Source organism: Archocentrus centrarchus, chromosome 14, assembly GCF_007364275.1.
Source record: "Archocentrus centrarchus isolate MPI-CPG fArcCen1 chromosome 14, fArcCen1, whole genome shotgun sequence".
In the NCBI taxonomy this organism is placed as follows: Eukaryota; Metazoa; Chordata; class Actinopteri; order Cichliformes; family Cichlidae; genus Archocentrus; species Archocentrus centrarchus.
This window is the reverse complement of record NC_044359.1, coordinates 34,576,952-34,649,040: the sequence shown is the minus strand read 5'-3', so window position 1 is coordinate 34,649,040 and position 72,089 is coordinate 34,576,952. Positions and strand designations below refer to the sequence as shown.

At 41.4% G+C, this 72,089-nt stretch overlaps 2 pseudogenes; one reads left to right on the top strand and one right to left on the bottom strand.

Annotated features, from left to right (window-relative positions):
- Nucleotides 1-12,918: 12,918 nt before the first annotated feature.
- Nucleotides 12,919-37,944, top strand: LOC115791498 (uncharacterized; annotated as a pseudogene).
- Nucleotides 37,945-59,458: 21,514 nt separating this feature from the next.
- LOC115792710 (uncharacterized) lies at nucleotides 59,459-59,577 on the bottom strand (annotated as a pseudogene).
- Between the last annotated feature and the right edge of the window lie 12,512 nt (nucleotides 59,578-72,089).

The following is a 72,089-nucleotide window of genomic DNA, read 5'->3' as shown; positions in this document are numbered from 1 at the left end:
GTCATGGAAATGTGCATGTATATTTTGGTTGTTTAGGAAATGTATAAAATGTTGTGTTACTTTATTCTAATCTGCTGCAGAGTCTCTTTTTCACTGCTGGAAACACAGCGCAAAACACCAAGAATACCTGTTCAATCAGTTAATACATTAATCAATCAGTTCAATCAGTTAACATTAATACAAATGGCAGATGAATGGATGAATGACAAGACTAGTTTCTATAATGGCTTTGCCTTCACCCTTGTGCTGCAGTGTGTTAGCCTTATATAAAATACAGTTTTCCTCATAAAAACCTTTTTATCTGTTTTGCTGTAACTTTCACACAGATTTCAAGGTTCAAGGCTTCTTTATTGTCATTGTATACTGGACATACAAAGAAATGTTGTAAATCAAAAGCAGATAATGTAACTCCAAATGTTAAATTATTATGTCAGAAAGATGAAGAAAATCTACAGGTGTACCAGGAGTCTTGGTGCATGGCAAAGAGAGAGGTGTACAGGACATGTATGAGAGACAGTGGTGAGGTGTGCAGTAGGAGTGGTAAATGGGTTTAAGGAGGGATTACACAAAGGCTGGCTCTTGTTAACAGTGGTGTTGGACAGGTTTGCCAGTGAGGTCAGGCAGGAGTCTCTGTGGATTATAATGTTTGCAGACAACACTGTGATCTGTTGCGAGAGTAGGGAGCAGGTGGATGGAAAAGACTCTAGAGAGGTGGTGGTATGGTAAATGGACTGGTTCTTTTATAGAACTTTTCTACTCTACCTGAGCACTCAAAGCACCTTATACATGCCTTTATTCACCCATTCACACAAACACTTCTTTCTACACCTAAGGGCTTTTCTATCTGACATTCACACTCCAATCAACACATTGGAGAGCAACTTGGGGTTCAGTATCTCACTCAAGGATACTTTGACATGCAGACTGGAGTAGCCAAGAATTGAACCATTGACCTTCTGATTAGCAGATGACCCATGCTACCTCTTGAGCTACAACCACCAATGCTCTAGAAAGAAGAGAATGAAAGTCAGAATAAAGATTTTGAAATGGAGCTACTACACAGGAGAAAAAGAGAAAGACCACAAAGAAGGTTCATGTAAAAAATTTGGAACCCCCAACCTATTAATGTATTAAAATAACACATAACCGCTGATCTTTTTTCTCCTCCGCACAGCAATTTTGTCAGTTTATTTATTTATTTAATCTTTATTTATTTTCAACAATATAACAAGAACAATAGGAACATAGTATATACAAACATTCAGACATTGCCAACTCACAACTTATGAATAAATTAAGTATGTGAAAAAAAGGAGTTTTAAGAGTAACAATAGTTTCTTTTACAGTTTCATTTCTCCAGCCATTTTTGCTCTAGATCTTATGAAAGCACCTTTAGTTTTCTATGTCATCTTTTAATCTTTTGTTTTAATTAGTTCTTCTGCTAGAGAAGCTTTCAGTTGTACAGTATTAAGTTCATTCATGGTACTAATTTCTTTAGCAATGTTATTTTACTTTATTTCTTTGACACATCGTATTGCTAATTCTCTTACTTTGAATTTAAAATGTTCCCATTTTTGTGGGTGATTTGATACACTGTTAATAAAAATCTTTTTTGCAGGTGTGTTTACTAAATTACAAAATAAATAATCTTTTAACAAATTAATGCTTATTTTCCAGTAACCACATAGGTTATTTCTCTTTTGAGTTGTCCCAACTATATAAACAGTGATTAAATTGTGATCTGATAAGGGGGCATAATCATGTGAAGATTCTACAACAAACTGTGTACTAGAGGGAAATGTAAATCATAATTCTGTTCTGGATTGCAATGATCTGTTAGCATTACTCCAGGTAAATTCTTTTTGTCTGCATTTAAGAAATGCCAAATATCTATAACTGATAGTTGTTCAGAAACAAAGGCTATACTCTTAAATCTTGAGTTTTGAGTTATTCTTAACAGAACTGTGTCTATGAGCATCATTAAAATTGCCTCCAATGATTCAATTCAATTCAATTTTATTTATATAGCGCCAAATCACAACAAGCAGTCACCTCAAGGCACTCTGTATTGTGGTTAAAGACCCTACAATAATACAGAGAAAACCCAACAGTCAAAACGAACCCCTATGAGCAAGCACTTGGAGACAGTGGGAAGGAAAAACTCCCTTTTAACAGGAAGAAACCTCCAGCAGAACCAGGCTCAGGGAGGGGCAGTCATCTGCTGCAACCAGTTGAGCTGAGGAGAGAGAGAAAAAAAAAAAGACATGCTGTGGAAGAGAGCCAGAGATTAATAACAATTAATGATTAAATGCAGAGTGGAGTATAAACAAAGTAAATAAGTAATGGACTAGCTCTTATATAGCGCTTTTCTACTCAGTATGAGCACTCAAAGCGCTATTACAACATGTTTACATTCACCCATGCACTCCCATTCATACAAGCACGTCCATGTTTGCTAAGCTAAGTGCTTTTTAATTAACTATCATTCACACACATTCATACTCCAACGGGATGGTCGGAGAGCAACTTGGGGTTAAGTATCTTGCCCAAGGATACATTGGCATGTAGCCTGGAGTAGCCAGGAATCAAACCGCTGACCTTCTGATCAGTAGGTGACCTGCTCTACCTACTGAGCTACAGCCACCCCATAAGGTGAATGAAAAGAAACAGTGCATTACCTATAAGGTCTTGAATAATCAGGCCCCATCTTATCTCAAAGACCTTATAGTACCATATCACCCAAATAGAGCACTTCGCTCTCAGACTGCTGGCTTACTTGTGGTTCCTAGGATACTTAATATCTTTAAGACAATCCTGCAGTTTAACTAATTGATGTGCGCCATCTGGCTTCATTGATAGCTAAAGCTGAGTATCATCTGCATAACAATGAAAATTGATGCAATGCTTTCTAATAATACTACCTACTGTATAAGTTGTGATTCTTGTGCTTGTTTTTAGGCAACTAGTTTGTCACAAAGCTGTGTAAACATAACCTTGGCTTGAGCAGAGCAATTGCATCAAGGCATTGCAAACTAGGAGTTGTTAAATTTAAACCTCTAAATTATCCATCTGCCCTTATCTGACATAAGAGATTCAATTATGTCACCACTGAATTTGTTAAGGAGGATGGCTATATCTGCTAACTGTTGAGATGAATGGCAAAAACAAACCTGGTCACGCCATTGTGCTTTCCAAAACTTAACATCACTTTCAACTGAATGAATCGTGTAAGATCATTTTTTTCATCTACAAAACATAAAGATTGATTTCCTTTTAGTAGTATCACAAACAACATTAACATTCAAGAGATCTTATTTTCAAAGGACTAAAATAGTTTACCATGAAAGGAAATAAAATATACACTATATTGCCAAAAGATTTCACTTACCCATCCAAATCATTGAATTCAGGTGTTCCAATTGCTTCCATGGAAAGATGTATAAAATCAAGTACCTAGGGATGCAGACTGTTTCTACAGACATTTATGAAAGAATGGGTCTCTCAGGAACTCAGTGAATTCCAGCGTGGTACTGTGATACCTGTGCAACAAGTCAAGTCCTGAATATTTCCTCACTTCTAAATGTTCCATAGTTAGCTTGTTAGTGTTATTATAACGAAATGCAAGGGATTAGAGATGACAGCAGCTCAGCCATGAAGTGGTAGGTCACATACAATCACAATGGATGCTCAGGTGCATAGTAAACAGAGGTCGTCAACTTTCTGCAGAGTCAATTGCTACAGACCTCCAAATATCTGGGGTCTATCATTTGGATATAATATATTTATGACATCTGATGCATTTTTATATACCTATGTGAAACTAATGTGTGTGGATTTGTTAGATTAGATTACTGTTGCAGAATTTGACTGTGTATTACTGCAGCTTTCATCAAGTTTTGAAGAATGCAGCCTAATTTCAGCAGAGCAAAATTAAAGTTAAAATAGTTTAGCTGTTGCTAAAACAACATCTGGTTGAGACAAAACAAAACAAAAAAATGACCTCAATCTTGCCTATCAAGCATTATATGGCATGGCAGTATATCCATTCATCCATTTTCTTCCGCTTATCCGGGGTTGGGTCATGGGGCAGCAGCCTAAGCGGTGAGTTAGAAGTTAGAATCAATATGGTATATCACAACACCCCTAACCAAGTGTGTTCTTTTGGAACATTCTCTCGCTCTCTCTCTCGCTCTGTCTCTCTCTCTCTCTCTCTCTCTCTCTCTCTCTCTCTCTCTCTCTATATATATATATATATATATATATATAAAATAAAGGACTGCTGATATCTGCTGGAGCCACTCCGCCAGTTTGGGGGGGTCACTGTCCCGAGAGTTCCCATTGCCACTGAACACTGTTACCTTCACCTTCCACATCCTTTCCAGCTCCTCTCTGAGCCCTTGGTATTTATTGAGCTTCTTGTGTTCCTTCTTCTTGGCGTTGCCATCACTTTGCATGGTATTGCAACATCTGTCACTACTGCCTTCTTCCTCTGCTTGTCCACCACTACTATATCCAGTTGGTTAGCTGTGTTTGTCTGTCTGTATCTGGAAGTCCCACAGGATCTTAGCTTGGTCATTCTCTATCATCTGCGGGGGCTTTTCTCATTTTGACCTCAGGACTTCCAGGTGATACTTGGCACAGATGTTCCTGTATTCTATGCCGGCCACTTGTTAATGGTGTTCCATGTATGCCCCACCTGCTAGCATCTTGCACCCTGCTGTTATGTGCTGGATTGTCTCAGGGACATTTCTGTACAACATGCACCTCAGGTCTTGTCTGGTGTGGGAGACCACAGCCTCTATCGATCTTGAGCTTATAGCTTGTTCTTGTGCTGTCTTGATTAGTCCTTCTGTGATGGTTTTCACTGCAGCTTTGTCCAGCCATTGCTAAGATTTTTTGATATCCACCACTTCTTCTCCTATATGAGTGGTGCATGCCGTGCAGGGGTCTGTCCTTCCATGATGGTTCCTGTTCTTCCTCCTGTTCTTTCTCAGGTTTCTGTTGCCTGAGGTACTCAGTAATTCAATTCAATTCAATTCAATTCAATTTTATTTATATAGTGCCAAATCACAACAAACTGTCGCCTCAAGGCGCTTTGTATTGTGGGTAAAGACCCTACAATAATACAGAGAAAACCCAACAGTCAAAACGACCCCCTATGAGCAGCACTTGGCGACAGTGGAAAGGAAAAACTCCCTTTTAACAGGAAGAAACCTCCAGCAGAACCAGGCTCAGGGGGGGGCAGTCATCTGCCGTGACCGGTTGGGCTGAGGGGAGAGAAAGACATGCTGTGGAAGAGAGCCAGAGATTAATATCAATTAATGATTAAATGCAGAGTGGAGTATAAACAAAGTAAATAAGGTGAATGAGAAGAAACAGTGCATTATGTGAACCCCCCAGCAGACTAGGCCTATAGCAGCATAACTAAGGGATGGTTCAGGGTCACCTGATCCAGCCCTAACTATAAGCTTTATCATAAAGGAAAGTTTTAAGCCTAATCTTAAAAATAGAGAGGGTGTCTGTCTCCCGAATGCAAGCTGGAAGCTGGTTCCACAGAAGAGGCGCCTGAAAGCTGAAGGCTCTGCCTCCCATTCTACTCTTGAGTATCCTAGGAACCACAAGTAAGCCAGCAGTCTGAGAGCGAAGTGCTCTATTGGGGTGATATGGTACTATGAGGTCTTTGAGATAAGATGGTGCCTGATTATTCAAGACCTTGTATGTGAGGAGAAGGATTTTAAATTCTATTCTAGATTTAACAGGGAGCCAATGAAGAGAAGCCAATATGGGAGAAATCTGCTCTCTCTTTCTAGTCCCTGTCAGGACTCTAGCTGCAGCATTTTGGATCAGCTGAAGGCTTTTCAGGGAGCTTTTAGGACAGCCTGATAATAATGAATTACAATAGTCCACCCTAGAAGTAATAAATGCATGAATTAGCTTTTCAGCATCACTCTGAGAAAGGATGTTTCTAATTTTAGAAATATTGCGCAAATGCAAAAAAGCGATCCTACATATTTGTTTAATATGTGCATTGAAGGACATATCCTGGTCAAAAATGACTCCAAGATTTCTCACAGTGTTACTGGAGGCCAAAGTAATGCCATCCAGAGTAAGTAACTGGTTAGACACCATGTTTCTAAGATTTGTGGGGCCGAGAACAAGAATTTCAGTTTTATCTGAATTTAGAAGCAGGAAATTAGAGGTCATCCAGGCCTTAATATCTTTAAGACATTCCTGCAGTTTAACTAATTGATGTGTGTCATCTGGCTTCATTGATAGGTAAAGCTGAGTGTCATCAGCATAACAATGAAAATTGATGCAGTGCTTTCTAATAATACTGCCTCAGGGAAGCATGTATAATGTAAATAAAATTGGTCCTAGCACAGAACCCTGTGGAACTCCATAATTAACCTTAGTGTGTGAAGAAGACTCCCCATTTACATGAACAAATTGGAGTCTATGAGATAAATATGATTCAAAACACTGCAGCACAGTACCTTTAATACCTATAGTATGCTCTAATCTCTGTAATAAAATGTTATGGTCAACAGTATCAAAAGCTGCACTGAGGTCCAACAGGACAAGAACAGAGATGAGTCCACTGTCAGAGGCTCTAAGAAGATCATTTGTAACCTTCACTAATGCTGTTTCTGTACTGTGATGAATTCTGAAACCTGACTGAAACTCTTCAAATAAACCGTTCCTCTGCAGATGATCAGTTAGCTGTTTTACAACTACTCTTTCAAGAATCTTTGAGAGAAAAGGAAGGTTGGAGATTGGCCTATAATTAGCTAAGACAGCTGGGTCAAGTGATGGCTTTTTACGTAGAGGTTTAATTACAGCCACCTTGAAGGTCTGTGGTACATAGCCAACTAATAAAGACTGATTGATCATTTTTAAGATTGAAGCATCAATAATTGGAAAGACTTTTTTGAACAGTCTAGTAGGAATGGGATCTAACAAACATGTTGCTGGTTTGGAGGAAGTAACTATTGAAGTTAACTCTGAAAGATCAACTGGAGCAAAAGAGTCTAAACAAACACCAGCAGTGCTGAAAGCAGCTGAACATGAAGAATAATCTTTGAGATGGTTATAAATAATTTTTTCTCTAATGTCTAAAATTTTATGTGTAAAGAAATCCATGAAGTCACTACTAGTTAACGTGAAAGGAATACTCGGCTCTACAGAGCTCTGACACTTTGTCAGCCTGGCTACAGTGCTGAAAAGAAACCTGGGGTTGTTCTTATTTTCTTCAATTAATGATGAATAGTAAGATGTCCTAGCTTTACGGAGGGCTTTTTTATAGAGCAACAAACTCTTTTTCCAGGCTAAATGAGCATCTTCTAATTTAGTGAGACACCATTCCCTCTCCAGCTTTCGGGTTATCTGCTTTAAGCTGTGCATTTGAGAATTATACCACGGAGTCAGGCACTTCTGATTTGAAGCTTTCCTTTTCAGAGGAGCCACAGTATCCAAAGTTATACACAGTGAGGATGTAAAACTATTGACGAGATAATCAACCTCACTGGAAGCAGAGTTTAGTTAGCTGCTCTGCACTGTGTTGGCACTGAAGAGCATAACAATGAAGGAATTAGATCCTTAACCTTAGTTACAGCACTTTCAGAAAGACTTCTACTGTAATAAAACTTATTCCCCACTGCTGTGTAATCCATTAAAGTAAATGTAAATGTTACTAAGAAATGATCAGACAGGAGGGGGCTTTCAGGGAATACTGTTAAGTCTTCAGTTTCTATGCCATATGTTAGGACAAGATCCAGAGTATAATTAAAGTGGTGGGTGGGCTCCTTTACATTTTGAGAGACGCCAATTGAATCTAACAATAGATTAAATGCAGTGTTGAGGCTGTCAATCTCAGCATCTACATGGATGTTAAAATCACCCACTATAATGATTTTATCTGAACTGAGCACTAAATCAGATAAAAAGTCTGAGAAATCAGACAGAAACTCTGAGTAGGGACCAGGTGGACGATAGATAATAACAAATAAAACAGGTTTTTGATTTTCCCAATTAGGATGGACAAGACTAAGAGTCAGGCTTTCAAAAGAATGAAAACTTTGTCTGGGTCTTTGATTAATTAATAAGCTGGAATTGAAGATTGCAGCTAATCCTCCTCCTCGACCTGTGCTTCGAGCATTCTGACAGTTACTGTGACTCGGGGGTGTTGATTCATTTAAACTAACATATTCATCCTGCTGTAATCAGGTTTCTGTAAGGCAGAATAAATCAATACGTTGATCAATTATTAAATCATTTACTAATAGGGACTTGGAAGAGAGAGACCTAATGTTTAACAATCCACATTTAATTGTTTTATTTTTTGGTGCAGTTGATGAAGCTGTATTATTTATTGTTTTTGAATATTTATGCTTAAATAGCTTTTTGCTGATTTTAGCTTTGTTTTTTGGTGGTCTGGGAGCAGGCACCGACTCTGTGGGGATGGGGTTTTGGGGGGATGGCAGGAGGAGAGAAGCACTAAGCACATGATTTGACTCTCACTAGTCCTCAGCCACCTTCCTTCTGCTTAGCATACAGTCTGAGGGTGCAGGATTTGGGCTGAAACCCTTCATGCATGGTAAGGAGCTTTCTTGTCTAGATGTCTGTCTATCTTCTCCTCTGGCAAGCTTATTATCCCAGCACGGTATCCAATGACTGGTAGGGCGTTGGTGTTGACTGCCCAGATCTTGTTCTTCACATTCAGCTGACTCTCCAGGACCTGCCTTACTCACTGCAGGTATTTGGTGATTGCAGCTTTCCTAGCAGCCGCTTCATGGTTCTCATTTGCCTGTGGGATTCCAAGGTACTTTTAGCTGTCTTCATTGTCTGCAGTGTTGCCTTCTGGTAGTGCAATGCCCTCAGTTAGTACCTTCCCTCTCTGTTACCATCTGACTACACTTTTCCAGTCCAAATGACATTCTGATGTCATTGCTGTAGATCCTAGCGGTGTGGATGAGTAAATCAATGTCTTAATCGCTCCTGGCATACAGCGTGATGACATTCATATAGAGGAGATGGCTGATGTTTGCTCCATTCCGTAGTCTGTCTCCATATCCAGTCTTGTTAATCATCTGGCTGAGGTGGTTCGGGCCGATGCAGAACAGCAGTGGGGACAGAGCAGCTCCATTGTAAATCCCGCACTTGATGGTGACTTGTGCAATCGGCTTTAAGTTGCCCCAGGTGCGCAATAACCTGGCACCCAGCAGAAATACCCCACTGCAGAGGCCTAAGCCACTGCAGACCACAACTCCCAACCATATTAAATACTTTATAAAGTCACTTGGCTCTGTGGTTCACTTGCATGAACCCCGGTCTTCAGCCAGCCTTGCCAGAAATCAGAGTCGGCTGCAACCACATAATCTCCCAGATGCTATTTCTCCTGCTAACCCATAAACTCGACCATCCAGCTCCACATCTTTGTCTCTGCTGCCCAAATCCATGTCACCACAAATAGTGCCTGGTCTATGTGAAGACACTAAAGTGGTGTGTTTTGTGTCTATCACAGGTATGTTTATCATATTTATAAGTATAAAATAATTCATTTGTGCATTAAACTCAATGTTGAAACACCTATCATTGCAAGCAGAATTTCATACATTGTTCATTGATAATTTCAGCTTATTCATGACTTGTTTACATATAACAAGAGCTCACATGATTTTGTATTCTGTGTAAAGATGTATACACATTGCAGGCAATATATACAGTGTATATGTATTTGGTTGTGACTGTACACACTTTCTCCCTCACAATACTGTGTAACTGAGGGGAGCCAGTGCCTGGTGTATGTTAAGACACTAAGGTGGTCTTTGTGTCTATCACAGAAGTAAAAGTGGTCAACTCTTTTCCTGAGTGTTATTTGTACATGGGTGGATGAAGAGTTCACACCCGATACACCTGGTTTAAGAAAAGTAAGTAATAATAATTTAGCGCTAAAAATCGTCACAGCCCCTGGTTCTCCCATGACTTGGCAGAGCTTATCCATAAAAAGAACACCCTTTGGTAAAAAGCCCATCCCTCTCAATCTCCTGTTGACTGGCTTATACACTTAAGCATACATATATTCATACATGCATACAATCACACACTTTACTTTCTCCTCTCTCCCTTTAACACTAACTTATCTGTTCTTTTTCTTACTCCTGCTTCTTATTCAGTTCTAATGATTTACATGTTTGCGCCATGTTAATGATTTTTATTTTATTCTTGTATGTTTATAATGTTTATGTGTATCTATGTGTCATGGACCTATTTCTATTGGGGCCCCTGTCTCCCTGTGCTCTTCATAGCAATTTATCTAAAAGCCTTGTTTGGAATCTTCTGGTTCAAGAATCAACTTACCCACAATCTGATGACACCTCAAGCTGCCTTGTTTCTCTTCTTCTCAACCGCCTGGACCTCTGGACATCAGCAACTCAACCTCTGCCTGCCTGCCTGCTCTCCACCTGCTACCTGTGAATACCCACCTACTGGCCAAATACCCTTTCCATACTGTGCCTCTTCTTATTCTCAAGTAAAGCTTGATCAGTTTCAGTTTTCACATCAACCAGTTAAATCCACTTCTTCGTGTCAGGCTTGTCAGAGAAACTCAGAAGAATTTTCTCCAAGCATGACATCTCAGTATACTTCAAACCAAGTCACACCCTAAGACAAAAAACTGGTTCATCCCAAGGACAAACCCGCCAAACACAAGATCAGCGATGTAGTGTATGCTGTTCAGTGCAGTGAAGAGTGCTCGGACCTCTACATTGGTGAAACCAAACAGCCTCTTCACAAACGAATGGCACAACATAGAAGAGCCACTTCGACAGGACAAGATTCAGCAGTACATCTGCATCTGAAGGAAAAAGGGCACTCTTTTGAGGATGCCAATGTCCACATTTTGGACAGGGAAAACAGATGGTTTGAAAGAGGAGTGAAAGAAGCCATCTATGTCCACTGTGAACAACCATCATTGAACAGAGGAGGTGGATTACGTCACCAACTTTCCCCCGCTTACAGTGCTGTCCTGAGCTCCCTTCCCAGACGTCTCAACCCCCATTCACACCTTTGTTCCAGTGACCTCAATAGGCCACAGGAAACAATGGAGCGGAGTCCTAAGTTGGTTTCAACTGAAACCACTGATTAAATATGACCCACGCCCCCTTCACACCTGGGCACATGTGTTCAAGCACATGATCAATAGAGGGTCATAACCACCTCCAGGGGACTACGCCCACAGGGGTTTAAATACCTGGGTCTCTCCACCATTTGGTTGAGAACTGAAGAAGCCTTTCGGATGAGAGGTGAAACGTCTTCAAGAAACAAAAACAAGTCCAGTCGCCTTTTTCAAGCTCCAGAGACGACCAGATGGATGCAAACCCAGCCCAACTGTGGCCAAATTTGAACATTTTAAACAAAAAGAACTGGTTAAGAGCCACGGCCAGGACATGAGAGGGACAGATTTCAGCATTAACAACCAGTTTCCAAAGGGTATCTTAGAGCAACACATAGACCTCAGCACAGTGTTTTTTTTTCTCTTCTTGTTGTTTTTTTAAATAACTTTAAAATTGGTTCTTTGGTGTCTGTACTGTTTTATTTCACTTGTATCACTTTTCACATTTTTTCTCTTCTGTTTCTGCAATCAGCAAAATGTTTACTTCATCTTCAGTGCTGCAATTTACTATGCAAGCATGAAGTTCACATATCATCAACATACAACACAGATACACACACCAACATACAACACAGGCACACACCTTTAGTGAACACAGGTTTGTCACATGGAATGTACATGGAATTAGTTTGAGGGAAAAGAGGCTAAAAATTGTTAATTGGTTAAATGACTTACACAGACATTGCCTTTCAACAGGAGACACATATGTCCAAAACATCTGTGCACACACACACTCACACACACACACACACACACACACACACACACACACACACTACACACACACACACACACACACACACACACCTTTCTACAGTTCTCTCACACTTACTCAGCCTGCTACAACTCCAAACAAAGAGGCGTAGCCATATTAACAGAAAGATAAACTTCACCATTATCAACACTGCAAAAGATCCAGAAGGTAGATTTATATTACTTAAGTTATCTACTCAAAATATGGATTTTTATGTATTAACCAAATGTGGATGACCCCTCCTTCTTTCATGCTTTCTTCCATTCCTGATCACTCTGACACTTCACTTATAATAGGAGGAGACTTTAACCTGGCATTTAATGCAGATATTGACAGGCTCAGTACAACAGTGAGTCAAAGGAAATGGCAGTCTGCAGATATTCTTGAACAATACATGAAGGATTTTGGTCTTTGTGATGCTTGGCATTCACACCACCCCACTCTGAGGGATTACACCTTCTTTCCACCGGTACACCACTCACATTCTTGCTTAATTACTTTTTAGTTAGCAGCTCCATCATGATGAATATCACAGACTCAGATTCAACCTCTCACTATCAGCGATCATGCTGATCTATCTGACACAGAAAAGAGTCACACCACCAGTGAAGAGCTGGAAATCATTCAAGAGGTTCAAGAGTGATTTATTGTTATGTGCACAGTAAACACTCTTCTAATTTAAAAGAAAGAGCATAAAAAAACCAATAATAATAATAAAAATAATAGTAATAAAGGAACTATACAAAATAGACAACTTATATTGATGAGGTAGACCACATAGAGGAAGACGTGTGCACCGTATTTGAGGTACCACTTGGGCAGTGGGCAGGTGACCCCTCAAATGGACAAGACTTCTGCCATTGCAGCTTATCTATGGCCCGGATGGGGGAGGTGGGGGGCTGGCTGGTTACTACTAGAGGTTCCTTCCAAGCTTTACAGATCTGACCAGCCCCCAAACTAACTTCACCCAGAAAGGTACCTCATATCTGGTCCAATGGATGGAACAGTGCCAGGTGGCACCTTTCAGAAGGTGAAATAGGCCCTCTGTGGGAAATCCCTGCTCTACACTCTCAACTTCTGTCCCTTTTCACTTTTATCTTTCAGACTGATGCATCAAACAAGGGCCTGGGTATCCCAGGGGTCAGGCACTCAGTACTATACATATGGATTGCCCATTCACCCTGTGTTCAGACCATGGCCCACTGGAGTGGCTCAGTAGTGAGCTTTGGAGAAGCCAGCACTCCACCACCAGGTACGTGGAATGAAGTGTATATACAGTGGCTTGCAAAAGTATTCCTACCCCTTGAACTTTTCCATATTTTGTCACATTACAACCATGAACATAAATATATTTCACTGGAATTTAATGTGAAAGACCAACACAAAGTGGTATACAATTGTGAAGTGGAAAGAAAATTATACATGATTCAAAACATTTTTTACAAATAAAAAACTGAAAAGTGCGGTGTGCAAAAGTATTCAGCCCCCCTGAGTCAATACTTTGTGGAACCACCTTTTGCTGCAATTACAGCTGCAAGTCTTTTGGGGTATGTCTCCACCAGCTTTGCACATCTAGTGACTGAAATTTCCTAAATTTTTTAGGAGTGAGAGGTTATACTAATGTCATGTGTTTAATTATAGCTATAGTAAGGTGCAAAATCAACTTTCCATTTGACTCAGAGACCTTTTAGTGACTGTACTAGCAACAGGGGTGGTGGTGTAGGAAATAGGGGTGTAGGATGATCCGACCACCCCTCCCCCTCCAGTTGTGAGACAGTTGTGAGTTGTGTCACCTCAGCAGCCCCACCTCATCAACCTCTAGGTAACATAGCTGCCTCCCCAAGGGCCTGTGTGTATAATGATGTGTTGTGAATCATAATGACTATAATGCAATTTACAGTAGAGGCAAGTGCCCATGCGGCTCCACACATGCATAGGACTGGGAAGGAAGAAGACAACCCTTGGAAGAATAGAGCCAGCTGTCAACTGGCTCAGTGGGCATCCTGATTTGCCACATCCCAGCTCATGCCAGGGAGAAGTGGACCCGGGGCCTACAGAGACAACACCCCCGAGGTCATCACCACTGCCCCACCACAGAGGGTAGCCTAGAGGGTAACACAAGACACCCATTCAATTGGCAATAGACACAAAGGACAAGACAAACTGGCCTGAGTCGTAAACATGGTACCCCGGGCCCAGCCTAACTTCCTCATGATGGTTGCTCCCTCACCTGAATGCCTCACCCTGTCCATCCTGGAGGCACTTCTGAATCCATGAAGCGCAGACCAGACATCTGGGCCAACCCATCCCACCCAGTGGTGTGCCCAGAACAGCACAGACCACGCCAGCGCAGGCAGGGACCCCACCAGGAGCCGGGCAACCCTAGTAGGCTAGTGATAATGCCCCCAAAATATTGACATACCCCTACCGGAGGTAGAACTAAACCCAACCATGTTTTTCCTCATCTCTGAGGTCTCCTTTATATGAAATGGATTATTGGCCAAAAATATTTTACTGCCAAGATGGTTAAATTGATAGATATTGTTATATACCCCAAAACTAAAAAAGAGCTCAATTACAGCCTGTCCGCATGGAGGTTAACACACAAAAACTGATGTAGATTAACAACACAAGGCTTGAGAGCTTTCAGAATAGGCATGTATGTAGTCAGGATTTTGCTTTACCCACTAGAAAAAACTGGATGGGAATATCTTAAAGTATGGGGTAGACAGCGACCATGGAACACATACCTAAAATAGGCGAACGTCGAAAAAAATATATCTATGCAAAATTTTTCATTTACTTTGTAACTGCTTTGTTAGAGATTGTCATAGAAACACATATGGTGGCTTGTTGGAAAGGTGAGGTTGTGCTGAATCCATCAATACCAAATATGTAAATGTAGCATGCATAATCAGGTTTTTAAGTCACTTAATATATTAAGTGCCCCAACTGAAAGAAACCCCCTGGCTATCAGATGACAAGCGGGTGTGGACGGAGCTAATCGTGGCTTTGATAGCAAACTTGTAAAAACCCTGAGAGTATTGTTGTCTACAGTGAACTGACAACTGCTAGGCTACTGAATGGATTCAGCTACATCAGATCATTGTCTTCTTCCAAACCTAACAGGTAAAATCATTGCAAATATTATGTGAAAATGCTGTGACTGGCTTTGCCAAATGTAGCTATCCAGATCACCTAGCTATAGCAACTGCTTAGCCTAGATAAGAAGGCAATTCTCCTTCATAGTAGGTTTGAATAAGCACAATTCTCCATGCTAACAATAAAAGAGAGTGAGAGTACATCTATAATTCAACCTCTCCTCACACATGTATGAAAAGGCAGATTCTTATATGTGTTTTGTTTCTCCTTTCTAGTTTCTTGAATTATGGATTATGTGTTGGATCCAAATCTTTGTATCATCTGTGGGAAACATTTAGACAAAGGCAGGAAAAAAGATCCATATATTCAAAACCCTACAGTAGAGGGCCTCCAGCACATACTTAACCTTGCTCAGCAAAGAGATGATGAGGTCCACAAAAGTCTGGCTCCATATATTGATGACATACTATCATCTAAAATCAAAGTATCTTATCATGTTGCATGCAGAGCAAACTATTGCAGTAAAAAACATCAGCAAGCAACAAATTACAAGTGTTGAGAGCGAGAGTACCTCTGCAACAAGAAGACAAAGCAGGACAGATACATCATCATTTAACATCCGGAGAGACTGTTTTATTTGCGGGAAGGCCACTATTAGACCAGAACCTCTGATTCCCATTTCAACTGGTACAGGTGCAGGTACCAGAGACAAGGTTCTTCAAGCAGCTGTTGAAAGACTTGATGATGATATTCATTTTCGGCTGCTTTCATGCCCAGACCTGTTTGCCTATGATGCCAAATATCATAAAAGTTGCCTGGCACACTACATCTCCAAACGAAACATAGCTGCTGCCAGACGAAGTAAGGAATCACAAAAGCAGACTAATGTCTATGACAAAGCATTTATCAAGCTCACTGAAGACATTGAGAAAACAATATTGTCCAAAGCTATGAAAGTAAGGACTCTACAATCTTTAAATGATACCTATGAACACATACTGAAAAGTATGTCTGAGGAAGAAGATGGGATTGTGGTCCATCACAACAAATTTAGATCATGGAAATTAAAGGAAAAGCTGATCCAACATTATCAAGACAGGCTGGCATTTGTTCCACGTCCAGGGAAGTCCGATCTGGTGTGCGCAGAGAATATGCCTGTAGGTTATGCAGTGAAGGAAGCTGCTCAACTCACAGAAAACACAGAAGACCATGAGACAACACTTCCACAGACAAGTCAGAGTCTTTCTGAAAAACAAATATTACACAGGGCTGCAGGCATACTGAAGAAAAGTATGGAACAAGTGGAACATGACCATCAATTATATGTCAGCAGTGATCATCTATCATGTCTCCAATGCAGCAAGTATGTTCCCAACATTCTATATGACTTTGTGAACTGGTGTGTTGATTCACATGCCCACAGAGATCACCAAACATGTGGTGAAAACCCAGCTTCAAAGGACAATCTCTGTGTGATTACCATCTGTCATAATCTCATTGCACAGAGCTGTCAGATCCATACACCCATCACACTGGGACTTGCCATTTTGATACATCATCAGTTCGGTAGTAAGGCACTCATTGATGAGCTCAGTGCAATGGGGCACTGTGTTTCCTAAACAGAAGTCAGGCACTTCCTCACATCTGTGGCTGCAGACCAGCTATCAAGGACACAGAGCGGTGTCTACATCCCAAGTGGCCTGACTGGAGGCACTGAACATGGAATTGTTGATGCAGCCATTGACAACTTTGACCAAAATGAAGACACCCTTGACGGAAAGCATACAACCCATGCAATGGCTTCTGTTGTGTTCCGAAGAGGCCAAGTCTCCATTGCAGATAAATGCCTAGTACGGGTTCCAGAGCGATCTCTCACCACTTTCGACACGGATGGAGATAGAATTCACAGGTACATTTTCTATATTCTTTTTACTCTGTTTTTTTCATGTCATGGTAGTGACTTAATCACATAAACTGCTGCAAATTAGTGGGTAGGTGTAATGCTCAGTAACATGCATGTTGCAAGGTCTTGAGTTAGGCAAGTACTGTAAGAGTTCATATTTAGTTTACATATTCACAAGGTCATCCTTTATTTTAATTGTGATTACAGATACATCAAATCTACAAAGCGTCCAGAACCACCTGAGCTTCCCAAGCGTGAGTTACTGCACTCAAGCACAACTGTCGCTAAAGCAGCTGAAGACAGAGATCTGGTATGGAAGCTGGCCAGAAAAGTAGTTGATAATCAGCAGCATGTCCCTGCATGGTCTGCATTCAATTCCTTCATATCAGACACTGCTTGTCCAATAGCGAGTGCACACTACATGCCCTTCATAAGAGAATCACCCTCAGACTTGTCCACCATCTATACTGCTATGATACGACTTGTGCAGCTTGCTGCAGAACTGGGACAGCACCATATTCTTGTGACTGCAGACCTTGCTATTTATAGTAAAGCACAACAGATCTTGTGGAGCAAACCACCATCCTTAGAAGGAAAGATCACAATGAGACTCGGAGGTATGCACATCACGATGGCTTACCTTGCAAGCATTGGAAAGCTCTATTCCGATGGAGGACTCTTTGACATACTAACTGAGTCATCTGTGTATGCAGAAGGAACAGCTCGCCAGTTGCTTCAAGGGAAACAGCTGGCAAGAGGAGTAAGAAGCATAAAACTAGTCTCTGAGGCTCTGTTCAGGCTCTTCTGGAAAGCCATGCAATTGTGGCTTGGAAAACAAGACCAGTGTGCAATGACTGAAGCACAAGAACAACTCCTATGAAATGTACAGCATGCATTTCAAGCTAATAATAAGGCCACTGCTCAACAGCTCATCTGTGAAGTGGAGACGGAACTCCATGAAATCCAGAAGAGAATCCAGATGTTCACAAATGAGGGAGTTAAGCAATCAGCAACATTTGGATACTGGTTAACATTTCTAAATGGTGCTGATCTATTGCTAAGGATCCTTCGTTCAGAGCGTGAAGCTGACTTGGCCTAAAAGAACGACGTGTCCCAATCTGTTTGATTGCTCAGAAGCTTGAATCAGCTTTTTGTGAGTGTTTACCAGCATGCCATGCCCTTACAGGTTGTGATACCACAAGCAGCTTGTACAGAATTGGGAAGAGTACAGCATTCACAAGGCTGAAGGTCCATCTGAGTGAGTTAAAGGAAATGGGTCAGTTTGGACTGCCTGGAAGACTTGAGGAAGCTTTGCCTGTGGCAAGAAAGTATGCCCTCCTCCTATATGGCCAAAAGAAAAGGGAGGATGGATGTCTCTGCATCAACCTGGATGACCTGAGGTACATACTATCATCTACCACAGATTCATCAGCAGCTAATTTACCCCCCACTGAGGATGCCTTTTCACAACACGTGCAGAGAGCTTTATACCAAGCAGCAGTATGGCGTCACAGCCACCTGCCCAAACCTGTCCTCTGGGACCCAGTGGGTAGAGGATGGAGGCTCAGGGAAGATGGGTTCATTGAACCTGTCATGTATCAGAAGCCACCAGCACCTAAAGAGGTCCGTGACCTCACACACCTATACTGTAAGGATGGCAACTGCAGAGAGATCAGCAAATGTCGGTGTCTGTCAGTCGGCTTGACATGCACAGAGTTCTGCTCCTGCTCGTTCTCAAACTGTCCAAATATGACCAATTTGGTCACTGATGACCAAATTGGAATACAAATTTCAGTGTTTCATTTGTGACATCATGGGGAGTTGACTTCACCAAAGTAGCTATTGGAGATGGCCTACCCCTAGAATGACTACCAAAAGCAGCATGTGTTCTGGTTGCTGCTAAAAGCCCCACACTGCAGCAAGGAAAGGAGGAATTCGACCTCCACATTTGTTTTGTCAAAGGGCCATTTGTTTGATTTAAGTCAGGAATTTGATTTATACTGTGTGTCCTTAAGTTATAGTTTTATTAAAAAGCCCACCAAGACCAAACTGTTATCCTCTCCTGTAGTTTCCAGTCGTACTCACTCATCTCTGGTGATTTTACCAGTACAGTCTAGTATATTGCAATGAAATGCAGTATATTCTTATATTTGGGACAGATCACACATTTTTAAACGACTTTGCATGGTATATTTACATATTTGGTATTGCTGGATTTATAAACCATGCACATTAATTCAACAAGCCTACTATGTTATATGACAATACATGCAGCATAATTTTCTCAATACTTCACTTTCTTTCAGTTGGGGCACTTAATATATTAAGTGACTTAAAAACCTGATTATGCATGCTACATTTACATATTTGGTATTGATGGATTCAGCACAACCTCACCTTTCCAACAAGCCATCATATGTGTTTCTATGACAATCTCTAACAAAGCAGTTACAAAGTAAATGAAAAATTTTGCATAGATATATTTTTTTCGACGTTCGCCTATTTTAGGTATGTGTTCCATGGTCTCTGTCTACCCCATACTTTAAGATATTCCCATACAGTTTTTTCTAGTGGGTAAAGCAAAATCCTGACTACATACATGCCTATTCTGAAAGCTCTCAGGCCTTGTGTTATTAATCTACATCAGTTTTTGTGTGTTAACCTCCATGCGGACAGGCTGTAATTGAGCTCTTTTTTAGTTTTGAGGTATATAACAATATCTATCAATTTAACCATCTTGGCAGTAAAATATTTTTGGCCAAGAATCCATTTCATATAGAGGAGACCTCAGAGATGAGGAAAAACATGGTTGGGTTTAGTTCTACCTCCGGTAGGGGTATCTCGAAGACTAAATCACTTTTTGGCAGTTTGTCACTAGGCTATAGGGCCCCAGACCCGGCACCCTGAGCCCCACAGATGAGACCAGCCACCCGGCTGAGGGCCAGCACCTGCCACCCAAAGCACCCCAGGCCCCATAAGTATAAGTGTCACGTACCGCTGTGGCAGACAGATTGAGTTTCAAAGCAGACAGAGCTTAACTTTAGTCTTCAGTTGCCAGAGCCTGCACCCCTTGGTCTGGCAACTGAAGAGGAAACTGGAACCACTCTGCAGGATGCGCAGCCACTTCCTCAGATGACTGGGGCTGCTTGTAAGCTCAGGCAGCGATACATAATGAAAGGGTTCAGAGCCAGGAATACAAATTTCAGTTTGTAGTTGAAAAACACCAGCAGTCTATGTGGAGGCAGGCTTAGATAACCCCACAACAGGTCTAAGAATAAGCCAACTTAGCAACGTTACACACAGTCATAGTTAAATCAACCACAGTTTCAAAATTTGCAGTCACTGACATAGGACATAAGACATTATAAACTGACTCAGAATCAGGAAGCAGCATTTTTTTCTCAGAGCAAAAACCCCAGAAGTTTCTTTCATGAGTCTTTCTGATTCAGAGACAGAAAAAAGGAAAATGTCTGTTTCGCTCATGACAGCTGGAATCTCAGGGAGCCCAGAATCAGCAGATGAGGGTCAAAAAGACATCTCCAGCTGTCGTGAGGAATGCTGGTGATAGGCACCTTACCTCGCCTGGGAAGGAAAAGCTGGAGAAGGTGAAGCACCTCTGGTGGATCGGACAGTGGCATTGAGGCAGAAGTGCTAGGTGGCAAGGGGCCATAATAGCCCAAAAACTTGGCGAATGACTCCAGCAGCGTCAAACCGCAAGTCTCTGGTGAAAACTGTCTCCACCTCTGCCTGGAATTCTTTTTCCTTGAACAAGACACTGATGGCAAAGGAGAAGAGGGCGCGAGTAAGAGTCCGCCCACTCTGATCTCCCGTGGCTTAGGTGGAGGAGGTGAGCGACGTTGCCAGGGACCATTCAATCGGGTAGGTCCCCAAAAGCCAGGCGAGGGCCACTGAACGGATTGGAGACCATGGGGTCCATCTTGGTTGTGATGCTCTGTCGTGTACCACTGTGGCAAGCAGGTCGAGGACCCCAAAGCGGGACTCCAGACAGAGCTTAACTTAATTTTAGCTTTTATTATTGAAACACTAGGAAACTCACTTTAACAGACAGACAGATGAGAGCGCACACAGCGGGAAGCAAATCAATGAGGACGTTGCAACAAAGGACACGGGAAAACAGGAATATATAAATAACTAAAACTAATAACAAAATACAGAACACTATACAAAATAGGAATCTAGAGAATAAAGAAACCTAGAAACACAATGAAACAGAATCATAAGGGGGGAAAAAAAACACAAAACACTGGGCATACGGCCCAGGACCATGACAGTATAAGTTGTATGTTGGGACTTTTAGTCATTTTGAAGATATTTAAACATATTTCTGTCCAGAGGTTTTGATCTGAGTTGATGGTGTGATTACAATTGCACTTTGCAACTGGGAGGGAAACTGAATCATCAATTTTTAATAATAATTTACCTTTTAATAACAGTCCATAAACATCTAGGAACTGAGGAGACCAGTTGCTGGACTTTGGGGAGTGGAGTGTTGTCTTGTTTTTGTCTTTTGGTGTTATCTGCTCAACACTCCTGGGTCTTCTTTGATGTATTTTTTATTTCAAGATGCACCAAATATGTTCAGTTGATGAAGGGTCAGAAGTGCAGGCGAGCTAGTTCAGAAACTGGACTGGACTCTGCTAAACATGCATCCAGGACTGATTCTTAAAGATAACGATAAACTTCATTGTGATTGTAGGCACAGACACAAGAGAGTGGTGATCCAAAACAGTTATACTATTAAAATCAGAGTTACAGTATGTTCTATCATAAATAGAAACAATAAATAAAAGAGCTAATAATCCTAATCCTATTAAAAGTGGCATAGGTAGCAGTGGAATAGATGGATGTAATACAGGTAGCTGGGTGTAATAGAGGGCACTTCAGGTAAATATTGCAGTAGGATCACCAGTGTTCAGTGACTGTTTAAAGTTTATTAAACAATTATTTTTGGATGGTTTGAGGATCTTAACAACACACCTGCAGAGAAAACCACCCCACATCACTTGGCAAAGATGGGCCTGAACTTACAGTTTCTTCTCCGAGATAAAGGAAAGACTTTTTAGTCACGCTGCATCATTTTTTTGGTTGACATTCTGTCTCTCTCCATTAAAATGAAACTACCATAAAAACTTGGGAGCATGAATTTTCACACACCCACAAAATATATAAATCCAGGACTGAATAACAATATAATGTTTTGCATTTTTTTTTCTTTCTAAAAATTAATCACATAGTTGCTCATCAAATTTCTGTCAAACAGCTAATTGATTAATGGACTAATTGTTATAATTCACACATGTGTTTTGCACTGAAATTAAAATGAGCTAACAAACATAAACCTCTTATTTCTGTAGAAATTGTTTCTGTAGAATTAAGGCATGGCTTAAAGACATTTGAATTACAATGGAACTGATCTGCTACCTATTTGTGAATACTGAATAGACTATGTCCATGCTGGAAGAAGATTGACAAGTAAAAGTTTTAAACAAAAGACTAAAACTACCAGCATTGTCAGTTCTCTTATATATTATCAGATGCCACCTCGTTGCTTTATGAACTACTGTGACCATTTCAACTGTGGGCAGCGCAGTCGTGTAGTGGTTAGGACTACTGCCTCACAGATTCTGAGTTTGAATCTCCTGTTCACTTCTGCGTGGCATTTTTCATGTTCTTCCTGTGCTTGTTTCCTCCCTTACTTCTAGCTCAAGTATTGCTTCTACAGTCTAAATGTCATGGTCCTCACGTCCTCCAGATCCAGATCTGCCTTTTATCTGTCACTCCTCTTTGACTCTCTTTTTCTCTCCTCTGTCCATGTGCATGTGAGCATGTGTGGAACTAACCAGTGTTTTCCAGAAGTGTGGTGGTCAAAGGAGGGTTCTGGCACCTGCTTTCCATTCCCAATCACTGTAACTGTTTAAACTTGGACTGTTAATTTCTTTCCTATTGTAGTGTTGCTCAAGATACTTACTATTTGGTATGTTCATCTTCTTATTTATCTTTGTAAATCACAATTTGTACATGCTCATCTTGTTCTCATCCTCCTCCTCCTAGTGAATCCTGTTTGGTGTATCTGTTGGAGTATTTCCTTGCGGGAAAGCCTTACTCACTCTGCCACGCACTTTCTGAAAAACAAAACAGTTATGGAAACTTTGAAACCCAGAGCAGAGCTTGCAGAAAGAAGAATGGAAACTTGTGCTTGGAAATGTACAAGCTCTCCAGAAAAAGTGAATTTAGTGAAAATAATGAAAAATTACCAGTTTCAGTGACAAGAAACTTACCTTTTGCTGTGACTAGATAATTACCTGTGCTGCTCAACCTGCCTTAGCTCAATATACTGTGGTTATAAAATATTCTTAAGTTTGTTCATTTAAATCTCATGAAACTAGATGTGTCTTATTTCTGAGTCCTCTCAGTGAGCTGGCACATCAAAAGCTGCATACCAGCTTATAGCGGTCAGTAAAACTAGAAAAGTGAAATATAAATGGAAGTCTATTTAGTTCCATTTAAATGAATTACTAACTTTACTGTAATAAAGCTTGAGACCATTGTGTCCAGCTGAGTCATTACTGCATCCTAAGAACTGGTAACATCAGGAAAAACAGGTGTTTTATTATTATTATTATTATTATTATTATTATTATTATTATTATTATTATTATTATTATTATAAAGTTTAATTGTCTGCAAACTCAGCCACTTCTCTGTGTTATATGAATCAGACAGTTCATTTTATTGGCCACCAGATAAATTATTGATATGCTATCAGTGTCACTCTGTTTTGAAAAACCCTGCCATCTCGATAGATAAATATGCAGTGAAAGAAATCATTAAGCAGCGAGGCCAAGCTTGGCTGCCATGAAGTTCAGTAAATTGCAACAGCAGTCAAGACATGTGTCTATAAAATCCCCAGGATCAACTGAAGAAATCAGAGACAAATCCCAACACTGCTGTTTGCCAAAAAGTAAGTCACTGGACTAAAATTGATTATTTGACAATCTTCCTTAACTCCACACATCAAGCCATCAGGCCTTATGGACTATACTGCACTCATGGACAACCACTCACACAAACAGTGTGCTGTCCAGCCTGAGCATCAGTAACATTTATGTCTAGCACAACAGATAATGCATCTGTGGTGGATGAATGGTGGTCAACTATTTATTTATTTTATTTTATTTTACATTGCTTAAATTTAAAATCAATCATCCACTGATGGACAGGATTGATGAAAAATCCCCTGATAGCAAATGCTATAGAAAGATGAATAGCCATCAAAAAAATTGGAAACAGATATTCCAAAATGTATTACAGGAAGTGTTTAAAATACAATCTTAATGGATAAAGATGAAACCATTTTCATTAGCAGTGATGCTGCAATATTAACGTTGCAAATGGCTGTAATGAAACACTGAGTGGACTGTGGCTGAACAGCACTTCAGCTGAAGGGTGAGGAAAAAAATATGTAGCATGTTTGCTACATTGCTAAATGACAGTACAACTTAAGCCCACCCCACCCAGTAGTCATGTTTCTGTGGACCCACTACTCAACACTCACTGCTAGACCATGGTTGTGCTACTGGTTAATTATGTTAAGTATTGATTATTCCAAAAAAAAGTTGATAGGAATTATCCTATACTTATGTCTTCTATTTACATCTTCAATTCCTCTTATACAGCCATTTGGAACATTTCATGTGCATTTCACTGTGTGTCATACTTGTGTGTGCTTGGAACTTGGAACTGGTCACAAGCTTTGATTAGTGACCAAAAGAAAAAGATCGCAGATACAAACGGCAGAAATGAGCTTCCTCTGAAGGGTGGACCCTCAGTAGGGGCTCAGAGAAGAGCCGCTGCTTCTCCACATTGAAAGGAGCCAGTTGAGGTGGTTTGAGCATCTGAGTAGGATGTCTCCTGGGTGCCTCTTGGGTGAGGTGTTCTGGCCATGTCCTACTGGGAGGAGGCCCCAGGGCAGACCCAGGACACACTGGAGAGATAAAATCTCTTGTCCGGCCTGGGAGCACCTTGGTGTCCCCCTGGATGAGCTGGACGAGGTCGCTGGGGAGAAAGAGCTTTGGGTTTCTCTGCTTAGGCTGCTGCTAAGTGGAAGAAAATGGATTGACTGACTTGTGGCAAAGCCATCGAACAGCTGTTTTTACAATGTTTCTCCATTTGTTTTTTTTTTTCATCTGCTGACATTGCCCTTAAAATGTGTGCTGTTTTACCACATATCACACCTTACATGTCAGTTAATAAAAACCCTGTTTGTATTGGGTTGAATTTCCTCTTCCTCTTAGCTGTCATTTTTTCTTATCCGCATATATCTATGTCTGTATTGTTTCTTGTCTGCCTTGCTAGTTAATTTGCCAGAGAGAATTGAAAATGTTCCTGCTCACCACCAACATTGATCATTGATGTCTGTTCACCTTCAGCATAATTTTATAATGTGCAGGATGGTACAGAGTTCAGCAGGCATTAAGAGTTTAGAGTTAGTAAAAGGTGCTAATTGTAAAAGACTCTATTTTAACCCAAATAATGAGCATTTCTTAAACGTAATCTAGCAGCTTTTTAAATTTGAACTTTTGTCTTTCAGTTGAGGGTCTAGTGATATGGTGTTTTATGCCACCCCACCTCCTAATGTGGACTTTTAGTGCTGTTAATCAGCTTCAGCTGCTTTGGTATTGATGAAATTAACAAGAGGTGCGCTAGATGGGCAACAATGAGGCAACCTCCCAAACAGGAATGGTTTTACAGATGGAGGCCACTGCCATTTCCCTCAGTCTTTTCTGACTGCTTTTTTCACTACTTTTGGATTTGACTGTGTGTGACTACTGGTAGCATTAGGTGATACCTGAGACCTACAGAGGTTTACACAGGTAGTCCACCCTGACTGCTATTAGGTATCAGGACAAAAGCCTTGGACCCATTGTCAGATCCTACACTTGTGCAGTGGGTCCTGGGTTCCTCCTGGTGTATGATAATGCCAGGCCTCATTAAAAGTTTCTGGAGAATAAGGGGATTGATTCAATTGCCCCCCATGCTCGCATGACATCCAATAGAACACCTCTGGTACATTATGTTTTGGTCCATCTGACATTGATGCAATGTCTGTTAATGCTACAGCTTCCTCTAGTGGTGGTGGTGGGCATATTTATGTTACAGTGCTCTCCAGTGATCATGGGTGTATTGATGCAACAGCTCTCTCTGCTGGATGTAGTGATTCTACAGCTGCTTCTGCTGATGACACGCATGAAGACATCACCAGGTAGTCGGGTGGTGTGATGAGGGAAATACCACCTTTTAATGCTCAAAACCGATCTACAGTCTGTTTTAAAGCACTTTACCAATGTACTATTTTGCATAGGTATATTTTAAATCCCCACAGAAACAACAAAAATTTTATTTTTGAAGATGTGCTTCATCAAATGATGAGCCAGAGATGTTTTTATGCCCCCTAATCAGTCATCTGCTAAAAACTACTTGTGAGAGCCGTCTCCCATTGATGACGTATTACCATCAAAGAGACTCGTGTGAGTTGGTTGATTTAACAGATGATGAAATGGAAAATCACAAAGTTACACTTGATTTTTCATGTGCCTCCTCAACCTCCTCCTCTCTCCTCCCACATGAGAACTTTTAAAGTTGTTCACTCGTCAACGGGCTGTAAGGACGGAGACAGCAATGATGTCACGGATTAATAATCAGCCCAGCTGCAGCTGTCCGACTGTCAGTCAGTGCCTCTGAAAAATTTACTGTAGTAAATACTTTGTTTACATCACCCTGGTCTGTATAAAGGTTCAGATGCAGAACACACTGATCAATGATAATGATCAATCATTTGTCACATTGTAAAAAGTTATTGATGAAAAAAATGTCTGGATCTTGGAGATGATGTGAATGTTTGAGTGAAGACGAGGCTGAAATGATTTTAACACTTGAAATTTAAAGTGGCTTAAATGTTGTCAACATTTTGAACATTATGGTGCCTGAAATTCAGAGTATGTTTGAACTCAGAGTAGTTTTTAGCTAAACCTGCTTTTTGGAATAGGCCCAATATATATATACACACATATGGTAATGAGAGGAGTGGAAACACTGATGAAACAAGGAAAGCAAAACTAAACTCAATGCACATGAAACCCTATCACAATAAGACAGGAAATGACCAACACTGGAAGACAGACTCACACATCCAAACTTGACACCAGGACAGGCTGATATATGGACATAGCTGTCTTTGCACATGAGGGCTTAGGATAAAACACAGAGACAGGTAAGAGTAGGGTATACATGGAAACAAGGCAGGCACTTGTTACAACACAGGAAGTAAAACTAAAGATGCAACACAAAGACGCAGGAGTCACAAGGACAAAAGTAAACAGGAACGAAACACAATAACTACAATTATAACAAACTAAGAATCAAAAATCATAAGCACACTCATAACACAGAATATATATAACAATGAAAAAACAAAACACAAAACATGGGCTTAACGGTCCAGAACCATAACACTTGGAAAGCTGCCCTGTATGTTTTCAGCAAAATATGAAACTATGACTGAACTCTGACCTTTAACAGTGATTGACAGCTGTCAGAGAGCCGTCATCTATCAGTGAAGCTGATATTAGATCAGATTAGAAAAAATTAAACTGGAAACATTCAAGCAGTTTTTCTCTAAATCTAATTATGTATTTTTATCCACTAATGGCAGAAATAAAGAAATTCTCCATTAAAATTGAATAAAGTGAGGTTGCTATTCCATCAATATATTAAATTTTTACTGAATAATTATTAAATGTTCATAAACTGAACTGTTATAAACTATAACAAAAACAGTTTTCATTAAATAAGAAACTAAGGCAGCTATGCTGCTGTCTCAGTCACTAATACACAGGTCTGTCAGTAAACTCAGTCTGAGCGGTTTCTCCACAGTTTTATCTCCAGTTTCTGTATCCTGCATTTTGTCATTAAGGCTGCAGCTGAATAATTGGAAGAAAAAAACAAACAAAATCAAATGTAAAATCGGGATTCATCTTCATCTGATGAAAATTCAGGTTGGGTAAACAATGACATTATGAAAGAAATCATATATTTCATAACAAAATGTTGTTCTGTCTATGATGATGATGACAGAGTGGGCCAAGCTGATTAAAGTGACTCGTCATGCTTCACACTGTCATGTATGTTCCTTGATCCACTGGGTTTATTTACCTGTTGCCACAGTGAATCCTGATATCGGAGCTCCATTGATCATGACTTTCTATCCTTACTCTAACTCAGGGTGAACATACTCAGAGTTGATTGAAATTCCTCTGATCAGCTGTTCTGGAACAGGGAACGAAGAGTTTCCAAAAAACAATTAAACCAAAACAATTAAAAAACAATTTGATTACATTCTCGTATTGTATAAGAGTTTATAATAGTGTCCAGTTAAATCCACTTTAAAAAAAAAAAAAAAAAAGGTTCAGCAACACTGGAAAACAGCAGTGCCTACTAAAATAGCCAGAATTACCAGTAGAAATGTCCTCAAAATCATGCTATCAAACCCTACGAGCAAGCATTGGAGACAGTGGGAGGAACTGTCCTGATAGTCCTGAACTTTTAACAGAAAGAAACCTCCAGCAGAACCAGGCTCAGGGAGGGGCAGTCATCTGCTGTGACCGGTTGTGGCTGAGGGGAGAGAGACAGGACAAAATCCATGCTGTGGAATAGAGACAGAGATTAATAATAACTAATGATTAAATGCAAAGTGGGGTATAAACAGAGTAAAAAGAAGTGAAGAAAAGAGATTCCCAGTGCATCATGGGAACCCCCCAGTAGCCTAGGTCTATAGCAGCATAACTAAGGGATGTTTCAGGGTCACCTGATCCAGCCCTAATTATAAGCTTGATGAAAAGGAAAGTTTGAAGCCTAATCTTAAAAATAGAGAGGGTGTCTGTCTCCTGAATCCAAGCTGGGAGCTGGTTCCACAGAAGAGGGGCCTGAAAGCTGAAGGCTCTGCCTCCCATTCTACTCTTACGTATCCTAGGAACCACAAGTAAGCCAGCAGTCTGAGGGCAAAGTGCTCTATTGGGGTGATATGGTACTATGAGATGGGGCCTGATTATTCAAGACCTTGCATGCGAGGAGAAGAATTTTAAATTCAATTCTAGATTTAACAGGGCGCCAATGAAGAGAAACCAATACGGAAGAAGAGAAAGCACTCTGAGAGTCCAAACCTCCACCAAGGCACGTGAAAGAAAGGCAGATGTGAAATATAAAAGTGAGACCAGAGGTCAAATATGATATGATATTTGGATGCAGATTATAATGTGATTATTTAAAGTCCCTAAATACCAGTATATTTTACTAAATGTTGCCAATACGAACAGTAAGACAACAGAAGTAGAATTTTAAGGATAGTTTTAAAAAAGACATTTTATAATAGTTTGGCTGAATGACAGTTTGACATTATTTGACCTCGAATAATAGGTCAGAAGTCCAAAGTAACATGACATTTAGAATCCCCATATATCTTTCCCTATATGCCTATATGTTGTCAATACAAACAATGGCAGTAAGAAACATAGTTTCAATAATTAGCTCTATCTATCATTATTATCTATTGACACTGAAGAACAAGTCAGAGGTTTAATGTGACATGAGTGTTTAAATCTTTATATGGTACTTTCTGTATCTTGACAATATACACCACACTTGTAAGAATACTGTTCTAAGTTATATGGCTTTTTGTCCATTTTTGACCAATAAATCATTAAGTTGACCTTGACGACCTTGTTGGATGTGATCCAAATTTTAGTGAATTGTTAACATGACCCCACTCTACACCCCTTCAAGTTATATCAGAATTCTTTCAAAACTTTTCAGGTTGTAGTGTTTACAGACAGAATGACACAAAGGCACACATGCACGCAAACACTATTAAAAGCATAACCTCTTTGGTGGAGTGGACAAAAAAAATTGTGATTACTTTTACTAAAGCCTTTGAGCTATTTCACCTATTTACACAGTGAAGCAATAAAGTTTTGCTTCACTGTGTAAATAGGTGGACACAGCAGGGCACCATATGCCTTAAGCACCTTGTAAAATCACTGCCTATTGAATAAGCTGAAGTTTAAAGGTGGAGACTTGTCCTGACCAACAGGCTGCTGGGACAGAATACAGAGAGACATGCTCCTCACAAGAGCATAGTGGCACATTCCTTGCCTTTTTACAATGAAAATCCTTTCAAACCAAACTTTCCTTACATTTAGTTCAGACACTTTACTGCAGGTGGACTACACTGTAACAGCTGTTTTCTACCCACCTGTTTATTGTATTAAATGTTTGCTTTTCTATACAGGTGGTCAGGAAAATTCTCCACCTTTAAATTTCAGATCTTTAAAGTTGAAGTTAAAAACATTTTTAAATTGTGCTTTAATTTACTGACAGCCTGGTTAAATCAGCACTTTCTGAAGTGAATTTACTGACTTTTTAACTTCTTTGCTGAAATTTTCCATACTGATGACTGATGTCATTATTCATATTGATTCCGATCTCTCTACAAGGAATTGTATCACTATTACAGCAGTATTTCTCAAACTGTGGGGCACGCCCCACTGGTGGGGCACAGTCATTCAATTTTCAATTCAATTCAATTTTATTTATATAACACCAAATCACAACAAACAGTCACCTCAAGGAACTTCTGTTAAAAGGGCAAAACTCCCATTTAACAGAAAGAAACCTCCAGCAGAACCAGGCTCAGGGAGGGGCAGTCATCTGCTGTGACTGGTTGGGGCTGAGGGGAGAGAGACAGGACAAAATCCATGCTGTGGAATAGAGACAGAGATTAATAATAACTAATGATTAAATGCAAAGTGGGGTATAAACAGAGTAAAAAGAAGTGAAGAAAAGAGATTCCCAGTGCATCATGGGAACCCCCCAGTCCCCTAGGTCTATAGCAGCACAACTAAGGGATGTTTCAGGGTCACCTGATCCAGCTCGCACTATAAGATTGATCAAAAAGGAAAGTTTCAAGCTTAATCTTAAAAATAGAGAGGGTGTCTGTCTCCCGAATCCAAGCTGGGAGCTGGTTCCACAGAAGAGGGGCCTGAAAGCTGAAGGCTCTGCCTCCCATTCTACTCTTACATATCCTAGGAACCACAAGTAAGCCAGCAGTCTGAGAGTGAAGGACTCTGTTCAGGGAATATGCTCTGTACTATGAGGTCTTTGAGATAAGATGGGGCCTGATTATTCAAGACCTTGCATGTGAGGAGAAGAATTTTAAATTCTATTCTAGATTTAACAGGGAGCCAATGTGGGAGAAATCTGCTCTCTCTTTCTAGTCCCTGTCTGTACTCTAGCTGCAGCATTTTCGATCAGCTGAAGGCTTTTCAGGGAGCTTTTAGGACAGCCTGATAGTAACGAATTACAATAGTCCAGCCTAGAAGTAATAAATGCATGAATTAGCTTTTCAGCATCACTCTGAGACAAGATGTTTCTAATTTTAGAAATATTGCGCAAATGCAAAAAAGCAGGCCTACATATTTGCTTAATATGTGCATTGAAATACATATCCTGGTCAACAATGACGCCAAGATTTCTCACAGTGTTACTGGAGGCCAAAGTAATGCCATCCACAGTAAGTATCTTGTTAGACACCATGTTTCTAAGATTTGTGGGGCCGAGTACAAGAATTTCAATTTTATCTGAATTTAGAAGCAGGAAATTAGAGGTCATCCAGGCCTTTATGTCTTTAAGACATTCCTGCAGTTTAACTAATTGATGTGTGTCATCTGGCTTCATGGATAGATAAAGCTGAGTATCATCAGCATAACAATGAAAAATGATGCAATGCTTTCTAATAATACTGCCTCAGGGAAGCATGTATAATGTAAATAGAATTGGTCCTAGCACAGAACCCTGTGGAACTCCATAATTAACATTATTTACATGAACAAGTTGAAGTCTATAAATAAATACAAGAACAGAGATGAGTCCACTGTCTGAGGCTGTAAGAAGATCATTTGTAACCTTCACTAATGCTGTTTCTGTACTGTGATGAATTCTGAAACCTGACTGAAACTCTTCAAATAAACCGTTCCTCTGCAGATGATCAGTTAACTGTTTTACAACTACTCTTTCAAGGATCTTTGAGAGAAAAGGAAGGTTGGAGATTGGCCTATAATTAGCTAAGACAGCTGGGTCAGTGATGGCTTTTTAAGTAATGGTTTAACTACTGCCACCTTAAAAGCCCGTGGTACATGGCCAACTAATAAAGACAGAGTGATAATATTTAAGACTGAAGCATCAATTAATGGAAGGACTTCTTTGAGCAGTATAGTAGGAATGGGATTTAATAAACATGTAGATGGTTTGGAGGAAGTAACTATTGACGTTAACTCTGAAAGATCAATTGGAGAGCAAGAGTCTAAACAAATACCAGCAGTGCTGAAAGCAGCCGAACAAAAAAATGTGTCTTTGAGATGGTTATGAATAATTTTTTTCTCTAATGGTTAAAATTGTATTTTTGAAGAAAATCATGAAGTAATTACAAGTTAGAGTTAAAGGAATACTCGGCTCAACCAAGCTCTGTCTTTTTGTCAGCCTGGTTACAGTACTGACAAGAAACCTGGGGTTGTTCTTATTTTCTTCAATTAGAGGTGAATAGTAAGATGTCCTAGCTTCTTCAGACTTTATGGAGGGCTTTTTTATACAGGGTTATCTGCTGTAAGCTGCACATTTGTGGGTTATACCAGGGAATCAGGAACTTCTGATATGAGGCTTTCCTTTTCAGAGGAGCCAGTATCCAGAGTTGTATGCAGTGAGGGTGTAAAACTATTGATGAGATAATCTACCTCACTGGGAGCAGAGTTTAGGTAGCTACTCTGCACTTTGTTGGCACATGGCATTGAAGAGCATAGTAATGGAGGAATTACATTCTTAAAGTTAGTTACAGCACTTTCGGAAAGACTTCTATTGTAACTTATTTGCCATAATTTGGGAGTGGAGAGGATGAAATGGACTGCTGTGGTCCTGACCTCAACCCCAATGAACACTTGTGGGATCAGATTGAGCAAAGTGACCAACACCACCACACTGACTGACTTGCTACAAATACTAGTTGAAGAATGGGAAGCACTGAGTGACCAAGCTGGTGACCAGTATGAGGAGGAGGTGCCAGGCTGTTGTGACTGTGTAGGGTTCTTCCACATGTTACCCAGGCCCCTGTTTGTGAAATTGTTAAATTGCCAATATGGCTTGTTTCTTCAGACTTCAATTATCCAATCCAATGAACTACAACAAAGAAGAGTCAATAACCAAATAAGCTGTTTGGGATTGGTGGAGAAGTTTTTCTTTGGCAAAACCAACATGCTGAACTCTACTGGTCGACCCACAGATGCCTAAAAACGTGGTAAATTTAAGGGGAAATAAACAAGCTTTCCAACAGTATAAGATTGATTGCCAAGAAGCATTTTTACAAGAAAGAAATAATCGACACAAATTTCCTTACTTTTCTGCTAAGTTTATAAGCTTCATCAAAAAGGAAAGTTTCAAGTCTAAACTTTCATTTTTTTTCTAATCTTAAAAATAGAGAAGATATCTGTCTCTTTTGTCCAATCTGGGAGCTGGTTCCACAAAGGAGGCCTGGCGCTGCCTCCCATTCTGCTTTTAAATACTTTAAATACCTTATGCAGCCAGCAGTTTAAGAGTAAAGTGCTCTATTGGGATGATATAGGACTTTGAGGTCTTTAAGATAAGATGTGGTCTGATGATTCAAGACATCATATGTGAAGAGAACAATTTAAAATTCAATTCTGGATTTAACAGGGATCCAAAGAACAGAAGCCAATATGGGAGAAATATGCTCTCTCTTTCTCAGTACTCTTGCTACAGCTGACTTTTCATGGAGCTTTTAGAATAACGTGAAGAAATTTAAATAACACGAGTGTGTGATGCTTAAGACTGTAGGTTTCTGCATGCCTTCACATGATAATAATGAATTACAATAGTCCAGCCAAGAAGTAATACATGTATGAACTAGTTTTTCAGCATCACTCTGAGAAAGGATGTTTCTAATTTTAGAGATACTGCAGACTTGCATATTTGTTTAATATGCATATTGAAGGACATATCATTGCAAAAATGACTCCAAGATGCAAAATGCTTTGGAGGAAATAATCATTTAAGGGTTGTTCTATCTACTGCCTGTATGGATAATTATCCAGTTTAAAATGTTTGATCCAAAAGAAATCCTAAAATAATTAAATTACATCAATTGAATCAACTCATTACAGTGATTTATAAGTTCTTCCATGTCAGAGGTAACCTTTCTAACACTTACCTTAACTAGAATCCAGAATCCAACTTTTTAAAAAAATGTATCATTTCCAATAAATTGTCTATGTGGACTATGTTTATGTTCTTTAGTAATCTGTGATCTGCTAACAGGAATTTGGTTACTAGATCTAATAGTCAGGAAAAAAAGCTCACCTAGTTAAGAGAATAGAAATTTGGTTGAAAGTTCCATAATGACTCAGGTTCTTTAGAAATGATTTTCAACATATCAATAAAGGTATAAATGATTTACTGTCAATGACTGAGTTCAAGGCAGGAGATGATAAGCAGTGCTATTTTCAAATATTTGACTTGTGCGCCCTCTGCTGCTTCATCATGAAATACCACCTCTGACAAGGGTTTATCTCAATAACAGGATCATCTGTATCTGTTGTATAAACTGTCAGATGTGCTGGTGACATCGGAGAAGGTGGGTTTACTGTTGCCCTTGTGCCAATATTTGCAGTTGAAGGGAGGTTTCATAATTTTTCATGATGTACATCTTGACATCTCTGATCTTCATTCCTGATATACTTTCCTTTGTACATTCCTATGTGTCACTGCCTTTCCTGTTCAAATTTCAAATTATATGTGTAAGTTATTTAACAGCAGCAGCTAGTGATTGTGAAGGTAGAATACACTCAGCCTGAGGCTCTTGAGAGCATTTTTCACACCCTTCAGAGGCAGCTTGGAGTTAATGTGGGCTGCGAGGCCTACATTACCTAAAATAATGACTCACAAATAGGTTGAGATAGTCAACTGTATATAAAATGAAAGGAGACAGAACAACATAATGAGATAAGGTTAAAGCTTTGCATCAACAGAGTGATTCTTTCTGATTCCCAAGAGAAATTACCAGTGAGGTGCCCTCTAAATTGAGGCTGAAGTTATGTTTGTTTGTATGTTTTGATTGTCATAAAATCATTATGTATCAACTGAGTTGGTTGCTGTCGGGTTTCTTGTGGAGGCCAGTCGTGGGTGTATATCAGGAGGTTGAGCTACAGAACCAGAGAGCAGGTTCTTTAAAATACTTGATGTCAACTTGAAAAACGGCTACGGGTTTGGTGAATTTACGTCATACACTACATTATCAGCATCACGTGATGCTGATAATGTAGTGTATGACGTAAACAGCTAAGAGCTGTGTGGAGAGAGGGTCCTTGTGGAGCACACCAGGGGACTATGGTGGTGGCGGTGGTGGTGGACAGGGTGGATATGGACGCTGGGAAGGAAGTGACAGATATGGTCCACCTATAAGGACTGATTATTGGCTCATTGTTGAGAATCTTTCCAGTCGCTGTAGCTGGCAGGACTTGAAGGACTACATGATGCAGGCGGGGGAGGTGACATCCATAAGAATGGGGGGGTTGAGTTCAGGCTCTACTCTGATCAGAGGTGGGAAGGTACAAAGTACAAATACTTTGTTACTGTACTTAAGTAGAATTTTCAAGCATCTTTACCTAAGAATTTATTTTTCGGACTAATTTTAATTTTACTCCCTAAATTTTACACAAATATCTGTACTTTTACGCACCTTACATTTTCAAACAGGCTCGTTACTTTAGGTTTAACATATTTGAGGAAAGTTTTCATTTCCGGTCACTGCATCTGCGCCTAAATGGAGGAACAATAAAACATAAGAGACAATCGTACTGGCGTATCCTCCGTCACCATGGCTTATTGCATACAAAGGGATTAAAGAGGCAAAACCAAATAATTTATGTATCATTTATAGCGCTATAATCAGGGGTTACAGCAGGCTGCAGATGTCCGAGTTGTGTTCGCAAGAGGAGCAAAAATAAAAGGGAGTAACATGTGGCAGGTAATTTTAAATGCAACATTTCTAAATGCTCAACCAATATCAGCAAACACACAAAGTGTCTGTAGTTTGTCACAAAGTGTGACAAAAATCAGCTGCTGTATTTCCAGAGAGAGAAAAGAAAGAGGGAGAAATTCACTCAGAGATGGAGAAAGAGTAAGAAAGAGGACAGGAGGGAAGGAGAGAGGTTAGATTTAAAGGTAAGGATTGCAAAACAAACTGAGGTATGCTAACTTTGTGTAATTCAAAGATTGTATAAAAATGCTGCAGTTTAGTGCAGGATAAACAGGTCAGCTTGCTGTACTGTATTTACAGTAAAGCTCTGTGTTGCACTGGTGCACAGGGCTGTGTTCATGGTGAGAGTTACAGGTTACATGAAGTGTAGCAGAGATGAGTTTGAGTCTAAACTGTTGATGCTGAGATTCATTCACTGAATTCAACATTTATACACCCTGTATGCTGTCAGTGTAGGGGATGGAGATCAGCTAAGTTCATCCACACAGAGCAGTAAACCTCAGAGCAGCAGCGGCAGGTCAGCTGATCACAGCCTGCACACCAACATCATTTACTGGAGCTCACAATAGAAAGTTGTGATTCTTCTCCCCATGCAGAGCCACTACAGCTGATCTTAGGGTTCCTCCACCTTCTGAATCCCACTGTAACCCCTGAGTATCCTCATGTTTGTGTTTAGGTGGAGGCACAGTCACCCTCTACTATGGAGTACACAGAGAACAGAGCTGTGTTTAAATTCCCTTTCACAGTTTGTGTCCTACAGAACAGATTCAAGCTGAGTACTAGGATTAATGTAATATTATTTTATATTATTAAAATTAAAGAAGTTGAAGTTGATTCAGTACTTCAACTTTTACCAGAGTATTTTTTTACACAAGTGGTAAATGGACTAGTTCTTATATAGCGCTTTTCTACTCAGTCTGAGCACTCAAAGCGCTTACACAACATGTTTACATTTACCCATGTACTCCCATTCATACAAGCACTTCCATGTTTACTAAGCTAAGTGCTTTAATTATCAAATATTCACACACATTCACACTCCGACGGTTGCGTCGGAGAGCAACTTGGGGTTAAGTATCTTGCCCAAGGATACATTGGCATGTAGCCTGGAGTAGCCAGGAATCTAACCGCTGACCTTCTCATCAGTAGGTGACCTGCTCTACCTACTGAGCTGCAGCCACCCCAAGTATTTGTACTTCTACTTGAGTGCAAAATGTCAGTACTTTTGCCACCTCTGACTCTGACACAAAGAGAGCTCTGGAGAAGCTTGACATCACAGAGGTGAACAGCGGAAAGATCTGCCTCATTGAGGACCGTCCAGGCCCAGCCAGTCCAGGTCCCATTCCAGGAGCTGCAGGTCTCACAAAAGCCGCAGCTGCAGTGAAAGCAGCGGTCGCAGCCGCTCCCACTCCAGAGCAGCTTCTCACTGTCACAGCCGATCTCGTAGCAAGAAGAATAAGGGTAAGAGCAAGAAGGAGGAGAAGGAGAACGAGCGCAGCAGCAGTGCTCAGAAGAACAAGGAATGCAGCTGGAGTTGCAGCCCAAAGAGTAAAAAGGGCAAGAAAGAGGGGAAGAAGAGCAAGAAGGAGGATTCCAGGTCCATGTCTTGCTCTCCTTCTCCCTCTCCCTCTAGGTCTAGGTCTCATTCTGCATCTGGAGCAAAGGATCACTCAAGGAAATCTGTCTCAAAAGGCTGCAAGGACGTTTTCACTCTCCTAAGGAGGCCCATTCCTGTTCTCATTCCTGTTCTCGCTCCTACTGTAGCTCAGATTTTGGACTGTTTATCACAATCCCTCCTCCAAGTGTCTCCCTTTACACTATCCCCGCCTCCTGTTTTTTGATAAGTAGCTGTAGAATACCTGGCACTCATGCTCGATGTCTCTTATGCACATGCTACTCCATTTCATTTGACTTTTACCAACATACATTTTCATTAGAGGTGTTTGTAAAATAACAACAGGGTACAATCTCAATTTTATAAGTTTAAACAAATGTATGGTGTTTGACTTAGCCTTTAATCAAATGTAGATGCAAACTGTGTTTGTCAATATGCTGGTTGTGAACATCTTCCCCACTTCTGTGAAATCCTTGAAATCTTTGTTTAACATTAAAAAAAATGCCTGAAATTAAAAGGAGGTGGCTGTAGTTCAGGAGGTAGAGGAGGTCACCTACTAATCGGAAGGTTGGCGGCTCGATCCCTGGCTGCTCCATTCTGCATGTCAGAGTATCCTTGGGCAAGATACTGAACACACACTCTCCAATGCAACTGTTGGAGTGTGAATGTTAGATAGAAAGCACCTTCAGCTTATAAAGAGGCCTGTTGTGTAAAGTGCTTTGAGTACTCAACATAGAGTTGAAAAGTACTATATAAGAACCAGTCCATTTACCATTATGTGGAAAAACTATAAAATAGAAAAGGATAAAGAAGAAATCTTTAAAGAAGAATATGTTACTTTCTCTCTGTGATCACACCCACACAAGTATAACTGTGTAGCACACAGTTATACATATACTATGCACTTCATCTAACCTTCACACCGACACCAAATTTAGAATTGCCAATTAACATTGTATGCATGTCACTGGAGGAGGAAACTCACACAGAAAGAACACAGAGTACTGTACAAATGTATCCAGCCACCTCTCATTTCTTTATACTGTACACTATTTTGCTAGGAAAATATAAACAAACGAGCCACAAGGAAAAATGGAAACACATAAAAATACACTAGATAAGGCAAAACAGAGATTGTACAATTCTTACAAGCTTGGAAATCAATGTTTGGTATGACAACCTTTCTTCAACACAGCCTGAACAATCTTAAAAAGCTTTCTTGCAATTTCTTTGAGTAGTCTTCAGGGGGGAAAAAAGTAGTCTTTGGGAATAGTTTGCCAGGCTTCTTGAAGGCCATTCCAAAACTCTTTGTTGGATGTTGGCTGCCTTTTGTTCTGTTCTCTGTCAAGATGATCCCACACTGCTTCAATAATGTTGAGAGTAGGTCAATCCATGATTGATAGTGTTCCACCATGTGTTTTTTTATCCAGGTATGCTTTCACTGCATTGGCAGTGTGTTTAGGATTATTGCCATGTTGAAAAATGAAGCATGATGACAATGAAGCAAATGAAGCATGCTGAAATTAAGTATTTGTATCAAAATCTGGCTCTTGTTTTCTGCAGTCATCAATTTTGACAAGATCCCAAACACCACAGGCTGAAATACAGTTCCAACCTCCTAAAGGTTTTCTGTTTAGGATTCTTCACTGTGTCTCCTTCTTGGGTCATATTTCTGCATCTAGAATATTAAAATGTTAGGAAGTCTTTTTTGTCATTCTATTCAGCATACAAAAAAGATTTAAAGTGCCACTCGTGTTTAGTGCATTTGAGCCATGCATTACATTATGATATTAAAAACATTATTTAAAAAAGATTCCGAAATGTACAAAGTGCCAAAAACAGCAGCTTTTGTCCAAGGCTGTTGCCATGTTATGTAAAATGTAAAATATAATACATGTCATGATACTTGTCTCTCCTCCGTGAATCGCCACCTTATCGTGGTGGAGGGGTTTGTGTGTCCCAGTGATCCCAGGAGCTATGTTGTCTGGGGGCTTGTCCCCCTGGCAGGGTCTCCCATGGCAAACTGGTCCTGGGTGAGGGTCCAGACAAAGAGCGGTTCAGAAGACCCTTATGAGTGAAAAAACAAGGGAACAGTTTACCCTGCCCGGGATAGGGTTACAGGGGCCCCACCCTGGAGCCAGGCCTGGGGAGGGAGCTCGAGGGAGAGCGTCTGGTGGCCAGGCATTAGCCCGTGGTGCTTGGCCGGGCGCAGCCCGAAGAGGTTACATGGGCCCGCCCTCCTGCAGGCCCACCACCCGCAGGAGGTGTCGTAGGGGTCGGGTGCAATGTGTGTCGGGCAGTGGCCGAGGGCGGAGGCCCTGGCGGACCGATCCCCGGCTATCGAAACTGGCTGTTGGGACATGGAATGTCACCTCTCTGGTGGGGAAGGAGCCTGAGTTAGTGCGTGAGGTTGAGAGATACCAGCTAGACATAGTTGGGCTCACCTCAACGCATGGCCTGGGCTCTGGAACCAGTCTCCTGGAGAAGGGCTGGACTCTGTTCCAGTCTGGAGTTGCCCTCGGTGAGAGGCGGCGAGCTGGGGTGGGTATTCTTGTATCCCCCCGGCTTGCTGCCTGTACGTCGGAGTTTTCACCGGTGGACGAGAGGGTAGTTTCCCTGCGCCTTCGGGCTGGGGAACGGGTCCTGACTGTTGTTTGCGCTTATGCGCCGAATGACAGTTCAGGGTACCCACCCTTTTTGGAGTTGCTGGGTGGGGTGCTGGAGAGTGCTCCATCTGGTGACTCCATAGTCTTGCTGGGAGACTTAAACGCTCACGTGGGCAATGACAGTGAGACCTGGAGGGGCGTGATTTGGAGGAACGGCCTGCCCGATCTGAACCCGAATGGTGTTTTGTTATTGGACTTCTGTGCAAACCACAGTTTGTCCATAACAATCACCGTGTTCGAACACAAGGATGTCCATAAGTGCACATGGCACCAGGACACCCTAGGTCGCAGGTCGATGATCGATTTTGTAATCGTATCATCAGATCTGCGGCCGTATGTTCTGGACACTCGGGTGAAGAGAGGAGCTGAGCTGTCAACTGATCACCACCTGGTGGTGAGTTGGATCAGGTGGCGGGGGAAGATGCTGGACAGACCTGGCACACCTAAACGTATTGTGAGGGTGCGCTGGGAACGCCTGGCAGAAGCCCCAGTCCGGGAGATCTTCAACTCCCACCTCCGGCAGAACTTCGACAGCATTCCGAGGGAGGCTGAGGACATTGACTCCGAATGGACCATGTTCCGCACCTCCATTGTTGAGGCTGCTGCTCAGAGCTGTGGCTGCAAGGTGGTTGGTGCCTGTCGTGGTGGTAACCCCCGAACCAGATGGTGGTCACCGGAGGTGAAGGGAGCCATCAAGCTGAAGAAAGAGTCCTATCGGGCTTGGTTAGCCTGTGGGACTCCGGAGGCAGCTGACAGGTATCGACAGGCCAAGCGGAATGCAGCTCGGGTAGTGGCCAAAGCAAAAACTCGGGTGTGGGAGGAGTTTGGTGAGGCTATGGAAAAAGACTTTCGGACGGCATCGAAGCGATTCTGGCAAACCGTCAGGCGACTCAGGAGGGGAAAGCAGTGCTTCACTCACACTGTTTATAGTGCGGGGGGGGGTGCTGCTGACTTCAACTGAGGCTATAGTCGGACGGTGGAAGGAATACTTCGAGGACCTCCTGAATCCCACTGACACGCCTTCTGTAGTGGAAGCAGAGTCTGGGGATGAGGGGGATGACTTGACCATCACTGGAGGTGAGGTCACTGAGGTAGTTAAACAACTCCTTGGTGGCAGAGCCCCTGGGGTGGACGAGATTCGCCCTGAGTTCCTGAAGGCTCTGGATGTTGTAGGGCTGTCTTGGTTGACACGCCTCTGCAACATCGCGTGGAGATCTGGGGCAGTGCCATTGGATTGGCAGACTGGGGTGGTGGTCCCCATCTTTAAGAAGGGAGACCGGAGGGTGTGCTCCAACTTTTGGGGGATCACACTCCTCAGCCTCCCCGGTAAGGTCTATGCCAGGGTGCTGGAAAGGAGGGTGCGTCCGTTAGTCGAACCTCGGATTCAGGAGGAACAATGCGGTTTTCGTCCTGGTCGTGGAACGCTGGACCAGCTCTTTATCCTCTCAAGGATATTCGAGTGTGCGTGGGAGTTTGCCCAACCAGTCTACATGTGCTTTGTGGACTTGGAGAAGGCATTCGACCGTGTTCCTCGGGGTGTTCTTTGGGAGGTTCTGCGAGAGTATGGGGTGTCTGGCCCATTGTTGCGGGCCATTCAGTCCTTGTACAACCACAGTGAGAGCTTGGTCCGTATAGCCGGTAATAAGTCGGATTTGTTTCCTGTGGGTGTTGGACTCCGTCAGGGCTGCCCTTTGTCACCGATTCTGTTCATAATTTTTATGGACAGAATTTCTAGGCGTAGCCAGGTGGCGGAAGGCTTCTTCCTTGGTGGCCTCAGAGTCTCATCTCTGCTTTTTGCAGATGATGCGGTTCTGTTGGCTTCATCAGGGGGGGGCCTCCAGCTCGCAGTGGAACGGTTCGCAGCCGAGTGTGAAGCGGCTGGCATGAGAATCAGCACCTCTAAGTCTGAGGCCATGGTCCTCAGCCGGAAAAGGGTGGAGTGCCATCTCCGGCTCAGGAACGACTTCTTGCCTCAAGTGGAGGAGTTTAAGTATCTCGGGGTCTTGTTCACGAGTGATGGGCGAAGGGAACGGGAGATCGACAGGCGGATCGGGGCTGCTTCTGCAGTGATGTGGACGCTGCACCGGTCCGTCGTGGTGAAGAGGGAGCTTAGCGTAAAAGCGAAGCTCTCGATTTACCGGTCGATCTACGTTCCTACCCTCACCTATGGTCACGAGCTTTGGGTAGTGACCGAAAGAATAAGATCGCGAATACAAGCGGCAGAAATGAGTTTCCTTCGAAGGGTGGCTGGCCTCTCCCTTAGAGATAAGGTGAGGAGTGTGGCCATCCGGGAGGGGCTCGGAGTAGAGCCGCTGCTCCTCCACATCGAAAGGAGCCAGTTGAGGTGGCTCGGGCATCTGATTAGGATGCCTCCTGGCCGCCTCCTGGGTGAGGTGTTCTGGGCATGTCCCACCGGGAAGAGGCCCCATGGTAGACCCAGGACACGCTGGAGAGATTATGTATCTCGGCTGGCCTGGGAACGCCTTGGGGTCCCTCCGGATGAGCTGGAGGAGGTGGCTGGGGAGAGGGAAGCTTGGGCTTCTCTGCTTAGGCTTCTGCCCCCGCGACCCGGCCCCGGATAAGCGGAAGAAAATGGATGGATGGATGGATGATACTTGTCTCTTTCTCATAGTTTGTATTTTCTCTTTTTCTCCCTATGCACTCTTTTTTTTCTCTTCTCTATCGAACCCCCAACCACCACCCCACCACTGCCCCCCCAAAACCCACTTGTGGTAGATGGCTACCACAAGGGAGTTTGTCAGTCCCAATGTTGCCAATTGCTTGGTCATAAGGGTTTGTCTGATTGTTGGGGTTTTCTCTCTAATATTGTAGGGTTGTTACCTTAAAATAAAAAGCTTCTGTTGTTGTGTATTGGAGCTATATAACTTGAATTAAATTGAATTGCATTACTGTTTTACAGACAAAAAAATAAAGCCTGGTGGAAACACCCGATACAACAAAACAATGTAGTTTTAAATGTGAATGTTTTTATGTATGTCATAAACACTGTTCTAATCTATGCAGGAGGGATGCTGACAACCTTTTTTTTATGAAAAAAGAAACCAAATAATGAGCGGTGCAAAATCAGCCCATAAACAGAAAAATGTGCTTCTACTTCTCTTGCAATAGATGGGGGATTGGGGTGGCTGTAGCTCAGTAGGTAGAGCAGGTCACCTACTGATCGGAAGGTCAGTGGTTCGATTCCTGGCTACTCCGGGCTGCATGCCAATGTATCCTTGGGCAAGATACTTAACCCAAAGTTGCTCTCCGACCGTCCTGTCGGAGTATGAATGTGTGTGAATGTTAGCTAATTAAAAGCACTTAGCTTAGTAAACATGGAAGTGCTTGTATGAATGGGAGTGCATGGGTGAATGTAAAACATGTTGTATAAGCGCTTTGAGTGCTCTGACTGAGTAGAAAAGCGCTATATAAGAACTAGTCCATTTACCATTTTAAATATGGGTAAAAGCATCGGAAAAAAATTAATTTTATTAAACAGAGACATATAAACTAGCATACTGACATTCCAAGTAACTTTTTTGTGGACAGACAACAAAATATACCCAGGATATCTGATACATCTTAGCTCTTTTCTCCAATGAGAAAAATATGGTAGCGGTGGTTGGAGGGGAGGGGAGTGAGAACAACAAAGCAAAAATAAACATTTTCATCCTTCAGCCAAATGAATAGAAATGCTCATTATAAATTCCAGTAACTTTCTGACTTACATATAGTACCAGCCAAAGGTCAATTTCCCCGTTTTGGGATCAGTGAAGTACCATCACTACACTAAACTGTCATGATCCTGGGCCTTATGTTCTTGAGCTGTGTTGTTTAGTTTTTTTTGTTTAGTTCCTGTTTCCCTCATGTTTTTCCCATGGTCTGTGTTCAGATGCTTCTGTTATTCCTCTAGTGTCAAGTATGTGTTATGTTTTGATTCCCATGTCCTCCTGTTTGGTTAGTGTTCCTGGGTCTGTCTTGGCCCTTCTCTGTGTTTAGTTCCCTTCCTATTGTTTCCTTGTGTGTGGTATTTAGGTTCCCTCTCTCTGGGTTTAGAGTGCAGTTCTCCCTGTGTTTTCCCTTAATATTCCTTTGTTGTCTTGTGTCTGTTTTCCCTGTGTTGTCAGTCTGTGTTCAAGTAGGTGTCTGTTTAATCATATGTTTAATCACGTGTTCCTTGTGCTTTGTGTTTGGTTTTGCTTTGGTTTTACTTCCCCTTGTCTTGTCTGTGTGGCTATGTTCAGCTGTGCTCCTCACCTGTTGCCTCATTGTCCCTTTGTGTATTTATTGTCTGCATTTCTCTTTGGTCCTTGTCATGTTGTTGTTTGTTTTTCTGCTGTGTGCTTTATGTTTATGTCTATGTTCCAAGTTCATGCTTTGTTGTCAAGTGTTGCAATTCAAGCTTTAATTTATAATGAAGCTCCTTGCCTTTTGAGTCCTACATTTGGGTCCTCTGCCTCACTTGCCACAGCCACAAACCTGACATAAACTCTTTTTTGTATGTATGCAAATATTTCTGAAATTATAAACACCCTGTCTCAGACTGATGCTGAAAAACTAATTCATGCATTTATTCGTTCTAGGCTGGACTACTGTAATTCATTATTATCAGGCTGTCCTAAAAGCTCCCTGAAAAGCCTTTAGCTGATCCAAATGCTGCAGCTAGAGTACTGACAGGGACTAGAAAGAGAGGGCAGATTTCTCCCATATTGGCTTCTCTTCATTGGCTCCCCTTGAATTGAACTGAATTTAAAATCCTTCATCTCACATACAAGGTAAGGTAATCAGGCCCCTTCTTATCATAGTACCATATCACCCCAATACAGCCCTTCACTCTCAGACTGCTGGCTTACTTGTGGTTCCTAGGATACTTAAGAGTAGAATGGGAGGCAGAGCCTTCAGCTTTCAGGCCCCTTTTCTGTGGAACCAGCTCCCAGTTTGGATCCAGGAGACAGATGCCCTCTGTATTTTTTAAGATTAGGCTTAAAACTTAGCTTATAATTAGGACTGGATCAGGTGACCCTGAACCATCCCTTAGTCATGGTGCTATAGGCCTAGGCTGCTGGGAGGTTCCCATGATGCACTGAGTTTCTCTTTTCATTCATCTCTTTTTACTCTGTTTATACACCACTCCACAGTTATTCATTAGTTATTATTAATCTCTTCCACAGTGTGTCTTTTGTCCTGTCTCTCTCCCCTCAGCCCCAACCGGTCACAGTAGATGACTGCCCCTCCCTGAGCCTGGTTCTGCTGGAGGTTTCTTTCTGTTAAAAGGGAGTTTTTCCTTCCCACTGTCACCAAGTGCTTGCTAATGGGGGTCATTTTCACTGTTGGGTTTTCTATGTAATCATTGTAGGGTAACCTTACAATATTGTTTTGGTTTGGTTTTAGGGTTTTTTTTCTGAGATATGTGCAGAAATCATCACAGCATTGGCTGTTGAACTTTCTAGTGCCTCATAGTATAAAATGGCATCACCACTGAGAGCTGATCAGTTCCAAAATTCTGATGAGTTACCAGTTTTGCATACAATAACTTCATCTCAGTTACAGACAGCAAAGCTTAATGAACTACTGATGTTGCAGTTCTGTCACAGCTTGAAAAACATCTCCAGTTTGGAGAATAGTTCTCAGTACTTGAGTAGTTCTTTCAGAGGTTTTATTGGTGGTCGAATGTACTGGACTTAAGTACTGTCCTTAACTGTAAATTTAAACTATTAATTCAATTCAATTTTATTTATATAGCGCCATATCACAACAGTCACCTTAAGGTGCACTATATTGTAAGATTAAGACCATACATTAATTACAGAAAAGACCCAACAGTCAAAATGACCCCCATGAGCAAGCACTTGGTGACGGTGGGAAGGAAAAACTCCCTTTTAACAGGAAGAAACCACCAGCAGAACCAGGCTCAGGGAGGGGCAGTCATCTGCTGTGACTGGTTGGGGCTGAGGGAGACAGGACAAAAGACATGCTGTGGAAGAGAGCCAGAGATCAATAATAACTAATGCCATGCATTCATCCGTTTTCTTCCGCGGGGGCAGCAGCCTAAGCAGAGAAGCCCAGACCTCCCCCTCATCCGGGGGGACCCCAAGGTGTTCCCAGGCCAGCCAAGAGATATAATCTCTCCAGCGTGTCCTGGGTCTTCCACGGGGTCTCCTCCCGGTTAGACATGCCCGGAACACCTCACCCAAGAGGTGCCCAGGAGGCAATCTAGTCAGATGCCCGAACCACCTTAATTGGCTCCTTTCGATGTGGAGGAACAGCGGCTCTATTTTAAGCCCCTCCCAAATGACTGCACTCCTCACGCTATCTCTAAGAGAGAGGCCAGCCACCCTTCAGAGGAAGCTCATTTCTGCCACTTGTATTTGTGATCTTATTGTTTCAGTCAGTACTCAAAGCTCATGACCATAGGTGAGGGTAGGGATGTATATTGGCTGGTAAATCGACAGCTTCGCTTTTACGCTTAGCTCCCTCTTAACCAAGGCAGACCGATGCAGCACCTGCATCACTGCAGACACAGCTCCAATCCATCTGTCAATCTCCTGTTCCCTTCTCCCATCACTCATGAACAAAACCATGAGATATTTAAACTCCTCCACCTGGGGCAGCAACTCATCCCTGAGCCAGAGTGGGCACTCCACCTTTTTCCGGCTGAGGACCATGGCCTCAGCAACCACTTCACACTTGGCTGCAAACCCTTCCACTGTGAGCTGGAGGCCACTGCCTGATGAAGCCAACAGGACCATATCATCCACAGACAGCAGAGAGTATATTCTGAGGCCACCAATGCAGAAGCCTTCCACCACTTGGCTATGCCTAGAAATTCTGTCCATAAAATTTATGAACAGAATCAATTACAAAGGTCAGCCCTGACGAAGTCCAACACCCACAGGAAACGAGTCTGACTTATTGCCAGCAATATGGACTAAGTTCTCACTGCAATTGAACAGGGACTGAATAATGAGCCAGACACCCCATACTCCTGTAGCACCTCCCACAGGATACCCCCAGGGACGCGGTCGAATTCCTTCTCCAAGTCCACAAAACACATGTAGACTGGATGGGTAAATTCCCAGGTACACTGGAATATCCTTGAGAGGATGAAGAGCTGGGGCAGCATTCTGCAACCAGGACAAAAACCGTATTGTTCCTCTTGAATCCGAGTCGACTAATAATAACAAATGATTAATGATAAACAGAGTCAAAAGAGGTGAACGAAAAGAGATAGTGCATCAGTTTGATTATGTTTCTAAGCTAAGATGGGCCTGATTATTCAAGACCTTGTATTTGAGGAGAAAATTTTTAAATTCAATTCTGAATTTAAGGGGGAGCCAATGTAGAGAAGCCAATATGGAAGAAATATGCTTTCTATTTCTAGTCCCTGTCAGTACTCTAGCTGCAGCATTTTGGATCAACTGAAGGCTTCTCAGGGAGCTTTTAGGACAGCCTGATAGTAAAGAATTACAATAGTCCAGCCTAGAAGGAATACAGTAAATGCATGAATTACTTTTTCAGCATTTTCTGCATTTCGTTGCACTGTACTTGTGACATGTGTAACGACAATAAATTGAATCTAATCGAATCTAAAAAGCATCACTCTGAGAGGAGATGATTTTATTTTTAGAAATATTGTGCAAATGCAAATAAGCAGTCCTACATATTTGCATTGAAGGACATATCCTGGTCAAAAATGACTCCAAGATTTCTCACAGTGTTATTGGAGGCCAAAGTAATGCCATCCAGAGTAAGGATCTGGTTAGACAGTAATGGTTCAATTACTTCCACCTTACAAGCCTGTAGCCAACTAATAAAGACAGATTGATCATATTTACGATTGAATTACTTAATGGTAGGACTTCTTCTAATAGACATGTTGATGGTTTGGAGGAAGTAACTAATGAAGTTAACCCAGAAAGATAAATCGGAGAGAAAGAGCCTAAACAAATACCAGCAGTAGTGAAAGCAGCTGAACATATAGATATGGCTTTGACATGGTTATGAGTATTTTTTTTCTCTAATACTTAAAATTTTATTTATGAAGAAATTCATGAAGTCATTACTAGTTAAAGGAATACTCAGCTCAACCAAGCTCTGACTTTTTGTCAGCCGAAAAGAACCCTGGGGTTGTTCTTATTTTCTTCAATTATTGATGAATAGTAAGATGTCCTAGCTTTATGGAGGGCTTTTTTTTATAGAGCAACAAACTGTTTTTCCTGGCTAAATGAAGATCTTCTAAATTAGTGAGATGCCATTCCCTCTCCAGCTTATGGGTTATCTGCTTTGAGCTGGACATTTGTGAGTTATTCCACAGTCAGGCACTTCTGATTTGAGGATTTCCTTTTCAGAGGAGCCACAGTATCCAAAGTTGTACGCACTGAGGATGTAAAACTATTGACGAGATAATCTACCTCACTGGGAGCAGAGTTTAGGTAGCTGCTCTGCACTTTGTTGAACTTTCTAGCGTAATTCCTCTCCATCTCAGTGCCTTTGAGTTCATTTTTGAGTTAATTTAGGAAAACAGCTTTAGTTACTTTTTGAAAAATAAAATCTAAAAAATAGACGAAGTCAAGAAAAACTGAAACAATTTGTTGATTAATCATTTGGTCAGTTGGCAAACATTTTAATGATTGTTTGCAGTATTTGTGACCCCATCTCTGTTGTGGAAAAATAATCAGCATGTTAACCTACAGTCAAGTAATTCTTTTGTATAATACATGAGACATAATAACATAACAGTAGCAGCATTAACCTTGAGCACTTTTTCACCTTAAGGACATATTGTGATGCTACTTACATGCTTTTACCTATGCTGCATTTTCGGCCCAGGACATAAAGTTTTCACAGTGTGGTATTAATACTTTTATTTGAGTTTAGGATGTGAATTTTCCCTCCATCACTGCTCCAGATTTCCCCTTGCAACCCCTGGTAAGAACGCTATTATTATGCCAGATTATGCCTTACTTTTTAGGAACTTGACAAAGATCCAGAGCTTCCAGAGCTCCAGAGCAGTCCATGAGGGTGACTCTGGCTCAGGAGTCACCCTCAGTACACACGTTTAAATTCTTACTAAAAACACATCTCTTTTCCCTAGCATTTCGCTTCAGCGTAACATCCGCTTAGACAATTGCTGATTTCTGATTGTAGTGTTGTTTTACCCTGTATATCTCTATGTGCAGCACTTTGGTCAATTTTGTTGTTTTAAATGTGCTATATAAATAAATAAATGACTTGACTTGACTCAGGAAGTAGAGCAGGTCATCTACTAATGGGAAGGTTGGTGGTTTAACTCTGGCTGCTCCAGTCCAATGTATCTGTAGGCAAGACACCAGTGCATTGGTACCTTGCCCAATGCATCCATCGGAGTGTGGCTGTTAGAAAGCGCTGAAACATACAAAAAAGTGCTTGTGTGAATGCATGGGTGAATGAGACGTTGTATAAAGTGATTTGAGTGCTCAGGTAGAGCAGAAAAGTCTAGCACCCAGTTTCGTTTCCTAATCTGTCAGTCTTGAGCTTAACATGTTATTCTGCATTTGGATATATCTATTCACTCTCCTTTGTCACAGCAGCCATTTTGACTTGTCACAGCAGAAAAAAAGAAACTAGAATCAGTAATAATGGCTCTATTCCAACTACTGCAGTACAGTATAGCAATATATTACTGGTTATGGAGTCATAACTGTGTTCAACAAGTCAAAATATCTGCAGTGAGAAATCTTAAGCCAAAATCTTTTGCTATTTCATTTTAGCAAAGCAACAACTTTTCATTTGATTTCAGGACACTGTCCTGTCCTCTAGCCTTTCCTGATTTACACTGTGCTCCATTTCTCATCTCTGTATCTTGACTCAGCCCTGCTATTTCCATGTATAATGTCATTATCGACTTGCCAGAGGGAAAAGGATTTATTTAATGTATTTGAGGAACATTTTAGCGTTGTTTCACAAAACCTAAGTCTGTCTGACTGCCATGTCTGATGACTCTGTGGCTGGCAACACCAAGTCATCCTAGGGAGACAGATGAATGCTGGGGAAAGAAATATGAAGTGATTAACTCGTAGTCACTTTATTCCCCTTCAGTTGGTTCAGAGAACCTGCCAACAAGTCTCATAATGCTGCAGCCTAGTCTCTGCAGAGGATTTCAGTCTTCATTTCACATTAGCTGTATGAAACCACACAAGCACACAAACATGCTCAAGCACAAGCACTTGTACCTTGGCAAAGGACAGTTGTGATGACAAGATGAAGTTTAATTAATGTATGTGTGCTGGTGGATAATTAGGGGTTAATGGGTGAAAGGTCTGGTTATTTCAAGACATGAATGTTGGACTCTGGTTTCAGCCGGATCTTCTGCAAAGCTGATCACTGTAGAGAAGCCTTGACTAAGTGGATTTGAGAGAGAGGCACTGCATGGGTATCTTATCCCACTGCTTTTAAACTGGCTGTCTAATTGGCCCGTCTGTTCTTTTAACATGTATTTGTGTGTTTGTCATGTGGTTTGAAATATGTCAGTTTTTTCCTTTAAAAGAAACATTATTTCAACTGACACACAGTTTCCAGTAATAAAGATAACCCATTAATAAAAAGGTTGGGTTTACTGTAGAACTCTCATGAAGAAACTCTAAGGACACGAGCCAGTTTCTGGACAAAATCTCAGCCTACTGTATTTCACTGATAGGTAAATGCTGAAGTGCAAAGTATATGAAAATTGACACTTTGAATAGTCATAACAGAGCACATATAAGTCTACAGACATGTTTTTTGAAGTCCTTTAAGCATTTAAATAAAAGAAAATTGCAATAAAATAGTAAATGGACTGGTTCTTATGTAGTGCTTTTCTACTCCACTTGAGCACTCAAAGTGCTTTATACAACATGTCTCACTTATGCATTTGCACCCATTCATACAAGCATATCTAAGTGCTTTCTATCTAACATTCACATACAATCTCACTCTGATGTACCCACCGGAGAGCAACTCGAGGTTACTTTGGCATGCAGACTGGAGCAGCCAGGGATCAAAGCATCAACCTTCCAATTAGCAGGTGACCTGCTCTACATCCTGAGCTACACCCCAAAATAGTGAAATAGTCTATTGTCAAACCAAATCCAAGCCATGATGTAATGAGAGTTTGAAGATATGAAGGATAGACCCTAGTTATGCCTTTCTAGTGCATGAGAACAAACTGTATGTGTAATTTATGCGTGTGAAATGCAAATGTTTTTACAAGTGAGAACTAGTGAAAGTGCACTCATCTACACTTCCATGAATTTTAATTCAGGATTCTACACATCTAGATAGAGAACAGCTAGTAATATGTTTGAGCAAGTGGGATACATATTCACGATTTAATATAAGATAAAATATTTTAGTTGTCAGTTCTGAGAAGGTTCAAAGTCTGAAGACTATATTTTGTTTATCATTAAAGCTTTTCACTGAATGTATTTCTGGACTTTTTTGACCAGTTGCAGTGATTATACACCAGAGGGCACTAAATCTTTGTAGAAGATGGGCTGAGTTCATCCTGAGCCACATATGGTCTATTCCTTTTGGGCCTCTTTTTGACCTTACTATAAATACTGGCCATTAATAATATTTGGTCCAAGTTCTTATCAGTATATCTTATCACCAAGATCACCAAGGACCTCCAGTACTCATACTATGAAGTCTGCAATATGCACGTTCACACATATGTCACATTGCATTTAGTGAACATATAGTAAGTGTTGGAGTCAGTGAATACAGGAATTCACCAATTTAGATGTGAGGCTTTAGTCAGTTTCTTTGGAGTGGAATTTGCATGCCCTCACCGTTCCTGGTCCATGATTAAACATCATATAATCTAACATTATGCACTATGTAACACATGTTTGTATTTGACAAGTGTTCTTTTCCAACTTTTTATTGTAAAACAATAGAATACCTCTACAAGGTTCTAGAATTTTCTTGGGGTGTTTGGCTGAAAAAATTGTGAAGAGAAGATTCTTGAAACCTCAGCAAATTCTTCCAAACTCTAAAAATTTTGTCTTTGATCATTTTTAATTTTTGAATTGAATTTATTATTTTTTCTTTTGATTGAACAATTTAACAATTTTTATAGGTAGTTTTTGAAGAGAAAAACAGCTTGAACAAAGGTTAAAACCTGAATGAAAACCACTACTACTATTATATGGAAAAATGACATATTTGTAAAACCACAAAAGCAAAGTTTTGAGATCAAAAACAACTTTTTTTTAGCTTGTTTACATGTACAGAACTTGAAATACATAGCTTAAACCCAAAGAGAAGACAAAAGTGAAAATTTGTTACCTAGTGTAATTTAAATAACAAAAACAACAAAATGCAAATAAAACCTACAGTATATGCAAAAACCTGATTTCCTAAATACACAGGACCTGAGTTTGAAAATGAACAATGTCACTTCTTAGTGAGTGGAGAAATTAAGCATTATGATACACTATATTGCAAAAGTATGTGCTCATCTGCCTTGACACACATATGAATGTGCATGAAATACCATTTTTAACCTTTGCGTGCATGAATTATGAGATCCTCAGTCAAGATTTTATTCTTGAGTGTTTTTAATCCTTTTCAGGCATGAAAAAACAAACAATGTAATTGAAATTTTGTTTATGAACTTATTTTTCATGGCTTTACAAACATGTCTGCTCAGCTGGACAAATGCATTTGACTTTTGAGCCAGAGAAATGTGTATTTAACAAGCCAATAACAGAAAATGATATTGCATCCTCAGATTGACTGTCACTACTGCTAGCATTGACTAATCCTGATCTGTAATTATTTGAATTAAATTCAAATAACAAATAAGATAACAAAAACTATTGGCCAATAGATAGCAGTGTGTGGGATGATGCACAAGCATTCACTGTGTTGGCTGATATGCTACTATAACAACAAAAGGCATGCATATACAAGAGAACAGCTTTTGAATAGCTGTCCACTGTAGTGACCACTATGCATGAAAGGGTTAATCCATAGATTTTTTTAGCCCACTCTGCAGCTGTAACAGCTTCAACTCTTCTGGGAAGGCCTTCCACAGGTTTAGGAGTGTTTATGGGATGGGTCATCTTACACCCCGATTTCTTGCGTCTCGCCCGGGGTAGGGGTCGGGTGGTTCCTTGGGGACCGGGCTGGTGGCGTCCTGGGGTCGCTGTTGGCCCTGGGGTGGTTTCCACTTGCCCCGCCTTCAGAGGGTGGGTAGCTATGGATGAATGTGTGTCTTTGTGTATTTGTCACCGTCTCCGTGAGTATGGGTGGGTGAGTGAATGTGTATGTATGGCATATCTGTGTGTGGGTAAGTATGTATGGGCATGTATGAGTATCTGTGTATAAATGTGTACACGGGTGTCTGGGTGTGTTGGTATGTATGGCTGGACCTGGGTCTGGGCCTTGTGCCTTGCCTCCTGGCCGCTCCTTGCTGGTTGCCTCCTCCCCCCTACCCCCCTGGGATGGGGGTGCCTCGGGGTTCCTGGGTGGGGCTGGGTGTTCTGGCGTGGGTGCTGGCCTGCCCCCCTTGGGGGTGCGGTGCGGGGCTGCGTTGGCTTCTTCGGCGTGGGGGGGGGCTCTGTGGAGGGTCGGGCGGTCCTTGGGTGCCGTGGGCCCGGGAGCCCTGCCGCCGGCCAGTGCAGGGGGCTGGCCGCTGGGGGGGGGGGGCTGGCTTCTCATCGCCTTGGGTTCCCTGGAGCCCTCGCTCCTCGACTGGGGGGGCGCCGTCTGAGACCACCCTCTCCCGGCTGCTGGGGTAGGTGTGCGGTTGTCTTTGGACTGAGTGGCCGGGGGTCTTCCTGGCTCTTGGTGGGCTGCTGGTGGCCTGGGGTTCCGGGGGCTTTCCGTACCTGCCTCTGGCTTCTGATGGGTGGAGCTGCAGCGTTTTGCCCTCATTGGTAAGTACGTTCCATGACACAGACACAAACATGACACAGACACAAACGCCCACTCAATCACAACTCAACAAAATTGTTGGTGTGCGTAACATGCTTTGTTAGTTTTGTTTTTCACACACAAATTTATTTTTGCAAGTATTGATAGTATTTTTTTATATGTTAAAGTGATGAAGTATCTGATTAATAGACTTGTGCTCTTTCCCCTTTTTTTTTTTGCTCCCTTTCTCTCTCCCTTTTTCTTCTCTTTATTTTCCTCTTCTTCAGCCTGTCAGCTCTGGCTGTTACATTGTATGTGGAAAAATAACTCAGATAAATAAAATAAAGGGTTAAAACATCAACAAGAAGAGCCTATTGAGAACCTATAGAGCTCATCTTGAAATAGCAAATATGTTTGGCACAACAATGCATTCAGATCACAGTTCTGCTTGCAAGATCTACCAGACATGACAGGCTTTAAAAAAAAAAAAAAGGAGTGTTTATGGGAATTTTTCACCATTCTTCCAGAAGCGCTTTTGTGAGATCAAACACTGATGTTGGACAAGAAGTCTCCTCTAATTCATTCTAATTCTAATTCTGTTCTAATGGGTTGAGGTCAGGACTCTGTGCAGGCCAGTCAAGTTTGTCCACACAAAACTCACTCATCCATGTCTTTATGGACCTGGTTTGTGCACTGGTGCACAGTCATGGGCTGTCCCCCAACTGTTCCCACACATTTGGGAGCATGAAATTGTCCAAAATGTCTTGATATGCTGAAGCATTAAGAGTTCCTTTCGTTAAACAAAGGGGCCAAGCCCAGCTCTGGAAATATAATCATGCCATAATCTCCCCTCCACCAAACTTCAGACTTGACACAAAGCAGTCGACCAAACTCAGACTTGTCCATAGGATTGCCAGACAGGGACATGTGATTTGTCACTCCAGAGAACATGTCTCCACTGCACAGAGTCCAGTGGCTGTGTGCTTTACACCACTGCATCCACTTTGCATTGCTCTTGGTGTTATAAGGCTTGGATGCCACTGCTCAGCCATGGAAACCCATTCCTTGAAGTTCTCTCTGCACTGTTCTTGAGCTAATCTGGAGGCCACATGAAGTTTGAAGGTCTGCCGCAGTTGTCTCTGCAGAAAGTTGGTCCCCTTTGCCCACTATGTGCCACAGCATCCGCTGTCATTTTACATGGCCTACCACTCTGTGGCTGAGTTTCAGTTGTTCCCAATCGCTCCCACTTATTAGTTATATTACCACTTAGTAGTGAGGAAATTTCACAATAAGGGCCCTTCAAGATTTATGTAGGAGAAAACCTCCAGTCAGGAAAAACGACGTACTACAAAAAAATCAGTAACCTCAAGTTTGTCATATACTTTGCACATAATTATTTTTTCAGTGAGTTAAAAATAAAAGGTCAAATCTGATGGTCTTACTAAACTATAAGGTGAAGAATAAAAAATATAGCTTCTTGTTTGCTAAGCCAAGGCCAAGGCTCAGTATGGACTGCTGTTCTGATGTATATGGCCATAGATCTGGCCACAGATCAGTTCTTCTTCTTAATTATTTATTCCTGTCTACTTTAATATTTAACTTAAAACAGCTTTTTAAGGCAACATTAATACTAATCTTAAAAGAATGGGGGTCATTATTGGTTAGGCCAAAGAACCATAAAAGCTGAGATGGTATTACAGGATTTTACACTAGTGTTGCTCTGCCTAGTTATATTTATTGTGATGTTGCTGATAAATGCTAATAGAAAAAGATTAGAAAGACTCACAAACTAGAAGTAAAAGATAGTGGGAACAAATAATTGATATGATTGTTATATGTAAGAGATAGCTTTGTTAGATTATTAACAAATCAGTTTACTAATAATAATTTGTGTGACTGACAAAACCTGACCAATCTGTTTGGCATGAGATTATTTCATTTCTTTGCATGCTGGTCTGGGTGGGGACAGGGGTTGGATGACTTCTGGCACATGGATAAAACTAAAAAACTAAGTCAGGAACAGCACTGATAGCATTATATCCCGCATCACAATCTCAAACAAAAGAAAAAAAAAAGAAGAAGAAAAAAGAAACATTGGCAGGGAAGTACACTCTGCTGTTGACTTGTTCTTTTCACATTAGCCATAAGACCGATTGCAGCTAACATTGCTGTCAGCTTCTTGCTCAGTAGTTCTCTTTCTATTAGCTTTCTCTCTCAATGTCCTCTTTAGCCTTTTTGTCTCTGCCATGATATCTCTACTGAGGATACTGAACTAACTTCTGCTTATAGCTAGCTAGTTGTTGGTGTGTGATGTAGTAGGCTACTGCTCAATGCAAGTTACACTGTGCGAGAACAGGCCTTCAGTTACAATGACCAACACTGTACCAACAAAATATTTTTTCAGCTGATAGGTTAAAAAAGAGGAATAATATTGATTTAAAATTATTTATGGACTAACAGTATTTTTATTCAAGTAGTTTTTAATATTCTAAGAGGATTAGAAGGTGAGTTGCCTGAATAGGCCCAGTGATTCTTCCAAATTGTAAGGCTCATTGTCAAATGACCATGGCAACCTGTCTGCATCCTCTTTAAGAGCTCAAAACAGTTCATGCAAAAAGAGGTTTGGGGCAATGGTGGTCGAAGGGGGTCATCTGTGGTTCAGTGCCAGGTTAGAGGTACATTAGAGCAGACTAAGAGAGCACTTAACAGTGCTGAGGGGGGCCAGTCTAAATATGAAGGCACAAAACTGCCTCAGAGTAATAGCACAAAAGCAGAAGAAATGGCACTTCAGTGCTGTTCCTCTCCTTCATGGTAAGACTTAGTGCTTTTTCAGTGAGATGGATGACATAAAATGATCTGTATCCAGCAGGACCCATATAGTCACAGACATTTAAAGTGGAGGCAGGCTGTGTACAGCCACAGTTAGCAGCACAGATTTTAATCTCTGGCTTTTTCAGTGGACACACAAATAACTCAAACCCCGCTCAAAGTGAGCATGCCTCTTGCCAAGGCTTCTTGTGTGATCAACTCCAGTCTGGCCAATGATAGACAGCTCTGCTCATTCCCATGTGTTTGCTGCCTGCATCGACTCCCCTCCAACGCATAATTCCATTAATCAGACCAATTTCCCTGTGGGCAGTGGTTTATTTCCGTCATCAAATGCCTGATGAAATCTTTAGACGCTGCATATTAGGGAACAATCCCTACAAATAGCTGATAGTGTTAACCAGTCACAAGCTGCGCCGAGGCATCGCTCAGCTCTAATTTGAAAGGGAGTGAGGTGATAATGCAGTGTGTCATCCTTTTGTGGGCGTGCATTAATGGCGCCAGCCAAGATGGCAATTGATGGCAAATCAACTTCTTCCAGCGGGAAGGGAACAGACCAGGGAGGGGGCTCAGGTTGGAGGAGAGTGAAGGAACATTGACTGGCAAACTGCAGAGCCACAGCGGCCTTTAATCCATTACTTCTCCTGATGGGGAAGGTTTAATGCATCTCAGCCGTAGATGGCATGTGCATTTCAGTCTTGCTTTTTCCTCCTGCTCTCTCTCTCTTTCTTTTACTGGCAGAGCTGCCTGTTTCTCTGAGCGTTGTGGGGTTTGATGTGTGGTGTCCAGATAAATGATTAATCCATTCTTGCCTTGTTCATTTTCTTTTCTATATGGATGAACATATCAAAGATATACTGCATTGGAAAAATTTCAATCTTTCTTCAAGAAAAGCCAACAAATCAAGAACAATGAATTTAAGTAATCCTAAAGAGAGTCTGTAAGCAGGAGGAACACTGCAAATAGGCAGCTCATTTAAATCAGTCAAGACAAAGTAAAAGAATGCAAACTGTTAACCATGCCTCATTATGCTATTGAAATTGCACTGAAGAAATTATCAGTGTTGTATTTTATACATCAGGATGAAATTACTTCAAATTTTGCCACATTTGACCTCTCAACTGAATTCCAGCATTCCAACTGCATCAACAAGTCAGTAAATCAATAACAGTGAAAAGAGCATTGATCTTCTGCAGTATAGCAGAGTGAAAACTGGATGTGGGTAGTATAGGAAACTACTTGTAGCAAACCAAGTGTTGCAGCTTACTAAACACAAGTGCCTGTTAGATTTTTTTAATGGGCATTTTAAAATCTAAATTTTATATCAGTGATCTGCCATCTTTTTTTTTTAATATTGGAGCCACAAACCATGTCTGAAACTCAATGGAGAAGAGTTGGTTAACAATATCCCAATATCCCCTGTACATTTTACTGAACTTTAATACCCACATGGGTCCCCGCCACCACCACCATCACCACCACCAAAAAAAAAATAATAGTAAAATAAAAAATCCAAGTATAATGTTCATCCAGTGTTTACCATTTATACATTGTTTTGATGACTCGTTTCCTTTTTGGTCAACAGAAACCAAGAACTGAATTTCATCCCTTGTGTATTACTGAGACCACCTCTTTTATGCTCCATGATGCACTATGCATTTGGCGGGTGTTGTGTTGTGTGGGGAACACATCATTTTAAATCATTCATTCCTTTCTAAAGGCTCCTTATCTCCCAAGCACCCAATCACCCTCAGTGGTATTTTCTTTATAACTTCTAGAGCAGCTGTCATCTATCAGCCAAGTCTATCTACCTCCCACCTGGGTCAGCAGTTACACTGTGATGACAGACCAAATGTGTACATTTTATCACACAATCTACTGTCTTTGTCTTGTGTGAAGTGAGTTTGTTGTTTACTCGATGATTCCCATATCACAGGAACTGTATAATTGTAATAATTTTTTTATAACATATTATGTTTTTACATCACTACATCCACCTGTCAGGTATAGTTAGCTTTTTTTAAATGAAAAAAAGAATCACCTTCAACAGTTTAAGAAGTATTAGGCAGGTAGTATTATGGTAAATGGACTAGTTCTTATATAGCGCTTTTCTACTCTAACAGAGCACTCAAAGCACTTTATACAACACATTTGCATTCACAACCATTTATACAAGTACTTCCACGTGTAGTTAAGTGCTTCCTGTCTAACATTCACACTCCAACGCTTGCTTCGGAGAGCAACTTGGGGTTCAGTATCTTACCCAAAGATACTTTGGCATGTAGCCCGGAGCAGCCAGGAATCACACCGCTAACCTTCCAATTAGCAGGTGACCTGCTCTACCTTCTGAGCCACAGCCACCCCATAAAGGGCTTACAGCACCTGGTATTCCCAGTTGGTCTCTCATCCAAGTACTAACCAGGCCCGACCCTGCTCAGCTTCTGAGATCAAATGAGATCGGGCAGGTTCAGGGTAGTGTGGCCGTAAGTCAAGGTTGGTAGTATTAGGTAGTATTCAGTTGGTAGTATTAACTAGTTACATCTGTAACCACCTAATAATACCAACAACATTAATTTGCTGTTTAGATGTTAATGGAGCCAAATTAATAATAATAATACAAGTTTAATGTATTTTTGGAGTGTACTATTATATGTACTATTATGAGTGGTGGGAAGATATGTAATTGCAAAATGAAGGGAACTGTAATAGTTGCAGTTACTAAAAAAATAAGTAACTTATGTACAGTTACTAAATTTGTAACTAGACCATTATATATTTTGAGTAAAAAGGTTATGTGTAGAATATAACACTGGGTCAGCTGGCTTGCATCTTTTTGCTGTGCAAGAATGGCTTTTTTTTTTTTTTTTTGGCATATTTCAGGCAATGTGGGTAAACCAGTTTGTGTTTTGTGGACCTGGAGAACACGTTTGTCCACTACACCTCCACATCCAAAAGAGCCAGTTGAGGTGGTTCAGGCATCTACACTAACTAGTATGCCTCCTGAATACCTCCTGAGGTTTCTTGGCTGGCTTTGGAACACCTTGGTGTCTCCCTGGAACAGCTGGAGGAAGTGTTGCTGTCTGGAGACTGTCAAGTCTGGACATCTGACCCAAATAAGTGTCAGGAGACAGATGGATGGATGGATGGATGGATGGATGGATGGATGGATGGATGGATGGATGGATGGATGGAATGACTCAAATGTTCTATTTGGTTCTCTAGGTCAAATGTGAACTGCCTATCTACTGATAATCAAGGCCAATGTAATGAGAACTCTAAGAAACTTTAAACTTAATTTAGAATACCCAACATTGTAACTGACAGTAGCCTGATGTGTACATTCCCAGAAATATAACTATATGCCGTGATTCAGTCTGCAACAACTAGGATAGGTTCACGTGGTAGTAACATGTTTTGTAAATACAGCACAGAAATTACACTCTGTTGAAACAAAAGGAAGGTGGAAATATCATCTGTGGTAATAAAAAAAAAAAATCAGCAATATTTTCCTTATAAAATCATAAAAGAGCTTGAACATTGACGACTTCCCAAGATGGCGCCGAGGTGAACAGACGCCCTGAACGAGCGCTCCCAACACGGCTGATTAGCTCCCCTACGCCAAAGCTGTATTGACATTTTTGAATTCATAAATTTATGATGAGAAGGGGAAAGACACTAAAAGGTAACTGTAAATCAAACCAGTTACAAGAAACAGGCGAGAGAGACTCTAAAGGGAAAGCCGACGAAGACGTAAACGACCAACACATGGCTATGGCAGGCCTCCAAGCTAGCATCGAAGCCATCCACAAAGAGATTGTAGCCATTCGCACAGACGTGAAAGAAGAACTAAGCTGCTTTCGTGACAACCTCTCCGGCGACATGAAGAGAGATCTAACCATTTTCAAAGAGGAGGTTAACGAAAAGCTAAACGCAATTGCGACCGACATGAAGGAGACCAGAGACAAAGCGGAGGAGTCGTTAAAACGAGTTGCAGAAATGGAGGAATGGACTGCGGTGGCGAAAGAGGTGCTGTCCCAAACCACAAGCAATCAAGATAAAATTCAAGCCAAGCTGACTGAGTTAGAAGCACGCTCACGAAGAAATAACATCCGTATATACGGGATTCCTGAAGACACAGAGGGTGAGAATTTATTGGAGTTTATTGAAAGTTTTATCAAGGCTGAGCTGTCACTTCAGGATAACGATCTGGCTATACAACGTTGCCACCGTGCTTTGGGCCCCAAACCACCGCAGAATGCCAACCCCCGCTCCGTCGTGATTTATTTTTTGGCATACAGAACTAAGGATTTAGTGCTCCGCTCTGCATGGAAGAAAGGAGAGATTCGCCTCAATCAGCAACGTGTATACTTTGACCATGACTACCCGGCAGAGACCCAAAAGAAGCGGAAAGCTTATGCCCCCATCAGAAAATTTCTGAAAGAAAAAGGTCTCCGCTTTCAAACCCCACCGCCGGCAAAGCTCCGTGTGTTTTTTGACAGTGGTTCGGTTACATATAACAGCGCAGATGAGGCCATAAAGGATCTAAAGAAGAGGGGTCTCACACTTGACTACAACAGTAATGACAATCCCCCCACGACACCACCGATGGAGAGACTGGGCAGACTGTCCTGGGAGAGGGTGGAGGCCAAACGACCGAACCCAGATACGCACGGAGAAAGAGCACGGAAAAAACTCAGCGGATTTCGTCATGATGCCGGGGACACAGCCCCTCCGCCAAGATAAACTCATTCATGTAACTTCCTTGTGGTAAGATTTGCAATCATAGTGCCTTAATCCAGCGTATGGACTAAAAACGGAATATTTGCATAAAGAGACACTGTCAGATTTCACCTTAACCATCTCTCACCCTGTCTTTGCTAATGTTAACAAGATAGACGCCAGTTACCGTTACACACAGATTACAAGATTAGACCGTTGTTTTGGGTGCTTGTTTAAAGGCTCTGATTGTGCACTGAGCTTATACTCATTACCGAGCAATGCCAGTTTGCACTGGAGAGACCCCCCATTTTCCGGGGACTTTTCTCTCCAACCAAGACTCTCATATGAGTCATTTTGTCTTGGAAGTCGCTTTTTCACTATCTTTATTTGGACATTCACAAGTTACAAGTTCATTGGTTTTATTTTTTATCCATGTTCAAATGTTAAGGTCACCCTGGATGTGTAAGATAGAGGGAACTATTTCATTTAAAGATTTATGTTTCACCAACAATATAAAATAATAACTCTTAATGTGCATGGGTTACAAAACCCAATCAAAAGAGGAAAGCTCATAGCTAAGATGAAGAGAGAACAGCAACACATTATCTTCTGGCAAGAAACCCACCTAAGAAAAGAAGACCATGAGAAATTTAAAAAAATGGGGTTTAAAAAGACATTTTACTCTTTTCATACAAATGGACACACGAGGGGTGTTGCAATACTAATTGCAAATAGGATAGACTTTAGGTTATCTAAACAGATCACGGACAAGGAAGGGCGTTTTGTTTTGGTGAGGGGGACATTAGACTCAAAGGAAGTAACTCTACTCAACGTATACAGGCCACCAGGTCACGACAAAACACTAATTGACAGATTATTTGATCTCATAGTGGCAGAAACCTCAGGTGTTTTGATATGCGGAGGGGATTGGAACGTACAACTGCATCCCTCCCTGGACTCCTCAAACCCAATTAAAAAAATTAACTCTGAATCATTGTATATTAAAAAAATGATCCAAAAGATAGGCCTAATTGATGTATGGAGGGAATGCCACCCATCAACCAAGGAGTTCACCTTTTTTCTCACCCCCACGCCGTCTACTCACGAATCGACTATTTCTTCTTATTCCGAGCAGACAGACACAGAATCCTAGATTGTAATATTGGCACTAGGGATGTATCCGACCATTCTGGAGTATACCTGAAACTACATTTAGAAGTTCAACCTAAGACAACAATATGGAGACTTAACACAGCTCTGTTAAATGACAATAAATTTAAGGAATTCATTAACAAAGAACTCGCAGAATATGTAGAATTTAATGATAACACAGAAGTGTCTCCGAGTATCCTATGGGACGCTGCAAAAGCAGTACTGCGAGGAAAAGCATAATGTGGGCATCAAGGAAGAAAAGGAAAAATCCGAGCAATTCAATTACCTGACTAAACAACTAGACACATTAGAGCAGAAGCATATTGAGACCAAAGACCCTACCTTACTAGAGCAAATTGCAACCATAAAAGAGGAATTAAATAAGAAACTTGATGACAAAGTGGAACTTAAACTCAAATATATTAAACAAACCTACTACGAAAATGGACCGAGAGCAAAAAAAACATTGGCCTGGCGACTCAAAAAGCAACAATTAGACAGATCCATTTATAAAATTAAAAACCCGGTTACCAATCAGATGTGCTTCACACCGGATGAAATTAATAAGTCTTTTGAAATATATTATAAGAATTTATATAGTCAACCCGAACTAACCGAGCTTTCATCGGTAAAGCAATATCTAGATTCTTTGGACCTGCCCTCAATCGGCCTAGATCAAAATAAAGGGATAACTGCAGAAATAACACAAACGGATATTGATAAAGCCATCTCAAAACTGAAGGCAAACAAGACACCAGGCGGAGATGGACTACCAGCTGAATGGTATAAGACCTTTAGGAAGTCTATAACACCTTTGCTGTTAAAATCTTTTAACCACGTGCTTAAAGGGGGCGAGACCCCACCATCCTGGAAACAAGCAATAATTTCTATAATACCAAAACCGGGAAAAGATAAAACGGAGTGTAATTCATATCGGCCCATCTCTGTCTTGAACACCGATTATAAAATATTCACTTTAATAATTGTTAACAGACTGGAAAATATTATCCCTGATCTGATCGATACAGACCAGACAGGCTTCATCAAAAATAGACGTACACAGGACAATGTGAGGCGGGCACTACACCTTATTGACATTGTGAATAAGAATAATATGAAATCCCTGGCAATTAGTTTCGATGCAGAAAAAGCCTTTGATTCTGTACGCTGGGAATACTTATATCTGGTCTTACTACGTTTTGGCTTCAGTAATACAATCATAAGTTGTCTGAAGTCAATATACAATCTGCCGGTGGCCCGGATTAAAATAAATGGCAGCCTTACAAATACAATCCCTCTGGAACGAGGCTGCCGGCAGGGATGCCCACTGAGCCCCATTCTCTTCGCACTTTTTATAGAACCACTTGCTCAAAAAATTAGGGAAGACCCAGAAATCAAGGGAATCCTATTTAAGGGAAGAGAATACAAAACATGTCTATATGCCGATGATATTCTGGTGACCTTATCTGACCCAGATTTTAGTTTACCCAACCTCATGTCCTGCCTCCACCAATCTGGACTCCACTCGGGCTATAAGCTGAATATAGAAAAAACCCAGACCCTCTCTTTTAACTACTCACCCCAAGAAGATATAAGTAAAATGCTCAAATTTAAATGGAAAACAAAGATCCTGAAATACCTAGGCATTAACATTACCAAAAATCTAAACAAAATATATAAAACAAATTATGGTACCATGACTAATAAAATTAAAAATGATCTGGACAGGTGGGCCCCTTTGACACTTGACTTATATAACCGCATAGAAATAATAAAGATGATTGTATTACCCCAACTATTATTTCTTTTTCAATCCTTATCAGTGGAAATCCCTACCAAGCAGTTTAATAAGTGGAACCGATCCATCTCTAGGTTTATATGGCAGAACAAGAAACCGAGGGTACGCTACAAAACTTTACAGTTACCAAAAGATAAAGGAGGAATGTCACTCCCATGTCTGGAAAATTACTACAAAGCAGCGCAACTGCAGTATGCTGCTTATTGGTGTGAAGAGGGGTATGATGCAAAATGGAAAGAACTAGAAGTAAATCAAACAGACATCCCCCTTCAAGCCCTGCTGGGAGATAAGCACCTCAAGAATACATATTCAGAAAAGTTGTGTGTTTTTACAAAAGCCCCTCTCAACACCTGGTTTAGAGAATTCCGCAACCCCCTCACAGAGAGGGGAACATGGCTATTTAGATGGATTGAATATGATAAGGACTTTAGACCCGCACAGCTTGATTCCAGATTCAAGGAATTGACCAGAAAAGGTATTACGTCATACTGTGTGATCTCTTCTGGAACCGACTTGGAAAGCTTCCAACATTTACAAGAAAAATTTGACCTTGACAAGTGTGACTTTTTCAGATACTTACAGCTCAGGCATCACTTTAATAAAAATGTTAAAATACTAGAAAGAAACGATCAGGATTTAGCTAATATTTTTATTGACGCTTATAAGGGTAAATCCAATAAGAAGAGACTATCCAGAATATATGCATGCCTAGAAGCATACAATAAAACATCAACACTACATATTAAAAATAAGTGGGAGAAGGAGGCCAAAATAACATTGACAGACAATGAGTGGCTAAACATATGCCAAATTAATTCCACCACCACCAGCTCAGGGCTATGGAGGGAATATTCATGGAAAAATATCATTAGGTTTTTTATAACCCCCAAAATAACATACTCTCAGACTGGCAGAACTGATTCTGGGCATTGTTGGAGACAATGTAACAATGTGATGGCAGACCATTTTCATGTTTTCTGGGGATGCCCACTGATTCACTCCTACTGGTCAAAGATAGCCAAAGAGATAAGAATAATTCTTGGATTTGGAATTGACTTTAACTTTCAAACTATATATTTATGTAATTTATCAACTGAACTCAACTCTCCAGATAAATACCTTCTGAAAATACTACTGATAGCAGGGAAAAAAGCAATAACAAGGAAATGGCTTAGTGGGAGCCCACCAACACTGAAAGAATGGTCTGCCACTGTAAAAGAAATATGTGATATGGAGATGCTCACCTACTCCCTGAGACTTCAAAGCAACAAGGCCGAAAAATACTGGTCAAAATGGTTAATATATGCAAATGTAAAAATACTGTGAAGTAATTATTTATTTTTCGTTTTTTTTTTTCTTTTTTTTTTTTTTTTTTCTCTCACCTCTCTCTCTCTCGCTCTATTTTCCCTCTGCTATACTTTGTGATAAAGGTGACTTGATATCAGATAATAAGACATTACTGAAATTTTCACACAGGGGTCTCCACGTTCTTAGCAGGTGCGTCCAACCTACAACCCCATTCATTCCCCTTGAGACCTCAATAAGTTTTACTGTAACCCGGTGCTATTTGGAACATTATTTGCCCCTTTTTCTTCTTTTTTGTGATACACCACTGTCTCTCTCCCTCGGTGACCCATTTGTTCAATGTTCTATATGTTATTCAATTCTTATGTTGTGTTCACCTTTGTAAGACTATAAAACTGTTTAAAAATAAAGTTTAAAAAAAAAAAAAAATAGAGCTTGAACATTACAGAATAAAGCTGTTCAGTGGTGACAACAGTGAAATTCTTAAAGAACAGAAACAACAGCGCTGTATTGAGGATTTTTCAGATTTATTATCCTTTTTGGTAAAAAGTAAAATAACAAGTTGCATTACTTGATTATTAAAGAGTCGCATTACTTTATTACTACATTACTAATATTTTGTAACCTAACCTATGCCTTATATTGCCAGCACCAGACCTGGGGAACTCCTGTGTGTGTGTGTGTGTGTGTGTGTGTGTGTGTGTGTGTGTGTGTGTGTGTGTGTGTGTGTGTGTGTGTGTGTGTGTGTGTGTGTGTGTGTGTAACAACCACCACACAGGATAGGGAGCACTGTGTAGCTAGATCTACTAATTTTGGTCTTCTCTCACTGGAGAGGAGACCAAAATTAGTGTCCAGACCAGAGCTCATTTATTTTTCAGCTGCATATACCATAACCTGTAGGTATGGTCTCTCTAGTGGGTCCACAGCAGTACAAGAGCACCATGTTCTGACAAAATAAGGTGTCTCAGGAGGTAGCGCAGGTCACCTACTAATCGGAAGGTTGGCAGTTCGATTCTGGGCTGCGTGCCAAAGTATACTTGGGCAAGATACTGAACCCCAAGTTGCTCTCCGATGCATCGGAGTGTGACTGGTAGACAGTAAGCTTAGATACACATGGGATTGCTTGTATGAATGGGTGAATGCAAATATGTTGTATAAGCACTTTGAGTGCTCAATTAAAGTAGAAAAGTGTTATATAAGAACTAGTGCATTTACAACCTTAGTACATAAATATATAAACAGTGTTAGAGTAATTCATAATTATAAACATACGGGTGGTGTTTGTTTCCATAAACATAGCATTTTCCACCCTACTATACTTACTTCTCAAAAGAAATCTTTCCACCAATCCTCCACTGAAAATAGTCGTCCAATCTTCTTCTTTCGGTTGCTCCTATTAGGGGTCACCACAGTGGATCATCTGCTTCCATCTTACCCTATCTCTTACCTACATCCTCTTCTGTAACACCAACTCTCTGCATGCCCTCCTTCAATACATCCATCAGTCTTCTAAGTGGTCTTCCTCTTTTCCTCCTGCCTGGCTGTTCCATATTCAACATCTTTGTCAACTCTGCCTCCTGACTTTTTGTTAGTGCCACCATCTCCAAACTACGCATCATAGCAGGTCTCATTGCCATCTTATAAAGCTTCTTTTTCACTCTGCTACTATGCTTCAGTCACAAATCTCCCATGATACTCACCTCCACCCACTCCACTCCACTCTTCTTTAGTTCTCTTGTGCACTCTTGTCCATTTCTTTGGATAGCTGACCCCAGTTATTAAAACTCATCTTCTTTGCTATTTCTACCTCTTGCATTTTCACCTCTCCAGGCTCTCTCTCACCTGCTGCCTATACTCACTACAGATCACAATATTGTCTGCAAACATCATGGTCCATAGAGGCATTTAACAGACCTAATCAGTCAACCTGTCCCTTAACCATTGCAACCATTAACCATTCCAAACACGAAAAGGTTCAGAGCCTATCTTTAATCCCACCCACACTTTGAAACCATCTATGACTCCTACCACTCCTACCACTACTGTTTCACTGTCTCATACAGGTCCTGCATCAGCCTCATATACTTCTCTGCCACTCCTGAATTCATCATGCAGTGCCGCAGTTCCTTTCTTGGCACTGTATCGTGCTTTCTCTAGATCCACAGTGCAACTCTTCTGCTTCTCCATCAACTCTCTTAAATTTCTACCATTCCATCACTATCCTGAGCGAACCTAACCTGCTGCTGTGCCTAGCTAATCAATACAAGTCCTTTTCTCCTTCCTTCGTGTCCAGCCTCACATACAACCCACTATGAGCCTTTTCCTTCATTTTTTTACCTCTCTCTTTGCTGTACACTCAGCCTCCCACTACCCATGTGTACTTTCTTCATTTCCCTGAATATCCTACTTTTTCTTTACTAACCTCATCATTTGAATACTTTCCTGAACTTCCTTGTTTCACCACCAAACCTCCCTGCCTTCTTTCCTCTGTTCACAGTATACACCAAACCCTTTCTTGGCAGTTTCCTTCACCAGTAAAACTGTACTTTCCCAGACACCTGGTAATTCTTCCCAACCACCCAGAACCTGTCTCAACTCCTCCCTGAAGTATGTACAACATTCTCCCTTCATCAACTTCCATCATTTGATCCTTGGCTCTACCTGCACTTCCTTCCTTCTGTTCTTGTCCTGTTGGACCTCAGTGCATCTTTTGATACTGTTGACCATAACATTTTATTACAGAGATTAGAGCATACTATAGGTATTAAAGGTACTGCACTGCAGTGGTTTGAATCATATTTATCTAATAGACTCCAATTTGTTCATGTAAATGGGGAGTCTTCTTCAGACACTAAGGTTAATTATGGAGTTCCACAGGGTTCTGTGCTAGGACCAATTCTATTTACATTATACATGCTTCCCTGAGGCAGTATTATTAGAAAACATTGCATCATTTTTCATTGTTACGCAGATGATACCCAGCTTTATCTATCCATGAAGCCAGATGATGCACATCAATTAGTTTAACTGCAGGAATGTCTTAAAGATATAAAGGCCTGGATAACCTTTAATTTCCTGCTTCTAAATTCAGATAAAATTGAAATTCTTGTACTTGGCTCCACAAATCTTAGAAATGTGTGTCAAACCAGATACTTACTCTTGGCCTCGAGTAACACTGTGAGAAATCTTGGAGTCATTTTTGACCAGGATATGTCCTTCAATGCACATATTAAACAAATATGTAGGACCGCTTTTTTGCATTTGCGCAATATTTCTAAAATTAGAAACATTCTTTCTCAGAATGATGCTGAAAAGCTAATTCATGCATTAATTACTTCTAGGCTGGACTATTGTAATTCATTATTATCAGGCTGTCCTAAAAGCTCCCTGAAAAGCCTTCAGCTGATCCAAAATGCTGCAGCTAGAGTACTGACAGGGACTAGAAAGAGAGAGCAGATTTCTCCCATGTTGGCTTCTCTTCATTGGCTCCCTGTTAAATCTAGAATAGAATTTAAAATCCTTCTCCTCACATACAAGGTCTTGAATAATCAGGCACCATCTTATCTCAAAGACCTCATAGTACCATATCACCCCAATACAGCCCTTCACTCTCAGACTGCTGGCTTACTTGTGGTTCCTAGGATACTTAAGAGTAGAATGGGAGGCAGAGCCTTCAGCTTTCAGGCGCCTCTTCTGTGGAACCAGCTCCCAGCTTGGATTCAGGAGACAGACACCCTCTCTATTTTTAAGATTAGGCTTAAAACTTTCCTTTATGATAAAGCTTATAGTTAGGGCTGGATCAGGTGACCCTGAACCACCCCTTAGTTGTGCTGCCATAGGCCGAGGCTGCTGGGGGGTTCCCATGATGCACTGTTTCTTTTCATTCACCTTATTTGCTTTGTTTATACTCCACTCTGCATTTAATCATTAATTGGTTTTTTTTGGGGGTTTTTTTTTACCTGTCATGTCTGGCAGTTTTCGCAATCGGAATGATCATCCGAAGGCATTATTGTACCAAACATATTTGCTTTTACAAGACGTGCTCTATAATTATTTTCTATAGGCTATTCTTGTTAATTGTATTTATTTATTCTTGCCAGATCTGACAGGTAGGGAAAGAAGAAGGGAGAGATGGAAAGTAAAAAGGAAAAAAGAAAAGGGGGGGGGGGGGGGGGTAGAACATAAAAGCTACACATCCATACACCTTCACATATATATATGCATATACACACACACATACAGTCTTGCTGTAGTTTGTAGTAATGTATATGTGTTCCTCTGTCACGGAACGTACTCAATAATGAGGGCAAGAAGCTGCAACCACCCTCCCACGGGATCCAGAGGCAGGCAGAGAAAGACCCAGGGGACCCGGGTCATCCACGGCCCACCAGGAGAACAGAAGACCTGAGACCACACATCCCAACGGCAACTGCGCGCACACCCCAGAGAAGGAAGACCCCAGACGGGGCCCCCATGGTCAACGGGCAAGAGCCGAGAGAGCCATAGGCAATGAGCAGCCCGCGCCCCCTGGCAGGCCGGCCCCCCCAGCACGAGCCGAGAATGCAGCCCCGAGGTCCCAAGCGCCCGGGCACCGCCCGACACCCAGCAGAACCCCCCCCCGATGCCAAAGAGGCCCGAGCCACCCCCAGGCCACAGCCGCCAAGGGAGCGGGCCATAAGCCATGCCAAGGCATTCGGCCATGCACCCCAGGACCCCCAGGCACCCACATCCCAGGGGCGGCAGTGACAATCCGTGGGGAGCAGCGGGGAGCGGCAGGCAGGGATGACTCCTGCCCTCCGCAACCGTGTCCCACAGGGGCCAAGGCTCAACAAGCCACAGACCCAGGACCAGCTGTCCACACGCACACACGCACGCACGTCATATATTGGGGTGGCTGTAGCTCAGTAGGTAGAGCAGGTCACCTACTGATCGGAAGGTCAGGGGTTCGATTCCTGGCTACTCCAGGCTACATGCCAATGTATCCTTGGGCAAGATACTCAACCCCAAGTTGCTCTCCGACCGTTCCGTCGGAGTGTGAATGTGTGTGAATGTTACATAATTAAAAAGCACTTAGCTTAGTTAACATGGAAGTGCTTGTATGAATGGGTGTGCATGGGTAAATGTAAAAAACGTGTTGTATAAGCGCTTTGAGTGCTCTGACTGAGTAGAAAAGCGCTATATAAGAACTAGTCCATTTACCATTTACCATATTCATACACACACATACATGCCAGTCACACACCCATGCTCACATACACGGACCATACATGGACATTCAGTGTGAGCAAGCAGGCGCCAGCAGCGCCCCAGAGAAGCAGCCAACCCAGCCCCGAACTACTAGCCAGTCCCTACCCCCGGCAGGGTGCACGAAACCCGGGTGTGGGAAGACCCGCCCACCCGCTCCTCCCACTCAAAATGGTTGGGGTGATATGTTAGGTGTATGTGGGTGCATGTATTGGGAGAAATGTGTATGACTGTGTGAAAGCTACAGTGCTATTAAAATTGGGGGGACAGATGTAACATGCGCACTGGACAACAGCGCCCATCCACACCATCCCCCCAAGGCCCTCAATGTCGAAGATGTAGATAAAATTGAGGAGCAGGCAGCAGCGAACAAATAAGTGGAGCCACTTCAGCAACTCCACCCACTAGCCACAGTGTGATACACCTGCCCCCCAAGGCCCTATGTGTACTATGACGTGTTGTGAGCTGGACAGTGTAATTAAAAAAAAAAAAAAAAAAGAAAAAAGAAAAAAAAGGGGGGGGGTGGGACATCATGCAATGCAGTGAGCAGAGTTAGGGAATTGGCCCCACTCGTTGCGGCACCCACCTGCCCCCTGCCCCCCAAGACCCTACGTGTGTGTTGTGTTGTTGATTGAGTAGGAGGAGGGGAAGGGCCAGGATACATATGACCGGGAGTAGAGACTACCCCCGGAGGAAGAGAGCCAGCTAAATACTGGCTAATTGGACACCCAAGTTTCCTACACCCAACCGCAGGGCAGAGAAGGCAGGTCCAGGGCCTGCAGT